Genomic DNA, 72,089 nt, shown 5'->3' with positions numbered 1-72,089 from the left:
AGATGACTAGATTACCAACAGTTTTTTCATTCATCAGGTCCATAGAAAAATTCTTAAAGCGCCTATAATCACACATATATTTTTATAATAATGGTTGTGTTTTTTGTCTTAAATATATGTTTTCCATGTACTTAGCTAAACTACATGTCTTACTTAATAGTAGCTTCAAGTTTCTTTCAAGCATTTTTTATAAGAGGTTATATTTTAATTAGTATGAAGGATATATTATGACTATATAAACTATTTCACTTTCCAAAGAGCATGTTGAAAGTCTTCAATAAATTTAGTGAGAAAACTCGAGATTAAAAACAACATACTATATGTAGCCTTAAAACAACAATTTCTTTTTCAATCATCACCTGTAGCAGATGGTAATAAAGCTGTTGGTTAGCTGTGCTTATAAAAAATGACTGCTGTTGTGTATTCGTTGAAAGAAGAGGGCTCCTTTAATAGAGGAGTGAATTCATATCGTCTTGTTTATAAATGAAAAATCTCCTTTTAAAATGGCATAAGTTTTTAATGTCAAAAGTCACTTAATTGTAATGTTGTTGTATTTTTAGATGAAAGATTATTTTTTTCACTAAACATTTGTACTCTACGTTATTCAGAATTACGTCATAGTGTTTTTAGATTTTTTAATAACTTTTATTTCATTGTTTAGCAAAGTGCAACATATTCTAACCTACAGCTAATAATTGAAAAAGGATTGAATTTTTTTACGATACATATATTCTGTTTTTTTTGAACAATAATTATAAAATTAAAATATATAAATATATATATACATATCTATATTTCATTCAAACTGCGCTAGCTGAACATTAAAATCAATTTAATTTTGTAGTTTTTTTTACCGATTTTTTATGAAAAAATTATATTATATATATAAAAAATATATATATACAACAATAACACATCTATGAAATAATCTATATAAAATAATTTTTTTTTTTATTAATATAAATTCAGTAAGCTCTGTAAAGTCATATATAAAAATAAATTTTATAAAAGTGATTTTTGGTCGGGTTAACTCCCGTTTTTTTTTTTTGTTTTTTCATTTGATATAAGTTTTATTTGTTTGGTTTTGCTGTTATGGAAGCGAGCTCAATTCGTTTTCGCTTCAATGGTTTATTTATAGCAGGTGAGACCTACAATTTTTTTTAAATCAGACTGACTCCTCACTGTAATAACTTTCAGAGACAATCAGCGAGACCGGGGATTTGAACCCGTGTCCTATGGACTGCAATCCACTGCCGTGAACCACTGAACCACTCTGCCTCGCCGAGTGTGAGCACTTTTTGAGACTTATATAGCTCATACTTGTTCCAGTGGTAAAACCAAGAGAAAAAAGTGAGCTTAAAAAAAAAGAAAAAAGTGAGCTTAAACTCGACTATTTTCAAAGCTTTTACTAATTTATAACAGGGTTTCCCAAACTCATTTACTAAATCGCCCCCTTTTCAGAAATTTGAAAAATAATTACCACCCATGATTTTACAAGGTAATTTTTCACTTGAGTACAAACTTTTGAGCCAAAAAGTGTAATTTAGTCTGGTACTTCTTATGCACGCATTTTTTAGTTGTGTTCAAAGTAGTTTACACGGCTTGAGAAAATAAGTTACAGTTGTTTTCTTATAAGCCCAGAAAAGTGTATTAAAATACTTAATTATTAAAAAGCCTTGTGTAATCTGTAATCAATCCTGTTTAAATATGAATTGTTTTGAAACTAATGAAACTTTTAGGGTAGTGGTAGACAACTTTTGTAGTCAGCAATTAATATTTACTAAAACAAAATTCTAGTTTCAACTCGTTAAAAAATGTAATTGCGGGCTGCATAAGTTAAAAAAATAACATATAAAAAATTAATAAACTCGAGCAAAATTGTAATAAAATTTTTTAGTATTATTGTGATCTAGGAAATACTATTGTGAACTGAAAACCAAATTGAAAGTGTAGTTCAAAATATTAAGTATCAAAAAAATTAAATTTTGTTTGTTCTTCACAAGTAGTTTTCAAGTCACTTAGCGGATCGAAACTTTACTGGATCTTAACCGTACGTTACCCAACTGAAATCTTAACTGAAACGTAAAATTATAATAGTCTCTTATATAACGAATTTCGGTCATTTAGAAGTTAATACTAAGTAACTTATTTAAGCCTCACAAAATACCATAATTATTTTATAAATAGGCATATTCTAAAATTACTATACCAGAGATTCAAAAACTATAAAAGAATGAACAGTTTATTTTACACATAAAAAAAATTTATTAAAACATAATTTTTGATCTAGTTTGAGGAAGTTTGACCGACTGGTTGATTATCTCACATGAAAAGTGGTTTCATCAACAGCTTTAGTTAATGCAGTAAAATTATTAATTTCAATGCTAAGATATATTATAAGCAAATTAGTTGTAAAGTTTAAAATTTAATTTTAAACTTTTTAAACTATATGTTTTGTAGTAAAATACCATTAAATAGTAATTAACTTGGAATAACCTTTAGGAATTTAAACGTTAACTTAAACTTTTTTTTCTTGATATAAATTCTAAAAAAAACAAATTTTTTACAGTTAATTCTCTAAACAGAAAGGAATCAATTAAAAAATTCTTTTAATGAGGTTAAATTTTTTTTTGTAACTGTAGCAGTCTTTTTGAAGGTTTATTTAATACTCATTATTATTTTTCTCTAGTTATTAGCCTATAATAATTTAGCAGAAGAAAATATTGAAAAACTAAAAGCTAGTGTTAAAATATTAAAATAAACAACACATTCTAATTGCTAATATATTAAAAATTAAGATAAAAATAAAACAGTTTTATTAATAGTTTAAAATTCATTATTATATAGATTTGTTAACAATGATAAATTAAGTTAGAAAATAAAACTGAGTTTAAGAATTTTTTTAACGAAAAATTTAAAATCATTTCAAATAGAGACCTGAAATCTATACTATTTTAAAACCAAAAAAAAAAATTTTGAAATAAAACTTTTAATGGTTATCAACATTTTTTATTTTTACAGATAAAACAAGTAATAACAAGTATATGTCAAATAAATTTTTTTCAAACAAATACTTTAATCACTATGCTATAAGAACTTTTAGTGTAATGTAAAACGACAAATATAAACTACAAAATTAACCGGGTTAAAATAAAACTATTAACAGATTTAAAACATAAGCCATTTAAAAAATACAGTAGACTTCCGCTTGAGTCCACACTTTAAACAAAATCAAAAAGTGCAAAATCAAAAATTATTACCATTTTCTTTTTACAAAATGATTAATTTTAATATGTCATATGCAATAACGTTATGAATAAACATTAAATCAACTAAAACATAAAACAAATGTTTATTATAAAAAAGATATATATAAGCTATTAAATATTATGTATTTTTTGTTTTATTAATACTTAGTTAGTAATAGACTTTATTTAAGTTAAAGTTAAGAAAATATAAATTTGCACTATTTTTTGGGTAAAAAGAGCGAGCTCAGGAGTAATTTTACCGTAATTAATATTTATTAGTCATTATGCAAACCTGTTGTAGAATAAATAACTTAATAAGATTTTTATTATAAAAAGACTACTTAAATACAATACTAACCAGGATAAACAAGAATTATTTTAAAAGATCAAATAAAATAAAATAAACATTCATAAAATAATGTCTGCTACTGGAATCTAATATAATGTGAAGGATGAGGTTCATAACTGCTTGCAAGTTTTTCTAATCTGATTCTTAATCAGTAAAATAAGGCCTCCTTTACAAATATCTAGATTAGATCTCTTGCCCAAGATGGTGACAACTGAACTGAAAGCTTTCTCAACAACATAGCTAGAAGGAAAGACTATAAACAACAATCTAAATTTCTCTCAAATTATTGGATACTTTTACCTTAGTTTTTGTTGAGTCCAAAAGCTTTCATATCGTTCTTTGGAAAAATTTACTTTAAGTTAGAGGTCAGTTTGTATGTCTGAGAAGGTTTCCTGTAAGTCGTTTACTTCAAAAAGATCTGCCTCGAAGGGATCCATATTTTTATCTATATGATAGCTTTTTTGTGTCAAATCAAAATTTTACTATATAAAATTTTAAAATTGTTAAAAATTCCAGATTTTTTAGGTTTTTTATGCCTAAATTGTCAAATTCCAGGTTTTTCCAGGTTTCGATGTAAATTAGCAACCCTGTTTAGTTTTATTTCTTAATCTAACTTGGTGACTTTTCAAAAAACAATAGGAAATATCATGAAGTGATAGTTAATTTTAGATAACATAGATTTTTACAAACCATTTATGATCCCAAATAACATATATGTCAGGTTATAAAATGGTGATAGGGATTCCGATCGCCTATGATCTATTTAATTGTTAAATAAGAAATATATGAAAGAAAATATGTAATTTACTTGAAATAAGGAGTCATAAGTACTTGATTTTTTCTCTCAACTTTACATAAACAAAATCAACTTTTTTATTTAAGCTTTACCTCGGGGTCAAATATTTATAAGCAAGATAAAAATTAAAAGTTTTATGACAACCCAAAATTTTAAAATCGCCCCCTTTTCGCCCCCTTACTAATTATTGCCTCCCGACTTACTAAAATCGCCCCCAGGGGGCGATATCGCCCACTTTGGGAAACCCTGGTTTATAATAATAAGCCTCTTTCATTTTATCAACGTATAAAAGAACTATACCATATTTTATTTTATAGACATTATTATATATTGTTACTAATTTGTATCAAAAAAACATAGTTTTTAAAGTGAAATTAAAAATATTTTTAAAAACTAATAAGCGATTAATGATAGTTATACAAGTAAAAAAGTGATCGACTTAAAAGCTTTTATTTAAATAGATATAGCAACGCTTAGACCACTCTTAAAAGTGCAAACCTATAATGAATTTTGATTTTTTTCTTATATAAGCTTCTCTGTATTTTATACTTAAATAATTGATAATAAGTAAATTAGTTACAGTAAAACTTCGAAGTTTTAAGTGAAACTAAACTAAAAAAAAATCTAAAGGTCTAAAAAACAAAGATAAATTTTCGTCTATACCTTAAACTATGATTACAGTTTACTATTTTTAGTTTTTAAAGTGTAAACAAAACTAGTTTACTTTTTCGATGGAACTTCAGATACTTACTTTTTAACTTATAAAATAAGCGATTAAGAAAAAATTAATCGCAGTTAACACAAATAATATTATTAACTAATTTTAATTTCAAAAATAAACTTAATATATTACTGAAAATTTTATCATTTTAATGCTGTTTTATATTGTTTTTAGTTAAGTTCTGCAATACATACCTATGAAAATGAAGCTTTTAGATCATTTTAATTTTTTTTTTGTTTCAAACAAACTAATGCTGTTTTATTTTAACTTTTGTTAAGTTTTGCAACATATAAGTATATTTTTATATACATAGAACAAAAAACTTTACCTCTGAAAACGATGATTTTATATCACTTTAGATTTTTTGTTTCAAACAAGTAAATCTTTCTAAGTTTATCAACTTCAATACCTTTGTTATCTCTTATACATTTATTTAGTCTTAATGCAGTGCAAAACAGTATAGTCTGATGTTCTTTTAAAAAATTGAAAGTTTAATTATTATTTTGTTAACTTATTTTTTTTTATTTTAAAGTAAAAACATCATAATCAAAGTAAAAAATCAATTATTTTTTCAAACAAGTAATTGATTTTATCTATTAATAAAAACGTTCGTAATATCAAACTCCTAGTGTTGTAGGATTAATTATTTTAAAAGTTAAATTTCAAGCTCTAAGTATGTAAATCTCATGGTTTTAACTTAAATAAAAACTATGTAATATATCGAAACTTAACTTCAAAATTTTAGGTTTTAGTAAAATTACACAATACATGTTTTTAAACAAAAGTATAGTAAATTTGTTAAACAAAAATTGACTCTTATTTATTTAAATTAAGACTATAACAAGTCTTAACTAGAGTTTAATAAGAATTAAGAAAATCATGAGCAGTTTTAGATGTATAAATTTTAAAAGTGTTCTTATTGTTCTTTCTTAACAAATTATCTGAGTAAATGGCAAAGTAGGGTTGATTTGTTGTAATAATTATATTTCTATTAATATTTAAAGTGTTGTTAAAAAACGTTTTTGTAATTTTTATAATTTTTTTAGATTTAAAAACCGCTTGGTGTAAGTTCTTAAAATCACTGCAAACTGTTTTCAAATGTAAAATGATAAACTAACTGTTTTGTTAATACTTCAAACTCTCTCATAGCGTCTTATGTCGTAAGTAAACTGATCTTTTTTTTTTTTTTTTGCTATAGTAAAAAAATAACTCGCTTCTTTTAGCTTTACTTTTATTAGTTGCCATCAGCTAGCTATGACCATTAATCATTTAAAATACAACCTGCAAATATTATTTTTGAGCAATGTAAATTCGCACTGCGCGATTATTGAAATATTAACGCGTAAAAGGCTATCTTGCAGTAGAATGCTCAAAATTGAAGCTTGTACTGTGAGCTGTGCTCGAATATTAAACGGTAGTTAGTAAATGTTGTCTGATCGGTATTTCAGTGTTGTGAACTGTTAATTTTTTTAAGCTCTTTCTCATTAGGAACTTATGTATTTAGTTATTAAAACACTTTTTGTTATTAAGTTTATGGTGATACATTCGGGAAAATAAATAAAACGTAAAGAACCAACATACTAAATAACTATACGAAAAATCAAATTTAGTTATTATAATGAGAGTTATTAGTTAGCTAAAAAACGAAAAAATATATATTTACTAATATATTATTACTTATAAGTAAGAAAATATATAACTGTATCATTATTTTGGCTTATAAGTTAGGTATTGCATCGTCAACTGATTTTGTCAAAAAAAGTTCAGAACAACTTATATTACTACTTTTTTAAACCAACTTATATACATTTTTCTTTGTGTTAAGTGATATTTGATGATATCAACATTGGGTGGGTGTCACTTTTGCACGAGGTGACAATTTTGTACGAGGACACTTTTGCACGAGGGGACAACTTTAAACGGCTTTTTTTTCACGAGCGTCACTTTAGACGAGGAGAAACTTTTGCACTGTTTGAAAATTTCTATAACATTATATTTTTAAATAAACTAAAAACATTTGTTTAGCTATCACTATTACCCCTAACCCTTACCCTCAGTCAGTGTTTTTTTTTTTTATTTACATAATTTATCTATTTTACTTTTCCTGTGTTTTATGATCATTTTTATTTTTTAGGTAAATATATTTTTTTTCTATGACTGTTGCCCTTAACCCTGACCCTTGGTCGGTATCGTTTTTTTAATACCTTAATATTTTTTATTCTTATTTTGTCTTTTTTATGTTTTAATTTTACTATCGCTGTCATTAGTAACCCTTACCCTCGGTCGGTAACTTTTTGATTTTGTTTTACAACAATTAATCTTTTTATATTTTTACTTGTTTAATTTTTAAAATTTTCCTTTGTTTTTTAAATTCTTGCTTAGAAATTACCCTTCGTGCAAAAAGGATCCTTTGTAGAAAAGTGACGCCGTGCAAAAGTTTCCCCTGTGATAAAGTGTCGTTCGTACAAAAGTGTGCCCTTGTGCAAAAGTAACGCTCGTGCAAAAGCGTCACCGTGCAAAAGTGTCCCCTTGTGCAAAAGTAACCCTTAGTGCAAAAGTGACCCGTTCCCACTTACATTATTATCTGTTTTGTACTCGTTTGTATAATAAACAGTGGTCATCAAAATAACTAGTAATTTTGTCCCTTCGTGCAGATTTTTACGCTCGTGCAATTTAGACAGCAACCCTAAAAACAGACCATCAGTAACAAAAATAGTGAAAAAAATAAACTTCTTATTTATCTCTTTTTTTAAGTTATATGGAGCCACTATAACTGATTAAGAAAACTTTTATGACATCAGTTCATTTAGCAAAGACGAAAAATGTAAATTAAAGTATGTAAGGTTTGCACCAGTTTGAATTTTTAATTCTTAAATTTAGTTTAAATTTCTTACATAGATTATGCTTAATGCATATTGTTTGTAGCTAACAAATAATCAGTAAAACTTTTTCAATAACTTGATGTAGTGGGAAAGTAAAAGTAACTAATGTTTAAGTTAGAATTTACGAGAAACTTGAAACTTCAAAATGTTTTAGTTATATTTTGGTAAATAACACTCAAACTACGATTGTTGCATGCAAATTTTTATTTGTTTCAAAACTTTGCCTGAAAATATCAAACGTTTGTTAGTTTGTTTTAACCTAAAATGTATTATACGAGTAAATGTGTGGCGAACTGATCATTAAGGCCTAATAACTATATATGTTGTGTTAGTAAAAATTTTAGCACGACTTAGTTTATTTATTTATTCATACATATGCTACTAGCACAGTAAATCTATAAAATAAACTTTATTAAGCAATTTATATTTTACAGTAATGCTTTGCTGCTGAATGCTGTAAAGTATATCTGTAACAAAGTATAAATAGTGATTTTTGATCAGGTTTACTTCCGTTTTTTAAAATTTATTTTTTATTTTGTATATTTTTTGGTTTTGCTGTTATGTATACGGTTTTCAATTAAATTTTAATTCAATTTTTCTTAATACTTATTTGTCTTAGTATTATTTAATTAATCTTGATTCATTTCGGGTGTGCTACAATTTTATCAAATAAGACTGACTCTAGACTTGTAGAACATCAAAAGGCATTCAGTAAGACCGGGGATTTGAACCAATGACGTCTGGATTGTTATCCACTGTCGTGAACCACTAAACCAAACTAGCTCGCAGGCACATTTTAGTGTTAGAAAAAAAAATAGCTAAAATGTTATTGGCTCATTTCATCATAACATAAAACATTAACTATTGTAGTGTTATTTTGTTATTAAAAAAATACTAACTGTTTTAAAAAAAAAACTTATTATATTCTTCATGCTTTTTTCAGAAACGTAGTCCTGACTAATAACGACAAAAGAAAATATTTTTATTTAAAACAAAACAAATTTTAATACTAATAAGTGATTAATGAAAATAATTGAAGTAAACTAATTAATGAATTAAATAATATTAATAGTCCAACATTTGGTCACATAACAAAGGTATTTTTAGTAGTTTTAAAATATCTTTGAAAACTTATATAGTTTTGCAAAAAATTAAAAAACCAACCATTTTGTGGCTTGTAGATTTTAATAATATCTAAACATGTATTTTTTGTTTCAAATTTATAATATTTTTTGAAATATAGTTTTTAAAATATTTTTTTAAGAATTTGAATTGTCGGAATTTCAGTTATCCGAACTTGAATTGTCATGTAACCCAGTAGAAAAACTATTTTTCGAATCTTTAAAACTAAGAAATATACACATCTTTTATATTAGTTAATATTTAGTCAATTTGTAGTATATAAGTTTTATCTTTTGTGTGACTTGGTTATTATCTTCTCAATAGCTTTTAAAATTTTGTTGGAATTTTAACAAAATTATATAGAACGAAAACTAGTCGTTGTATTATTGAGAGTGTAAAAATAAATAAAAACAGAAAAGTAGAATGGTTTTTGTAAATCAATTTGACTTGATATAATTTGATTTAATAATAAATTAAATCTAGGTAAAATATTTAGGTATTTTAACTGCTAATGTCTGTTTTCACAAGTATTAATTTAACTACATATCAAAAAAAGAAGTGAAATTGAGTTCAATTAAATAAGTTTTTTACAATTTATTTTATATAAAATGTCAAGTTTATAAAAAGCATAAATAAATTTAAAAATATTAAGTCATTCCAGTATTAGTTATAGTATAATAATTAAACTTTAAATACGACGAAAAATAAAATTTAAAAAAGTATAGCAACAAAAATTTTTATTAAGTTTTATACTTGACTTATAATTGTAATAAAACCTTTACTTTTAAAGTATAAAAATTCACTTAATAGAAGTAATTTTATCAAAACCATAAGAACAAGATCAATAATGATTTAACACTTTAACAGAACTTCCACAAATTTATAAAAATAGATTATTATTTTTCCTTACAATAGGCACTATATAATATAACAGTAATTTCAAAGTAAGTTGTTAACCACATCTAGGTAATATTGGTTCGAATCAGTTCATATAACACCTTTGAAAACACAAATTAATGTGAAAAAAACACCAAAAAGAGTAAAATTAAAAATAAAATAGTCTTGGAAGTTTTAAAAAATATTCAGCTTTAATAATTTTGGTAGATATACAATACAAAAAATCATCTCTAAAGACTAATTATTCATAAAAAGTTAACTCTAAATTTGTATAGTGTATCTTGCTAAAAAAATTAAGATAAAATATAACTGTTTATAAAAATTATAACTAGCATGTACCAATTTTTTTTTTTTTGAATTTTTAATTCAAATAAAGTATAGCAATTAAAACCATTTTATGAACACGATCAAGTGGGTAATAAATGAGTCTTCATATGTTTTTTTAAGTGAGTAGAAAAGTAAAAATTTTTATTACAATGAACACAAGAATGTTTTGGCTCATAATGAAAACGCAAATGATTGGTCAATTGACCTTTAGTTTTAAAGTATCTGTCATCAGGGCATATCTCGCACTTGAACTTTCTTTCATCACTGTGAGTTGCCTGATGTCTTTGCAAAGCATCTTTTCGAGCAAATCTTTTATCACAAGTAGAACATACATAGGGTTTTTCTCCCGTGTGAGTTCTGATGTGATTAACAAGATCTTTTTTTAAATAAAACTTTTTTGGCAAACTTCACACTGAAGAGATGATTCGTAATGATACTTCATATGGCGGTTCAACTTACCTTTAGTTTTGAATCTCCTATCATCTTGGCATATCTTGCACTTAAATTTTCTCTCATCACTGTGAGTTGCCTGATGTCTTTGTAAAGTTTCTTTCCGAGCAAATCTTTTATCACAAGTAGAACATACATAGGGTTTTTCTCGCGTGTGAGTTCTCATATGCTTAGTAAGATTCGCAGAACTTTCAAAACACTTCAGGCAAACTTCACACTGATGTGATTTATTATGAATACTCTTGTGACCATGTAGACTGCTTTTACTAGCAAAAGTCTTGTTACAAACTGTACAGGAAAAACTTTTCTTTCTACTTTTTGTCGCAGCTTTACAATCTGAAAAATATGTACTGTTAAGTGGTGTTAACCTTATTTAATAAAAAAAAAGTGAACTAAAATTGGTAATTATTATTTATCAGTAAAGTTATCAGTAATCTTAAACCTATGATTTGTAAACATAAACTTCAAAAAGGGTGAGAGTCAGAGTTTTGGAAAAAAAAACTAGCCATTGAAAACTTGAATAATTTATTTCCCTTTAAATATTTAACTTTAAACAAACTTCCAAAAACAAAATGATATCACTTTTTTAGTCTAACATTAATGAAGTTTGTTTATAAAGAATCTTTCAATAAAAATTACTTTTTACAAACAAAATATTTTCTTTTTTTTTCTATTGAACTTAGAATTTTAAAAACAATCTAAAAAAGTTTTTAAAGTTGCTAAAATAGATAAAGATGTGGAAATTAAATATTTTATTTACTACTTTGTTTTGGTGACAAAAGATTGCAACCTTTTTAAGTATCATAAAATAGTCAAGTATAAATAAAGAGGTTTATATGTAAAAGGAATTAGAGTTTTTTAATTCGATAAAAACCTTGATAGCTCATACTTTTAGCTTTTACAAAATATTATAAAATTTTATGAGTTTTAAAGTTTCTGAAAAGTTCTTTGAGTAAAATTCCCATACATTTGCAGCGAAGAATTTTACGAAAATAAGTTTATCTCAAAAGTTAATTGGAATTTATATATTTTGCAACAACTCCTTGATTACTTATACTTTAAGTTTTTTTGTAAAATAAAATTTTTTGACCCCTATGAACTAATTCAATATACTTTTTTGGTCTAACCCTATAAAACATTCTGATCGATAATTTATAATATATCTTTAAATAACTTAAAGAACATTACTTAAAAATTATTAACAAAAACAAGTTTTTTAAAATAGTTTAGTTATTTTACCTAAATACACATATGTAACATTTGAAACTAACAAAATATAGTTTCCAACATATTTTAAGCTACGAATAAACTCATAGAGCTAAATAATAGTATCTGGTAACAGCTAAGAGGAGATTTACACAAAAGTTTAATAATAAGAAAAACCGAAAATGACTTTAAGTTACATACAGCATATATGTAGCTTTAATATGTTTTATACAAACATAGTTAGTGAGTATATTTTCACAACTATTTGTTCAAAATAAGTATTAAAACAACTCACTTTGATTTTTATTGCTAGAAAGTTATTCTGAATGAAAAGATTCTGAACTTTTATCTTCAAAATTATCATCTGAGTTTTGATCTGTGTTATTTTATGTTAATAGTGAAAAGTTAAATATAAACTATTTTAATTTTTCCAGGGGTAGAAATATAAAAAACTAATTAACATAAATATAATTTAAACTTACATTTTTAAAACTTTTTTAACTTAGTTTTGAATTAGGGCATTGGGGGGGGGGGGGTAAGTCATGTTTTTTTTTAAGTTAATCTTATTTTATAGAGTATTTTCTAAGCTTTTAGATGCTTTTTATTGTTTTAAAAAATACAGATTATTTTTTGAGATATGACTAGTCAAAGTCAGCCGCATAATAGGTTCCCTATGGAAAGGGATAAATAAAACAGCAAAAAAAGACTATTTTATTTAAAATCTATCTCCTCCTACATTTTTCAAGCAATCTTTTTTAAACTTTCACAGTCTAATCTTTATACAATAATAACAAAAAAACGTTACTTTGGAATAAAAAATGAAATTTGTAAAAATACTTTTTTCATAAAAAATAAACACTTTTAATTTTTGAAATAAAATTTATATTTTTAAACATTATCAAAATTCTAAAGTTATATTTTTTGCTTTTAATATAAGGAACATTTCCTAAAAATTTGAAGAAGATTGCTTGAAAAATGAAGGAGGAGATAGATTTTTAGTAAATATTTTAATTTCCAAGAAAATAGACCCCCAAAAATTTGTGGTCCATATGTTTGTATCGTAAACTTTTGACAAAAAATAAAATATCTCAATAGTTAAATGATATTTTTGAATTCTATGAAAACAGGCTTGTAGTTTGTATTTAAAGCTTTCATATAAAAGTCATAGTTAATTTTTGTAAATAAAATGTCGGACCCCCCTATGGCCTTAACTACATTAAACTTTTTAATATATAAAAGAACAAAGACTTTAATAAAAAAACTATAATTAAAAGATTAATAAACAAAAAGATCTAAATTTAATAAATGATACATATTAAATTTAAAAAATGCATAGAAAAGTAAGTGTTAATCCAAGAACTGTAATTTTTTTATATTTAAAAATTTGAATTTTTTTAAGTTTTTATTTTAATTTGTTACTATTTGTTTGTATTTGAATATTTTTATTATCTGGATTATCGATTAATTGTTTTAACAAATTACTTTTGCTCGTATCTATGAAAACACTTGAAGCTAAATCAGTAATCTTAAGTTTTTTTTAAATACAAAAGCTAAAAAAAAATTGTAGTAAATTGATTACTAATCAGTATGAATTGAAAAAATAGAGTTATTTTAATATCTTTAGTTACTTATTAATTACATAGATAAGATGATTATTCAACACAATACTAATCACAAATTTTAAAAATCTCATCCAGATATTCCCAATTTTGTCAATTTTAGTAAATGAATAAAAACTAAAAAAAAAAAAATAAAATTTAATACTTTCTGATAATATAAGGTATAATAATTTTGATGGTAATATGATTAATAAGTAGTATAATAAATAGCTCTAATACAACACAAAAAAAAAACAGATTAACTACACAAAATTGAACTATTTACTTGTTGAATTAGGTTTTCTTTTTACTTAAATCTAGTCAAACTATAATTAGATTAAACTATTAAAAAAAACTCGAAGTTTTTCAAGGATAAAATATAATTACTCAAGAAAAAAATATTTAGTTAGAGAAATTTGCTCAATAAATTATCCATTATAATTATTGTTAGTAATTTTTTTTAAATTCACTATAAAATAATAGGTTGGATGTTCATTAAACACATATACATAATTTTTGTACAAGTTGATATTTAGCCAATCTGTAAAATGTAAGTTTTAATCTTTAAGTATCTTTGTTTGATCTTCTAAATAATTTTTTAAATTAAAATTTAAATCAAAGATTAATAATAAATTGTCACTGATTTTTTAAGAATGACAGGTTGCAAAATACTTTTAGCAAATTTTCTTCAGATAATCAATATTACAAGTCTAAGGGTCTATTTTTGTTTAAAATTAAGTTTAAGGTAAAAAACTGTGTTAAATAGTATAATGACATTGAAAAGATATCCTAAAGTTTATTTAAATGTGATTTACAAAAATAAAAAACATTGATTACAAAAAAACCATCTGAGCGATATAATTTTTGTGTCATATTCAAATTTTATTACTTATCTGTTGTTTAAAATTCCAGGTTTTTAGTGTTTTTTGCTGAACATTCCAGACTTTTAAGAAAATTCCTTTAGTTCTAGGTTTTTCAAGGATTCCAGTTTTTTTTACAACCTTGAATTAAATTTGTTAATCAGTTTGTTTTACAATAACTTGTTTCTCAAAATCAACAAAAAAAAAGTTGCAACTTAAAACATTTAAAACATATTAGCATAACACAGTAGATTTAAGTTATATACTATATAATAATCTTAATTAACTATATGGTTTAGTTTAATAATTATTAACCTATTTTAAGTAAGTATGATGGGTATTTTGAGAATTTTTATTCTATTGTTTGAAAACTAAACAAAGCTTACTTTTATTCGTAAGATTGTTATTTCCAAGCTGGTCCATTTTTAAAAATAGATATAGTATATTTTTAAAACTTTCTGTTAAAAAGAGTAATTATGAATGTTGTTTATAAAACTAGCACTAAATGACTCCATTAAAATAGAAAACCATTTATTTGATAAATTAAAAAAAAAAACCGTATATAAAAGTGATATTTTTCAACATTAAAGAACTATAAAACTAGTTTTAAATCTTCTTCAAAAATTAAAAGTAAATTGGTACAGATATTCAATCTCAGTTTATAATGAATTTTTTAAAACTTTGTTGTCAAAACAATTGTATGTGCACATTAAATTGGAAACTCTTATAAGTGAAACTAATAATGTGTTGAACAAAAAAACACACTATAAATTCTTAAATTTTATTGAATTGTTTTTAAACAACAATTATAACTAATTTCGATTTTATTACATAGCTTGATAAATTAATCTTCTGTAGGTTTAAATAATAGCTATAAATAATTCTTATGAATAAAATTTTTACTTCACTAAGGATAAAATTAAAAAGAAAAAAACTAATTTACAGAACTCATGCAAGTTATTGTATTAAAATTTTGTTTTGTTAAACTTGCATCAAAAATATTAAGAATATAAGATTGTTTTTTATAAACAGGGAAAGATAGTAACTTTAATATTAGAGGAATTACTTTTGAAATTACTATTTACAGTTGTTAATAGCACGAGATTATATGAATTTGTATATTTAGATTTGTCAGTTTTTAAATTAAATTTTTTGAAGTATGTACTTTAAATTTTCTAAATATCCTTAATAATTTACACTTATCAAGTACATATTTTAATGTTCTTTTTTTGTAAAAAATAACCTTTATATTAAAAATTATTTTACCCACAGACCTATGAAGTTTTATTACTACGAGCCATGTCACTAGTGTGAAGTTTGTCAGAAGTGTTTCACTTTAAGAAAGATGTTGTTAGACACATGAGAACGCACACGGGAAAAAAGCCCCACGTGTGTTCTACTTGTGATATAAGATTTGCTACAAAAGATTTCTTTACTAAGCCATCAAACAACTCACAGTGATGAGAGAAAATTTAAGTGCGAGATATGTCCAGATGATAGAAGGTTTAAAACTGAAGTTGCTTTGAACATTCATATGATGTTTCATTACGAACCAAAACATTCTTGTGTTTATTGTAACAAGAAGTTTTGTACTTCATCGAGTTTGAACGCACATATGAAACATCATTTCGAATCTGCGTGAAATGTAGTAAGAAGTTTTATACATTGAATATGAATTGAACAGTTCATAAAAGCCGGGCTGAATATTCTACACATGTGTCGCTGATTGGCTGATCTATTTTTATAGAGATAAAACTATCCAACCGTAAATTTTAATGCTATTCATCATATTTTGGAGCCACAAGTTGTAACAAGTTAGCAAAAGACTCAGTTTGAAAATCAAAAGTCTGTTCTCAAATATTAAACCTTACTAGTTTCAGAAATTTGTATACAATTTAACTGTAATACATCTGTAGGATGAGAAAAAATTATTAAATAATAATTTAACTTAGGATTATTTATTTTTACTGCTAATATAAGGTTATGAGTGGTGGGGTTCATTATTTTGGTTTTTAAATTCACAGTTAATACCTAGTATGAAGTTGCACCAATGTCAAGCTGAAATTATATTGAATTTAATGTCTTTCTAACCATTATTTTAGGCTAAAAATTAATGTTTTATGCAAACTATGTTTAGCCTGAAATATACTTTGTATTAAACAAGATTTAAATACATAGTGAGAATAAAATTTATTTTTGACAAACTAAAGTATTCGATTGATTATGTTTTAAAATTTCATAATTATTATAAAAAATTTAAAAGAATTAAGTTCTTTATATTGTTTAAAAAAAGCAATTATATATTTAAGTTTTATTAATTTACTATATATAACTCAATTTATGTACTTATAAATATAGATTTTTAGCCAAAAATTATAGTTAAGAATGCATGAAATACAATATAATATCAGTTAGATATTGGTGCAACATCATACTAGATAATTATCAAATTCACATTGGCTCTTATTTAATAAAATATATATAGGATTGCCACACACTAATGAGCTCAGAGAAATTTCAAATAATAGAAAATCTCAGGGAAACTCACGAAATTTTTAATTTTTTTAAACTCTGGGAAACTCAAAGCAGTTTTAGGATTTTTAAGAAAACCTCAGGAAAATTTTTTAAATAGTTTATTAAAAATATTTAAGGATTTGAAAAGGTTTACTCTAAGAATATTTTATGATTCAAAGAGTGGCAAACAAGTATAAATTAGGATTTAAGTTATATTATTTCTTGAAGTATTAGCATATAATATTTACAGTTATAGTTAATTTTAATTAAGTTCAGGTTTAACGTATAAAATAAAGTTCACTGGGTAATTTAGGCCTCTGATTGTTTTTATAACTTTGTTTTGGATCTAAAACATTGTTTGAACAACAGATATCTAATTTGCCACAAGAACTTTTTTTAAGGGTATTGGGGGTTAAAGCCAATCACTTCCATGTTTTTGTTTATTTATATAACTATGATTCTTCCATTAAATAAGCATAAGGTAATTACAGTTTAGGCCAGGGGGTTACATCCATGTAAGATACTCATAAAGTTTTTAAAACATATATGTTTTATGTTTGAAGGGTATCTTTAAGAAGTACGCATCCGTGTAAGGTAGGCACAAATTTTTAAAATACCTATTTGTTAAATTCAAAGAGTATCTTTAAGAAGTATGCATCCGTGTAAGGTAAGAATAAACTTAGGGGCGTAGGGGGGTTAAGACACTTTTTTTAGAAATAAAAATATTAGTTAAAATTTAGTTAAATGTCAGTTATTCATTAAGAAAAAGTGTAACCCCCCTGTAAAATTAAATTTAAGGGCATAGGGGTATTAAAACTCTCTTTTTTCGTAATGTAATATTGTTTTGTATAGTTTTTAATAAGCTACAAATTGCTTTTTACAGACTTTAAAAATTCAAAATAATTTTTGAGATATAGCCGGTCAAAGACGGAGGCAACAATAGGTTCTATATGGGAGGCACAACTAAAACAGCAAATAACTAGAATTCACTAAAGATATATCTCCTAGCAATTTTGAAATTACTATCACAAATTTTTTGGAAATGTTCCTTGCAATATTTTAAAGAAATTATTAAGATTATTAAAAAAATATTAATAAAAAATGTAACAATTTTTTTTTGTTTTTTTGTTATAAAATTTTGATTTTTTTTTTGCAAAAGACTTTTCTAAACATTGCAAGGAACATTTTCTAAAAATTTGAGGTAGTTATCTCACAAAAAACCTAGGAGAAGATATATTCTTAGTGAATTCTAGTTATTTGCTGTTTTAGTTGTGCCTCCCATAAAGAACCTATTGTTGCTTCCGACTTTGACCGGCTATTTCTCAAAGGTTGTTTTGAATTTTTTAAATCTGTAAGTAGCATCTTGTAGCTCAGTAAAAACTATATAAAATAAGATCACATTATAAAAAAGTGTTTTAACCCCACTATGCCCTTAAACTTATCCTTATCTTACACGGATGCGTACTTCTTAAAGATACTCTTTGAATGTAATAGATAAATAATAATTGGCTTTTTATTTATTCTTTATAATTCTATGTGGTTACTTACATAATTATATAAATAAATAAAAATATGGAAGTGTTGAGCTTTGAACCTTAACACAGGTGTTTCTGAGCAAAAATACACTGCCATAACCACTCGTCCATGTTGCCTGTGGTGTATCAGCACATTTTGTGTTTATTTATTTAAAAATTTTAACAATTTTTCAAAAGCATTGAAATTTATTTATAAATACTAATTCAATAAAATATGATAACATAATTAATTATGTACCTATTTTGTTAACATAACAAAACAACTAAATTAATATTTAAATTAATTTCATCATTATATTTAATCAAGTATAATACTTGCGATTAAAAAAATACAAAACAACAAAACAAAAATTATACGTAATACACACAACAAGTTAATACATAAAACAAACAAGATAATTGACTTACTTAAACTAAATAAAAGTAATAGTTACTTTAATTTAAACTGTTATGCCTAAGTATAAGCTTAATATTTATACCTACAATTAATAAACTTTTTTGAATCCTACGCCTACCCCTTACACTCATTTTATTTCTAAACTATATGGATCTTTTAAAATTTACTCCTTTATTAAACTAACTCTTAATTATTTTTAGAGTTTTGTTTATCAATAGTTTTAAAACTTTTTAAACTATACTTTTATGTTTATTTTCGCCAAAAAAAACTATTTTAAGTTTATATTAAAAACTTGCTAAAATATTTTTTTACTATATTTTGTTTATATGTGATAAAAATCTCGAATCAAGATGTTTTGTAAGCGTTTTGTGTTATTTTTTATTTAAAATTTTGTTTTCTCTGAGTGTTTTCAATGAAAACAGCTTAAATACAAATGAAAAATATTGTTTTAAAGAACAAAGAATTAATAAAATTCATCACTAAACGGTTATCAACCAATGAGAACTTAAAAAAAGTTTTTGATTGTACGAACCTTGATTTAATTCCTTTGGTAAACCTGTTTTGACCATATATTTAATATTCTATCATTTATGTATTGAAGGGTTATAAGTAGAATTCAAAATGTTTTTAAAGTGTATTCTTGTCTCTTAAAACGTCTAATTTTATTTATACTTAATTTTTCTATAAATTTCTCAAGAAACCATCTTTTAATAATATTTTGATATTTACATACAAAAAATTGATCTATATATGAAGTTTAAACGACGTTTTATTGTTTATTTTATATAGAAAATGTACTAAATACCATTGTTTTTATTGAAACTGATTAAGTTAAAACGTTTTTAGGTTTTTTTATTTTTTCTGAGTTTTAACATAAAAATTTAATCACTATTAATTATTTTATATTTTTTTACCCCAAAGTACGTTTTTTTAATTGTTTATTTTAAAATTTACGTAAACTTAGTTTTTTATAGGTAATTGTTAAAAAAATTATTAATACTTAGTGGTTTATAAAAACACTAATTAGATTATTAAAAACTAACTGTTTTATGTTATATTACTTAAATTAGTTGTTTTTCAAGTTAACTTGATACATCTAAGTTTAAAACATTATAGTTGTTTTAGATTTTTTATTAACTCAATATGTTTGCGTTTTTAAAGATATCGCATCATTTTGTCCCTGGTTTCGTAATAATTATAAAATTTAAAACTTTTTTATGCTCTTTAGCGCTACAAATTTCAAACAAATCAGCGACGCATTGGTGGAATATTCACCAGAAAAAAGCCTGAAGAAAAATGTACATTATAGTTTTACTGTGCTTTTTTTTTTTGCTTAATCAGAATATCTTAAGTAAAACACATAAACTCTTTTTCATATTACGAATTATTTATTTAAATGTTTTTCTTTTGCTTTTTTATTCATATAAACTTATTTTGTTTTTCGTTAACAGTTTAACAAACTAATACTAGTTCTTTCTGGAAATGTTTAGTTTACAGACTTTTTGTTAGACGTTTACAAAACAAAAATGTTGTTTTTAAAAAATAGGACTTTGACTGACCTTTACTTAACTAGTTCTACCACCACTTTTTCAAATTTTTGACATTTAAAATTAAAATAGTTTTTGTTTAAAGTTTTGTTCTAGTTTCATGTCAAAAATAACATTCATTAAACATTTGTTGCCTTTACTTTTGTTTTTTATGATGTATACGAGTTTAAATAATATTAATAATATCTTCTCTATAGTCTAACTAGAATGACTCATCTTTTGTTGCTGTTTTCTATGTTTCATGCCCACGAATTAATTTTTATTTAATTAAAAACACTAAAAATAATTTTATCAAGATATTACTTTTTATGTCAATTTTCTTTTTGTTTTAGTTGCGTAATTTTTAAGATTTCATGCATTAATTTTATTAATTATAAAAAAAAAAGACTCATTGAGTTTTAATGTTGTTCAGATTTTTTGTGCTTGATCAGGTAAAATGAATTATCAACGTTTTCAATAAATTGAAAAGTATAGATTTTAAATACACTAAAAAAGCAAAATAAAATTTGTTGTACTTGTAATAAAAGAGCCTTAAGCTGTTTGTGTAGACAACAAAATAAAATTACTAAACTGTTGTTGTTTTTATATAGACTTTTAATTTTTACACATACTAATTTAAGTAGTAAAAAGGATTTGAAGATAATTGGTAAAACTATTTCAGTTTAATTGGTTTTGTTTGTACATAAAGATTTTACATGGAAGAATACTTAACAGCCTACATTAAATTTAATTTTAAAATATGACAAAAAAAAATTTTATAAAAAATAATTTATATTTATTTTATACTTTAAATTTATAAACTTGCAGTTTTTTTTTTCAAGGATGTTTGCTTAATAAACTTACAGTTAAGCTGTTATTTCACTAAATATTATATTGCTAGTGCTGTACTATTGCTTAAAGTATCATATGTTTGATCTAAAGTTATTTTTTTACTGATTACTGGAACTTTTGTAAAATAAATAAGGTCCTTGAGGTTTTTTTTTTCGAAACAATGTGGCCCGTGGGCAATTTCTCCATGGAAAGTTGGCCCGCGTGTTTCAAAATGCTGGGGACCCATGTTATACATCTAAATTTTGTGTTTTTAAAATTTTTAAACAGTATAAACTCCAAATTTTATTATGTAGAAAGCTATCATCTTATACTTATTTGTATGTATTTAGTTTAATTATATTTAGATTACTTAATTTAAAGCTTAATTTAAAAAGTCTCAAGTTATTTATTATGGTTTGTAGTGTAAGCTTTTTGGTATGTATTAGACATGTCAATTGTTTCAAAAGACAGTATATTACTAAAAATTTGTAGTTTTTAATTGAATTTTTTTTACACTGTTAGCTTACTAAAAACGCGTTTGACATAAAAATTGTGTTTAAAAATTTAGTGACATAAGACACTTGCTTAAATTGATAGCTTTTTTTTAAGTGAAATCATAAATAATATAAAAGTTAACGTCAAATTCTCGAATTAAGCCTCAGCTAAAAGTTTATTTTTAAGCAAGCGACTGACTTGTAGACTATTTGTTAAATTTTTATTACTTTTTAATTAAATTAAGCTAGAGTTGTGCTAGAACCAGGGATATATAACGAAACTTTTAAAACAATAAACGCATTATTAATTGTAACTTATTTTATTTTGTAGAAAACTTTGTTGAAGAGTTAACAATTCCAAAATTTTGGAATGCAAATGGTCTTTAAGAAATTAAAAACAGAATGTAATTTAGTTTAAATTGCGCCTAAAACCTACTTAACAGTTTTTGCCCACAAAAAGTTTTAGTAGTTTTAGGTACAAAATCAAGCAAACTTGCAAACTTTATGTAAATATGTTATGACATTCCTAAAGTAGTCTGTTGTTTTAAAAAATTTACTGCTTTTAAACTATTTAAGAAAACTTAAAGTGAAAATAAAAAAAAACATTAAATTGTTTATGTGACGATTTCATTTTTTTAAACTCTAGTAAAAGCTTTTTTTTTTAACCAAGTTTGATAAAAAAACAGCTTAGTTCCACTTGTGTAAGGTAAAATTTAAAAAAAATTAAAATCGTGTTATTACTTATCAAAATTAAAGTATAAAATGCATGTCTTACTTTCTAAACAGCTTTTTAAGTGAAACATTTTTGAAACCTATTTATAGTTAGATTTCTATAACAAATACGCTTTAAATTTTTCATATTCTGAAATTCAAAAAAAAAAAACATAAAAAAGCATTTGCTTCTTTATAAAAGGTAAACTGTTATCTTTTATAATTAATAAATCAACTTAAAAAAATAGTTTATTAATTTTATTTTTCACATAAAAATATTTCAGTTTATTTGTTTAAACAAAAAACTTCGTACTGAATTTAACTATTACTGCGTCAAGTTGTTCTACATTGTCAAACTTATTTAATCAGTTAATAGTAAATAACTATAAATTTCTACGAATATGTAAAAGTTGTCCCTAAAACATGTCAAGTTGTGAGTTATTTTAACTTAAAAAACGTTTTTAATTGTTTATTTAAGTGTTTTAAACAAACATTTTGTAACATAGCTTTTTAAGATAGATAAACCAAACTAAATAACAAAGTTTTGTCGGCGTTAGAAACTTAACACTTAAAGTTAAAATGCCAAAAAAGTTGAACCGTCACTGGCGCATAAAACTGGACAGGAAAGTGTTTTAAAAGAACTGCAAAGTTTTTTTAATGCTATTTAGCTGATATCGTATCTCTTAGTCAAAAGTAAACTCGGTGAGACTCTGCTGTTCGCGGAATTGTAAAAAGAAATTGAAAAGTTGAAGAGTTGAACAAAAGCAAAAAAGAAAGCAAGTGCCCGAATTCAAGGAAGTAGGATTTTTTTTTGAATTCAGGCTTCTCCAGCTGAAAGGGTAGCTTGTAGACTTTTTACAATTATGAAAATTTTGCTAGACTCTACGAAAACAACTATTAATAATCTCAAGATTCTTGTTGAATACAAATTAAGTAGTAGAGGTACTTTTGAAATGGCAGTTATTAGCATCGAAGAGTTGATTTGTTTGAAATCACATCTGCTCTAATAATTTTTAGATGGATATGATTTTATTTTTCATTGTATTGTTTTACACAATTTAAACATTTACAAAATGTTCAGCTAAAGCCAATCTTTTTTATTTTTTTTTATCTAACAGCTCTAATTCAAACATTGATACAGTTAAGAACAAATTCTAAATAGTTTTCAAACACTATTGTTTCTAAATGACTACAGATTTGTCCTATTTAAAAACTTTGCTTAAGTAAATTTCATTTACAAGAATACAAGGCACACAACTAACAAGCTTAAAGCATGTTTGTTCAATTCATCTTTGGTTAAGATATAAAAGATAAACTGTTAATCTGTAGCTGTGTTAACTTGGGTTCAAAATGTTTTGCTTTAGAGTTGTTTTGTTTTCAGAAGTTTTTTAGAACAATTAGATTTTATTTATAAAAGAATATTTTTTATCTCAGTTTTGTGTTTATTGCGTAGTTAATTTAATAAACACAAATTTACTAAAAGGTATGCTCACAAAATTTATATAAATACAATATAACTATTTATGATGTAAACCGCTTACTTCAAAGCCTTGATCAGTTCCCACCTGATCAAAATAAAAAACCTCTTTCCGACAAAGGGTTAAAGTTATCAGTTATAGTAAAAATTATTCAAAAAAACAATATTCGAAATTAAGTTAATAATGTCATTCACGACTCGAAAACTGAGAGGTTTTTTCGTACATCAGGTCCTTATACCAAACTTTTTGAGTGATTTTAAGAAAAAAAAAAAAATTCAAAGGGAAATTGATTGTGGGTGGGAATTATATGTATAAAGTTTACTATTTCCACAATAGTGCATAACTCGACGATTGAGAGAGGTCGTTAAATGTCTGGTACTTTTTTATATACTTTTGTGTGTCGTTTTTATTGTGTTTAGTAAAAAATATGTAAAGAATCAGTTTAAACACGAAAAGGAAATGCTCAATAATGTAGTTCATGTAATATAATACTAGTGTTTAAAAACTCTATCAGTCATTTAGCTATACACAAATAAGGTTATAACGTATCCATTGTATGTATAAAATTTTAGTGAGTATATAACTTTTGATTTGCATTAATAATTATATACAAATGCAAATAGTTGTTTGCACAAAAATAACTTATTTATTTTCTTTAAGAAGATTTCAATAAACTATTAAAAATATTTGGTATTTTTTACTGTTTGATTTAGTGAAAAGTAGTTAAATATTCCGGATATTTTACTTTTAACGCTTAATTAAAGCGTTTAAGCGTTTAATGTATTATAAAATTGTTGTATTTGAAGAGAGATTAAAAATTGTTTGTTTAAAAAATTCATAAAATTTATTTATAAAACAAAAAATATTAATTATATGATAAAGCTATGAATTATAGTGCTTTATTAGATGCACATTGGCAGGAATACTATGAGGTTATTGTTTCATCACATTAAAAGAATTTTTTTCTTCATATTATCAAAACATTTTAAAAAACAATGATAAAAAAATTTATAAAATAAGTGTGGCAACTATACTTTTATATTTTCTTATACATTAAATAGACATTGTAAGCTATCAACCTTAGCATACTTTAACATGTAGAAAAAGTTATAAATCTGCGTTTGTTTTTACATTTAGTTTATAATTATGTCATTTGATAAGCTATAAGTAATTTCGTATAATTATTTTGAAGTTTAGTGATAAATTTCAAAAACAATTATATAAACTATACGTTTCCAATACATCATAATAAATGAACAAATTGGCGAACTAATACTAATAGTTGTGCCAATTATGGCTATATTTAACTGTCAACTTTAAATTGTTACAGTTTATTTTAGTGAATAATTACTACTGTCAGCAAATTTTTATTAAAAACATTAATTAGTATTCCTTTTTGTAAGCTGAACATCGTTATGTTTAATAAAAATCTACTAAAGTATTTCTTATACTAGCTTGTTTTCTGAGTACAATTTATTACTTATAGTTTATTTAGCTTAATTTATTTAAACTAAAACAATAAAAACTTTTTTAAAGATTTACACTAAAATACTGTTATTTTAGCAATGTATTTAGGGTATTTCATTACTTGTAGAACTAAATTTAGTCTTCTAATATTCTATACTTTGATTATTATTACTGTTTCAGTAGAATAAATAAAAGAAAAACTAATGGTAAACAAGTTTTAAATAACTATGTTTTCATTTAACGATGCTGTTTTTTATTATATTTTTTATTTAAATCAATGTAAGCGTTGAACATGAACCAGAATTTAAACAATAAAAAAGCTATTAATTCTGACTATCTAAAAAACTATATAAAGAATAGCTAACAACATTTAAATAGTTTAATTTTAATTTTAAATTTAACTCCCAAAGAATTAAGTCTAAAGTTATCTAAGAAATAATAAAATTTTGTATTTGTTTATCAAAAAAGTGTTTTGTTATACTCAGTTTTTTAATACATGTCAAACCATTTTGTTCTTTTCAGTTTTTGAAAATAAAAGGAGATAAAGAACCATGAATCAAAATAAGAAAATTGTGTCGTTTAGTCCGGATACCATCAACGTTTCTCAGGAGAGTAAAACTTCAAGCAGGGAACCCACGCCGTACCCTAAACGTACCAGAAAAAGGCGAGTTACTACAAAAGTTCCATTCAGCCTTGACGAGAAAGACTTATCGGTAGTCGATTCAGATGAAGTTGATGAAGATGAAGTTGATGAGACATCAAACACTTCACAAACGGCTGAGCAAAAAACAGCTCCGAATGATAAGTTGGTTGACAGTATTGAGAATGGAAGTATATTACTGCAGCTTAAAACGCTTGAAAAAGTTTTACCGTCACTGGCGAAAGAGATTGGCATGAAGACTCTTACAAGAAAACTGCAAAGTATCTTGAATGTTCAGAAGTTGGCGGAGCATCGTCCTAGTCCGAAGCAAAACAAGGTTGGAGATCCTCAGCAGTTCGATGAAAGGTTGACAAAAGAGAAAAAAGAATCAAGTATCACTGAATATGATTTAGAAAACTTGAATGATGAATATAAACTCAAGACTAAAGCTAAAAAACTTGCAGAATTTTCCAATAATAAACCAGAAATATCGGCTACCAATGACGAGAATCTAGGTGTTTTAGTTGAACAGACTCCGGCTAGTAGCGAACCACTGAAATCCGCAGAATTTTCCAGCAAAGTTGCAGAATCTTACAAAAACAATACGGCTAATAAGAATTCAATGAAGCTGGATCCGGCTGAAAGTGCATTTTCCTTCAGGTTCTCTGAGCTTCGGACAATTATTTCAAGTTTGACAGAATTCTGCACAAACATCTCTGAAATTCTTAAGTTTATTTTTGCACGCCAAGCTGATACTGACGAGTTCTACAGAACTGCAGAATCAAACATCAAACAACTGATCTGCTTGCAATCACGCCTGCCGGAGAATCTTATAAAAAGATACGGTGGTGCCAAAGCCTTGCACGAGTTCAACACGGGGTTTTACGTGACATATTTCTTAAAGTTCCTGAAAACCGACGAGTCTGCTATGAAAGTTCATCTTCGCAGGAAGTGTTTGAAATATCTTCCAGAACTTTTAAGTTGGCTCGAACTGCACATTCCACTGTTGGTGAGTCTCGAAAACGAGGTTTCCTGTTTGAGTACAAGCTCATCGCGTTTCGTCTGGAAACAGTTTTCGGGCGTAGTTGAAAAGAAACAATCCGATAGGATTTTTGAATCCGGCTTGACTTATCGGCCATGTAAAAACTTCGACTTTGCCAATGAGTTGCTCATGATAGTACAATTCTTTAATTTGGATGTAGACTTGGTTTTATCGGAAATGATTGATTATCAGACCGAAAAACTAGATGCCGACAGCAAAAACTAAATGATATTTTGTTTTTCTGCATTACTTTTGTTATTAGTTGAAAAACCTTTTCAGTTTATGTACTTGCTCTCGTTTACAATGTGCCTAATTTTATTGTCGTTGAATAAATTCAGTTGTTTCTAATTGTGTTCTTGAAGTTATTTCTAAATTTCACTACTTCGAAAATAGTTATCCAAAAATTTAGAAGCAGGAACCTTTAGATTTAAACATTTCCAACTGCACAAAAATCTTCCAAGTATATTTTACTAATTTACCGTTAAGGCTAGGTACTTCTACTAAGCCGAATGATAAAAAAAGGGGATAAATCTTTTAATTTACCATCTAGATAAAGTGTAATAAAAGTAAAACATCATTATTTTTTAGTATTTTTAATTTGACAAAAAACTTAAGGTAAATGATTTATTTTAAACCCACTAATTTTGTAACAATTAGATTTGTTTCTCTTGCTTTTTTTCTTTAGTAATTGGCGTTTTTCTTTCTGACATACGCCAACTATTGCAAAAATAAGCAAAGTAACAGCTAAGTAAAACAGATTTTAAACAATACATTTATTTTTAGAAATTTGATGTTGAATGATTTTATTTAAACACTAAACAAAAAAAAATAAATATTTAAGTTTAAAAAATTGCAATATAAAATTGCCAATCTCTCTTAAATACAAGTGTATAAACATTACCTAGCCTTATTAAGAATTTCTTAAAAATGTTATTTGATATTTTTTTAACATAAATAAAATAGTAACCTTTTAATTTCTTTAAAAAAAAATTATTAAGTGAAACACAAAAGTTTATATTCAAATATACGTTAAAATTTTGTAATTGTTATTTAAAAAGATTAGTTTTATGCAAATTCGATAAAATTTGTATAAAGAGTAAAATATTTAACACTTAACTTTATTGATACTTACAATTTTGATGTCTAACTAAAGTAAGTTAAATAGCATCGTTTAATTAATTAAGTTAATAATTAGCATACTTCGTTCTAGTACTATTGAGTCACAAAACTTTTTTAATGAATTCAATCAACCTGCAATAAAAAAATCAAAACACTTAAAATTAAGTATGAATAGGACTGTTGGAGTTATAAAAGTTGGAGAATATTTTTATTAAAACTAGCAATGTATACTTTGCATTATCCTAATACAAAATATTTATATTAGTATAAACAAAGTCTTTATATTGTTTAGTTTGTTTTAACTGACTGCATCCATCACAAGCTTAGTGCTTGTCACGTTAATAAACAAATACTTATAATGACTTAAATAACTATATATGATTACTTAAAAAGTTTTGTAGAATAGAGTCTTATAAGGTGTTAATTAAACTGTTTTCATGACTCTTTAAAAGTTACAATTTTTAAAGCATATAATTATGGAAAATTATTTTTAAACAAACTATAAAAATCAGAAAGCTTAAGAATTTAAAAATAATATCTGCTTAAATTTTGTTTTAGTCCAACTAAATTTCACCTAAAAAGAATTATTCCGTGTTATAATTTGAATCGATGTTTTTCATTAACTTTACAAGATCTTTTTTTTAATATTGATTTCGATCTTAAATGTTTATGTTTTGATAATAAGTTATAGGTTTACCAGTATAATTTTAAAGGAAAACCTAACTTCGCACAATTAATATCTTAACAAGGATGTAAATAGGTCTTTATATGGTAGTAAAAAACTATTAATAGTTTCATAATTATAAAGGAATTCTATTAGCGCTATATTTAGTACACATTTCTACTTTTTATTCTGTTATAATTTGTCAAACTCAAAAGCATAGTGTACAGACTTTGTTTACAGAGTGAAGGGGTCAATCGAGCATAGTGAAGGCTCAAATGTTTCTGAAACTCCAGGTTTGCTTTTGTTGCGCGCAACCAGGGGACTTAGCGTCGAAGGGATTTTGAGGAAGGGATTTAAACCGTTTAAAAGGCGGCAGGTTCTGATAGTGTAGTTTATTATACGATAAAAAAAATGATCAAACAATTTGGTTCGTGGTGCACGAAGAACCTTTCGGTTATCAAATCGCACGCCAAAGATACCTTTTAATGCATGTCCAGGTTCGGCCCTAGCGTTTATTAAACCAACAGTTTTGATCACGCGTTTGAATATGAGTGTTTTCACGTAATCGACGACGTTTTTCCTATCAAAGTTACTTGTTTTTTAGTAAGCAAAGTCGAATAGATAGTTCGGAAGGACAAGGTAAAGACTCAAATTGTTTCTTGCGTGGTAAACAAAATCTGTAGAATTTTTCTTTAAGTTCTAAACCTTACCTTCGAAGATATACGAACGGAAAAAGAGAGCAGATAACATCAATATCCTAGTTTATGTTTTACATACATATTTTAAATTTTGAAATGCTTTAAACATAACAAAACATCTTTAATAACACGTGACTGTTTAGTAATACGTTATAAGAGTTAGTTTATAACTTTTTCGAGTTATTATCCAGTGCAGCGGTTCTTAACTTTTATTCATACTTTGACCTTTTACGGAAGTAATTACCAATTTTACCCCCCCCCCAAATTTAAAAACTTTTATTTATTTTGAAGAAAAGACTAGATTTCTTCAACTTTCAGTTTTTTGAGTAGAAAGGTTTTAACAATTGTTTAACTAAAAAAACACTAACTTAAAAATGAAAAAGACAGTTTAAAAGCATTAATTTACATATTTGAATACCCCTAAACTACCCCTAAAATAAGGTAGTTTACTCAGTGGTAAATTTTCCCAGCTTAAGAACCGCTGATCTAGTGTTTGTACTAACTATGAGTACCAATTTATCTAACATAAAAAAAATATTAATACAAAACATTAATAGGCTAAATATAATTGAAAATTAATAGCTTTATTTTTGACAGTCTCACTTTTGTATTTCATTTGTTTTAGAATCTCATTTGTATTAGAATACAGTTTAAGCTAACAACAGTACATAAAACTCGTGTAAACTTAAAAACAAGATTTGCATAATTTTTTTTTACTTATGCTCAGTTTTTATAATATCTTATAGACTGTTATTTTTTAAAATTCCTGGCTAAAATAATTAAGTCGGATGTTAATTTATGACACCTTATATTGGTATGTAGTACTTAATACGACGTATAAAGTATTCTCTTCGTTTTTTTTAATAAGATTTTTTTCACAATTACACTATGAAGTGTTTTATTTAAGCCTTAAATTGTGCTGGTTTTAATTAACTATTTCTTTGCATCAACAAAATTATTTGTTGTTGTTGAAAATAAAATTAAATATTGATGTTATAGTAGCTGTTTAAAATAGTATGAATAAAAGTCGGATATTTATTTTAATTTTATTAGTCAGTACATTTTATTGTCGTAAACAATAGTTACAACCTATTATTCTATAAAAATCTGTTTGAGTTTATTGTTTAGTTACTTTAAAAAATGCTACTTTTTTCTTAAATTAATGTTTTATAAAACGGATGATATCACTTACTTTATGATATCAGAGTTATTAGGTCTGGAGAAATAACTAGCAAAGGGGCAAAAGAAGTGAATTTAAATTCTTGTTAGTCGTAGAGTTTTACGCTAGTTAGTCGTAGTGTTTTTAAAATACCAAGCTTAAAGTTAAAATTTGAATGTAAAGTATTGATTATCAAATAAAATTATTACTTAAAGTACTGCTTAGGACTACCTTTTTTATAAGTAAATTACAAAATTTCACCAATGTCTGTTCTACTGTAACACATTTATAGATTAAAGATTTTTTTAACGAAGGACTTTAACAAGAAACATTTAAGATATGTAGAATATTTGTTTAATGTTGAAAACAATATTTTGTTATTTTATCTTTGTAGTATGGCAAACGTGAACCTACATCTGTCTAACTGATATATACAAATCACAACCAATATATTTTTAAATGCTCACCTTGAAAACGTAACAATTCTAAATTACTATTTGTGCTCGAACGATAAATAAAACTTTTAAACTTGATGTTTTTTAACTAAGCTAAAAGTAAAATTAACTTAAACACTATGCGTTGATTTGCTTTCTTAATAGATATTCTCTATCATCATGAGTTTCGTCTTTTAAACATTCATAAAGTGGTTTGCTGTTGCTTGAAACATAAAATTTTTTCTCGAGGTTGGTCATAATTACTTCGTAGCTAGTCAGAGATCCGTTCAGACCGATAAACTGAGAAAGACGCCTGCACAAGTTTGATTTGAATTTTTTACACTCACTTTTTGGTATTGTGTTTAGATTGCTTTTTTTTTGAACTGCAAGATAAATAAAATTAGAAAAAAAAAAAAATTTATATTCTTTTCAGTTAAATCAATTAACTGTAAACACCTTTTTTTACTGTTAAAATAAAGCTTTTTACAAAACTGATTTTCAATCGAAGGCATGTTCATTTTATACTTGTAATTCGTAAACACTTTCTTTGAATAGTTCGAAACCAGATAACAGGTATCAGTCAAAATCTGTTTGTTTTTAAAGGATGAAATTAAAATAAGTATATGTTTAACTTTTTGTTGAAACAGTACAAATTTGTTATGGTAAAACAAGGCGTTTTTTAAGTCAATCAATCTTTTTTTATCTTTCGATTGTACAAACTAAAAGTTATGGTTAATAACAAATATTTCAACCAATAAGTATACTCAAAAAACTTTGATTTTTCTATGAAATAGCATATATATCTAAAAGTAATAAGGTAGGATCTGTGAAGTTCATATACTACTTATTTACAAGTATAAAATATCATGTTCTAGCATTAAAAAGTTAAACAATAACAAGAGTTAATACATTACCTGTAGAAAATCTTTTTTTAACCCATGAATAATAAAAAGCTCTAGGAGTGCATGCAAAGAGTACTGACATGTTCCATTTGCCAACTTCCAAGTTTTTGTGTTTTTCACAACACGCACAAAGCTAACATAGCCTGTTGAAATTATGTACAATTTAAACTATTACTAAAGCATTTAGATCAGGGTATTCGAAACTCATCGTCATGAACACCCCCTTTGCAAAAGTTTGTAAAATAATCGCGCCCATTTGTTAAATGTAGCCCTTTATTTGTTGATTACCATTTTTTTTCATATACAAAATGTTGCTGTAAACTTGAAACAAACAAATTTATTTTGACTTTTTTATGTCACATAATATTAGTACAATAATGACCAAACCTCTTTTATAAAAACAAAATTTTTATGCTAACATTTATTTACCAATGTCTTAAATATTAACGCCCTGAAATTAAAAGTCACCCTAATTGCCTACTTTTGGGAAATCTGAATGGTTGATATTTTACTTGATAATTACTAGAACTATTAGTCATACAAACCTACCTTCTACAAATGAGTTAAATATCAAAAAATCCTTGTTTACTGGCTTTAAAACTCTATTAGAAATTTCGTCAACACCAATAATCACAAACTCTTCATTACCAGTATCTGATTTATGATTTACGTTTTTTACAAACTTATTGTACTTATTTAATGCGCTGTTTCGATGTTTAATGTTTTCAGAACTAATTTTACTTCCATTCATTTTTTCTAAACCCATGCAACTCTGTTTTAATACAAAAAATATTAAATAGTTTGTTCTAGAAGTAGTCTTTACATAGTTAAAATAAAAAGGGATTTTTTATGTTTTGTTTATTCTGCAATCATCAAATTTCTACTGATTGAGTATAGTTATAAATAATTAAAAGCAAAAATTAAATATCAAAATAAAAATTTCAAGATAAGTTTAAAACTATAGTAGTCATAAGTATAAACATTTGTTACATTAAAAAAAATTATTTTAAACATAATAACTCTAAATCTATGAAACTTCTATTATTTTAGAAGAAACAATAAATTGTATGAATGTTATTTGCAAAAAAAACAACATCAATTTAGTTAATAATAAGGTTACATATTCAGTTTCATAAAATAACAAAGCTAACAGCTTTCAGTATAATCTTAGGCTTTCTGAGTAAAACAGGAAACGATTTAGAAATTAAATAAGTGAAATTGTCAATAAAAATCGGTTCGTCTTGAGTGCAAATAATTCTGTTTTCCGATCCGTGTGAAAGAATTACGCAAATGAAACAATTTTGGTCCTTACCTGCATTTTGTACTTCTTCTGTTACTGAATTGTTTGTCACTAATAAAGTGTTGCTGTATACTTGAAAGTAGTAATTTTGTTTTTAGGTATTAAACTTAAAAAATCACATTTCAAATGCTTACCTGTGTACTTAAGTATTTGTTTGTGAAGGAGTAAATGTACTATTTTAAAGCACATATTATGTATCATTTTAAATTACAAAATTCGTTGGTTTTTTAAACAACTACTAATAGTTTGAAATTAAATATTAAGTTTTAAAAGAAATGAAATATAAGTGTTTTATGATGCTGCTTGTGAACGGGTCGAAATTGCACGAAGATAATTTTGCACCTAGGGTAAACTTTGCACAACTTACAATTTTGCACGGAATTTCATTTTTGCACGAGAGTAAAAAATAACAAAAAAAACATATATATAAATAAACAGAAAAACAAAATTAAATAAAGTTAAAAAAAAAAACAGTTACTGACCGAGGGTAAGAGTTAGTGGTAACAGCGATAAAAGAAAAACTAGTAAAAACTATTATAAAATAAAAATAAAATAAATAAAAATAAATCGATTCAGAAGAAAGAAAATCACCGACCGAGTGTAATGGTTATGGGTTACAGTGATAGTAAAAAAATTAAAAATTAATAAAATAAACTATTATAAAAATAAAAAATAAATGAAAATAAATAAATTACTGACCGAGGGTTAGGGTTAACAGTGATAGTAAAAAGAAAATCAACCCGTGCAAAATTGTCGGCTCGTGCAAAAAGTGACCTTTCGTGTAAAAGTGTCTTTGTGCAAATATATCTTCATTCAATTTTGTACGCTTATAAAAATTTAACAGCTACTTGTTGCAATTACATCAGATTAATGATAAGTCTTATTGGTACTAATAAATTTTTTGTATTTGTTTGAACTCGTCGTATTTTTTAATAGTATTTTAAAGTACTATTATTGTAAAGTATTAAAAAAAAATCTATTTTGAACTTCAATATTTTAACAAACAAACCAAACACTGAAGCCTGCTCTGTTTCAAGGTAAGTCAGACTTTCGAACAAAATAATGTCTTCGTGTTCAAATCCCATCACAACGGCAAGATCTTCCAGGTACTTCACATCTTCGTAAAAAAAAATCGTCTACTGTGTACACTTTTCGGTAGACTTTTTTTCGTCAATTTTTGTTTTCTAAAGTTTTTATTTTGGTTTAAAAAGACTACAAAGAACATTTAGTATTTGTGATAGTTTTGGGGTTAGTATAGCTACAAAACATTAGGTAAAAATATGTTTTTGTTATTAACGTTAAATAGACATAAAATAACTTTAATTTTTAAATTATATAATACACTAAACTGAAATATTGTGGTCTAAATATGGGTTATCTTCGTTCAGCATCTAAAAATGTTTATGGATTTTATAAATCAATTAATGCTACAAAATCCAATCATGATAATAAAAAATCTAATTAACTTACACTGTAACAAAATATAACAAAAGTCCCTCTTTTTTATGATTCATATTGTAACAGAGATCCGTTATCATTTTGAATAACTTATTTTTGTTTTTGATAAAACTTTGATTAGTACTTTAATCAGTATAAGTAATTACTGATCATTAAAATCTATCAAAATTAATATTCATTAAATACAATTAGTGATCTACCAAAAAATAATTAAAAACCCAATTAAGTTTCAGAAGTCGGATCCAGACATCTAAACTATTTTATGCTGTCAATGATAATTTACACTTCATACGTACAGTTGACAGCTAACTATTTTTAATAGTACTGGAAAACATATCTAATGAAGTAACCATAAAAGCCTTTTGCGGGCTGGATATCGCACAAAAAAAAGAAATAATTTTTTTTGATGCGTAATTTTTGAGAGTCATACTGTTACATTTATTTTAAAGCGTAAAACTCAAAGTTAACTTTATAAGCACTATTGTGTACGAATCTAAAATCTATAGTTTAATTTGAATTATCTGTATAATTTGTTTTCGTTTTCAATAAGTTGTTATCCAGTAAAAGCATTACTGCTTCTGCTTTCCCTGGTCCGACCTGCTAGCTGTACGTTAGATGTACCTTTTTTAGCTCTTATGTACGTAAGCTGTACCTTTCCAACTAGTAGTTAGGTTCTGCTAATAACTCAATAATACTAAAACACAGTTCCTATTGATACAATTTTTAGTTCAATAGAAATACTGTACTAATTGAATCTAGCCCGTCACTAGACTTTTAATGATAAAATTTTGTACTTAAAAATATAAAAAAAAATACTTCAACTAAACAATAAAAAAAAATTAATATATTTAAAATAAAAACTAATGTTTTAAAAAAGTAAACGAGTAAAACATTATTTTTTCATTTAGTTTAAATGCTGCCTTATAGTTTTTATGTTATTTTTTTCAGACAATTTAAATAAAACAGTCAAAGTACTATGTACAGTACATACAGTTGGAAATTAACAACTTATTTTACTAATACAAAAATTAAGTTTTCGAGATTATTAAAGTAAATAATTTTTCTTGCTTCATAATTTCGTCAATAAACGTATACTACTGTAGTAAATGTTTTCTTCAGATTTAAGTAATTTTGTAAAGTACTTCTAATATCCATTAGCAAATCATGGAGATTTTGCTTAATGAGTTTTGTTGTTTAATATACTGTGATTTGGATAAATGTTGTTTTGTGACTAAATAAGAAGAGTTTTATTTTTGTCAAACTAAACGCTAAAATATTAAATGACTTGGTAAAACACGCTAACTATAAAAACTATTATGTATTTAGTTAATTCATAGTATTAAGCGTGAAAGTATAAAATAATTTGTTTTTTATGATTGTTTTTTTAGGCTTTGTAGATGTATCTTTTAACATATAACATGATTCGAAAAAAAAAACTTATTTATTGTCTAAATTGCACGAGCTTACAAAATTGCACTAGGGGACAAAATCGCATGAGTGCACAAAATTGCACAAAGATGCTTTTGCAAAATTGCACAAAGATAAAATTTCACGAAGGGTCACGTTTGCAAGACCAGACAATTTCGCACGTAGACAATTTTGCACGGGTTGTTTTTTTTTTTTTTTTGATTTTTTTTTTTTTGTATATTACTTTATATTACTGTTACCCCTAACCCTTACCCTCGGTCGGTAAGCTATTTTATATTTCTATTAATTCTGTTTCTTTTATTATTACTTTTTTTTTTTGTATTTTTTCACTCTCGTGCAAAAATGTAATTAGTACAAAATTGACCCTTGGTGTAAAATCGTCTTCGTGCAATTTTGTTCCCTCGTGCAATTTTGTGCCCTCGTGCAATTTTGTGCCCTCGTGCAAATTTGGCTTTGTGCAATTTTGTGCTTTCATGCAATTTTGTTCTTGTTCAACTTAGTCTCCTCGTGCAATTTAGTAATCTCGTGCAACTTTATCTTTGTGCAATTTAGACCCGTTCTCATATAAACTACATATAAATTCATATTAAGTACTTTTTTGTCAAGATTCATTAAATAAAACTTCAATAGTCTTAATTTTTATTTTAATTTTACTGAAAGCATAAAACTGGTTTCTTATTTTCTTGACCTTGTAAATTAATAATACATTTCTTAAATTTTATACTTCCGTAATAGGCCAAAGAAAGAATTTTCAAAGTGTCAAATATACTCAAGACTAAGTTTTTTGCAGAAAATTTTGGCGTTGTCTTGCACAAAATAAAAGCAAAAAATAATTTGCTATCGAATCTTAGATATATCAATGATATTGAATCAAAGATATATCAATGATATTACTTTGAAAAATTCTAAAAAGTTGTATCTTTTTATAATTTGTAAGATAAAGTTTAATCGATAGACCAAAATTTTTCAATAAAAATGGTTTTTGTAAGAAAAGTAGTATAAAAGTTTGATGTTATTTTAGTAACGTCGATATTAGTCTATACTTTTTGAAATGTTACAACTTCAATAACAAATAGCTGAGTTTACTTAATATTTTAGTTTTTTTGAACAACTTTAAGTATAAGACGGGCAGTAGTGTTTGCATCATCATTTTTTCAAAAAGCAATAAAACTTATAACTTAAAACAAATACATAAGTTACAACTAAACTTATTTAGTAACCACAATAATAAATTACATAATGTACATTCCGAATTTTTTATGAGTTTTGCTCAAATATGACCACTTATATTGTAAATTGTTTTAATTTTTCAAAATTCTTTTTTTACCAGAATAAACAACAAAGTTTCACTGAAGTTTATCACGTTCAAACAACACTGTAAATTATTGTTTTGATCCGAATATATATTTTTAGGCGCCTTTATTTAATCACTTTGAGTTGCGTTTAATGCTTATATAAAGCATTTTAAATAACTAAAACTACAGTATTTAAGCTTAAATAAGACCAAAAAAAAATCTAAACTGCACAAGAAAAAATTATGCGTTATAACAAAATAAAAGTTATATAGTACACCAAACTAGTTTTTTAGATATCATCGACTAATCCTACTAACTGTACACACCACATGGTCATACATATTTCATAATTATTTGTTTCTACACACTTTTTTGCTGTTTTAGATATGACTAAATTGTTTATCTTGTTAAAGCGAATACTGACAAAACTTAAACATTGTACGTTTATTAGTAAATTATATTTATTTTGAAACTGTCAAGCTCTAAAAAATAACAAAAAAAATCAATTTAATAAAATTCAAGTACGAAAAATAAAATTTTGCTAGTAAACTCATTTTTGTAAATGCAACTTATGATAGGTAATAACATTCTTTAAACAGTTATAAATAGCATAGGAGCCTATTAAAATTCAAAACCGATAAAACTACAAACAAATAGCATAAAATAAATTGAACAAAAAAATATTGAATAAACAAAACATTATTTAAAAATTTTTAGTTTTTAATAGATTTTTTTTTATTATTTTAACGTTTTTTTCTAATAGAATATATGATCATCGGGCGGCGTATCACATGCATTTAGCAATTGAACAATACTCGGATTGCTTTCTATGACGTCACAGACTTTCTTAGACGTATGTTTTTCACAACAACTCGCCTTTGTGCAGTTTAACGGCTCTTCGTAAATCCCGTCGCTTGATAACGTTTCAAACTTCTAATCGAACTATGGGTTTCGAATTTTTGAATTTTTTTTCAGTTGATGAAGCTTTATCGCACTTGTGATACTAAGACGGAACTTAAAATTTTTTTTCGAAATTTTTTATTTTTTTAACAGCTCCCTTCGACGTCCTCGACAAAATTATATAATGTTTTTGTATAATTAATTAAATAATTAAATAAATGTCATCTATATATACCAAGATTACAATTAAATTTTAATTAGTAAGTTTTTATGTATGTTATATTTCTTTTTCATATAGGGTGAATGCTCAATTGAACAACCTTTTCATCGATGCTTACTTATAGAGAAAAAAGATAGGAGACCTTTTCAATAAATATATATTTAATGGCATGATTGAAAAAAATAGTCAAAGCTTAGCTATTTAATCCTAGGTTTCTCTGTTATTATTATAGCTTGGATTTATACTACAAAGATCTTAAACTTTTTTGATAAAGAATCTTAACTGTTTAAGATTTATTTTGATAGCATTCGCAATATTTTAGAAAAAAAATGATCTTTGTTGCACAATTTTCTTTTTAATAAAACATAAAAAGTAGTTGTAGGCAATCGTTAATTAGTATTGTATTGTTTGAGTAAGTAAATATTAAGGGAACGATTATAGAAAGTTTAGATATTATAATATTATTATTGCACAAATAAATAAATGAGTAATTACATAAATACTACTTAATCTGGTATGGCTTTATAGACTAATAGTTAAGTGTTATAATTTCAGAAACAAATTGTATATAAAACCAGAGTCTTATATAAGTAAGTATGCTTAATAACTTGTATAAGTATTAGAAACTCTTGATAAGAGAAACTAGTTTTGACTTAAATAAAGTATTCACGTTAAAATTAAGTAAGTACGAGTAATTGACACAATAGTATTTATTACTACTTTTTAACAATACTACATAAAAATACAAAAATACGACACTATCAAGCTTTCAACAACTATTGAATATTTCGGGAAAATCCCGTAAAGTGAAACCACTCGGAAGTATATGCTGCGAGATGAATTGGGGCGAATTTCTTAAGATTTAGGACATTAACTCCTTAAGTCAGGAGTAAGGTTCATTGTCCGACTTTTAAAGCTTTCTGACTGAGCTCTTAACTTGATTGAGAATCACAAAATAGCGAACTTCAACTAATATGGCGTAACGGATGACTAAATAATGGCAAAAGTTTATAACCATAAGAAGAAAAAATCAAAAACACTGTTTTTTAATAACTTATATCTTAGAATTTCACCTTATAAAAAAGCCCGGCAAACTTTGACTCGCATAATCGAAAAGTCACACTTCATTAAGCACAACTAAGCTTATATGCAAAAATGGTTCAAGAAAACTGGCTTTTCTCTCGGCAAAAGTTTATTTTTTGCAGAAAGTTCCTATACTTAAATCAGGTACTTATGGAACACTTTCCAAGGCGGAAATGTGTCATATATTTTCAAGAGGAGACAAAAATGAAAAACCTTTGAAAGCTAAAAGTTATTTCATATTTTGAGAATAATACAAGTATGGGACATTGTCCTTAGGATTGTATAATGTAAAAAACTAATAGAAAAGCTTGAGTTAAAAAAATTCAGTTAAATTTGTGTTTGGTTTGTTTAACATTTTACTATGCAGAATTAAGTAGTAAGTCATTTCAAATGCTAAAAAACAGAACCTTTATCAACACTTGAATTTCATACAAAGTGCTTACTTCGCCTGATTTTAATTGTTTGATCAGAGCATTAAAAGAAATAAAATTTGCTGTTACATTTTAGATCAGTGTATTTTTTAATTCTGTATTAGTTGATAAATGATTAATTATAATATTACTTAAATTTATTAAAAACTAATGGTATAAAACTTTCTTCTAGTCAGATTTTTATAATTTAAGTTTAGATATATTTTTTAAAGTAAATTAGTAAAAAGTATGACAGTTTAACGTTATAAAAAATGTAAAAATAGAGAAACGACTTTTATTCAATGAAAGTGTCAACAAAATTAAAATGAAAACAAAATTTTACTATGTTTTGCATAAAATTTAACTTTAAGGTTATAATATCTGTTTTAAAACTAAGTATATTAAAAATATTACATCACTTTTGTTTTATTTGTTTATTAAAAACCACATAATTGAAATGTTAAACTATTATTTAAAAGCAAGTATAAAAAAACTTTAAAACATTTTAGTTATAAAATAAAAGAAAAGCTTTTGTTTAATTTCAGGTTTATAAGGAAATCTGTTCGTCGAAAAGTCTGTAGAAATTTTTCTTAGAATCTGTTATATAAAAATTATTTATTACAAGTTTTTGTGAGTAGAAGTTTTTAAATATTTAATGTTTTAGTAACAATGGAAAACTAAACTTAAAAAATAAATTAAAGTAAGTACCATAATTTTATGTAAAGTCTTTTGTATAATGTCTGACATCTCATCAAATATTCAAAAAGACTTTTAAAGGAAATAAACTCAGTTGGAACTAAAAAGAACACAAACAAATAAGTTTATCACTATTTTAAACTAGAAAAACTCTATTTTGTGTTATTTAAACAAAAAAGTAATTTAGTTTTTGATTATTTTCAGTACACACAGCTAATGTACTTCAAGGTAAGTCTGATTTTCATATTTGCTGAGTACTGACAAATTTTTTAAAGCTGTTAAATTTAAATTATTTATTAAAAATACAGACTTTTTGTATACCTGTTAATTTTATTTAAGCTTCTTCAGGAAAATATTCGTTATCAACATAGAGGACGAAAAAGTTCAGATACTTGTTGTACTTGGAGAAAACCTGAAAATTAAGATTAAAAGTAAGTAGCGTAGATATTAAACCATCAAATACAGGTACAGTTTGTGGTGATATGTGATGACGTCATACTGAGGAACAAGATAAACTTAAAATTACCTTAAAAAACTTAAAATTTCTATATACTGCTTTATATAGAAAAATTCTCATGAAATCTATATATCTGAGTTAATTTAAAATGATTTAAGTTTATGACGTCATAATAAAAATATCCAAACTCACCAGAGCACGGTTGCTGAACTTCTGACTGCCGAAAACTCTCTTGTCCTTCAAGATGCTGGAATTTTTTTCCAGGTAGAAGGACATTGCTCGATTCTTATTCGATCCTTGGACGTAGTCTGGCTCGTCTATCAGCAGCACAGTGTAAACTTTGAAGGTATTTTTGAATTTGCTACCGGTTACTTGGATGTTAACAAACTGAAAAACAGCAAGATTAGTGAGAATATAACTAAATAAAGTACAATGATGGATACAATATTTAAAACTTAACTACCTGAAAAATTTAAAGTGGAGTAATATAACTGTGTTAACAATTTGAATTAATATTTTTTTAATAAATGTTTTGGTTATAGTATACATTATAAACTTAGACTACTTAAATCTTTTTGTATATTAAAAAATAATTTCAAACTTTCTGTAACTTAGCTGTTCTTACGAAAATATATTCTCTCACAAGACTAAATTACATGTAGTTATTATTAAGTATACAAGTTTTTTTATATTTGTATTTACAGTTGGCAATTTTTGCTTTCTTGATTGGTAAAACTGTTTGACTTTTTCTCCTGCAGATTCCAACCTACTTGTTATCAATACTCCTTGCTGAGTCAACACTTTAATGTTCAACTTTGTTTGTATTTTCAATTCGGGCGTCTGTTAATTTTCATTAGTATTAACTCTTAAAGTTTAAAAGTTCACTAGGAAAGTAGTTTATTAAAAACACTGTAAGTTTTATATCAATTAGAAAAAAAGTAAACAGTTATTTTAATAATCTACGCCTTGAATTTTTTAGAAAACTGTTTCAAAATGCATATTTATATATTTATTACTAAAATACAAAATTAATATGATATAACAGTTTTCATTTAATTTAAAGTTTATGATTTCGAAGAAATTGATAATCATTTTACATATACTTTTGTACATTTAGTTAAATAACATTTTTTTATTAATGAAAACGAGCGTTTTAAAATATACTCATTTTTTATTAATTTACTTTTCTATCATAGAATTATAAATATTAGTTTTCTTATAACATTATATTTTTTATAAATGAAAGTAGTAAAAACTTACCAATATTGCTGATGAAACTACAAAAACTGAACAGAAAGCAATCAAAAACAACTTCATTTTTATTATACGTTATTTCTGTTAAAGTATATAAAAAAAGTCTAAGTACGGTTTCTAAATAACTTAAAAACTATAGACTTATATTGTATTTTTTACAATTTAAAGGATGTTTTTACCGAAAGCTGGTTTTAAAAAACTTTTAAGAACTTTTCAAAACAAACAAACTATTAACATTTTTATGTTGCTAAATCATAAAGTAGTTTCATATAACTAGAATTAAGTTTCTAAAACTAATAGTAAATTTAAATAATTTGAATCTATAAACCACTTTTTTAAGTTTACTAGTTAGACACGAACAGTTTACCAAAAAAATATAAACCTTATTTTTTATTTAATTTCCGAAACTTTTGTTCGTAAGACGTGTTTTTCGATTATCATTAAATAAAACAAAACTTTATAAAATTTGTTTGCTAAAGCAAAATTGCAGATAAATTGACTACAGACTATTAAAAGTGTTTTATTTGGTGAATTCAAAATTACCGTAACTCTAAATGTTAATAGTTGTATAAAGTTCTATGCTAACTTGAAAACATAACTGATAACTAAAAAACTGCACTCTTTTTATACATAAAGCTATAACTAATAAGCATAGTAACGTTTGAAGTTATCATTGTGATAGAATAATACAAACATTAGAAAATGAAACTTTAAAAAGTTTTTGTTTGACACAAAAACATTGTTTATTATATCGATGAACCTAAAACAAGTTTGCTTTGACACAAATACACAGTGTATTATTAAATACAAGTAAATCAACGTTTTTTTTTCTTTGACGCAAATATGTTTTTTATTAACTTTTTATTCTAAAGAACTTTTCATATGCATTTTAAACTGGAAAATTAATCTATATTTATCAAAAATAAAATTTGTTTAAACTACTGTTCTTAAGAATTATTTAAATCTTTTTTATACTTACAAATAATATTTTATTCATTCGTTACTTATTGTACAATTATCTGTTTTCAATAACAAAAACATATTGTTCTATAGAATTTTTATAATCTATTTTATACTATACAATAAACTCTGATTCACAATTGTATCATAAAAAATTAGGTTCTATCGAACTTAGTAATATCTGCAATATAACTCAGATATTTTCAAAATTTTTTTTATTTTTGCTAAAAAACTAAAAAATAGAGTGATTGTTAAAACAATGTAAAGAAATCAATAATAAAGATTAAATTTCTAACTTATTTTTAAACAAAAAATGTTTAATTAGACAAAAAAAAAATATTGAGTTTCACTTATTTTAAAAATTAACTAAAGTCGAATTAAAAACTTTGTTTAAATATTTAATAATATTTAATTTATTAAAATACAACTTAAATTTAAAAACACGTAGTTTTACCGATTACCGACGGTGTTTTAATCGTAAACTAATTTAAAAATTTACTATAACTTTATATTTTGTTTTGTTTATTTAGAAAATTATGCAATCTTAATACATTTTGAAATAAAATTTTGGCCTTGACACAAAGATGTAATCATATAAACTAATAATCCAAAATAATTTTACATTAAATTCAATATTTTTAAGTCAAGTTTTAGAAAATTCCTTATACAGACAAAGTAAGAAAATCAATAAGGTAATTCTTTATATCTATACAAAAGGACTTTATGTGGAATAGGTACCTTACCGTTTTTATAAAAAGTCTTACGTTTTCCGTAACCAAATTTACTTATTTATTCTAAAACTACAGTCCTTTTTTTATCATTTCATACTTACAAATTTTAATCATTTAAAAACTTTTGAAATGGTTCCACTAATCATGATAACATTTTTTTTTGTCCGTTTGCTTTACTCGTTTATAATATATCATCTAGCTTTTTTAAACATTGTTTGATATAGATATTTTTGAGGTTTAAAACGTACGTTGTCGATTTCACTATGTTTGTTAAGTAATTTTATCTGTGTAAAACGTAGTTTATGCAACAAAAACTTCTTGTTTTAGGTAATAACTACATATCTACAATACTGTTTTCAAAATAATAAAATTAAAAATAAATATAGTTTTACACAGCTTCTACGATAGTTTAAAAAGTATTACAAAAAATGCAGCAGAGTTTTATATAAAAGTCTATCATGCAGCTAACATAAATACCTAAATAACTTGATATGTCTAGTTTACTCTCAAACTGAAATATTTATTAGTATTCAGCTTATGTATATTTCATTACAATATTTTTTTTACAAAAACAATGCTGGTAGTATTTGAAAAGTTTCTGAAAAAGTACATTTAGAGTAGAAATAAATACTTAAGATAAATGCTAAAGTTGTCAAGCCATTTGACTAAAGTTGTACACATACCTAATTTTTATTAACAGAAAAGTTTTTTTTTTATTAACTAGTTTTATAAGAGTTCGCACATTCAAAGCTTCCTAACGAGGTTATATCAAAAGTTTTTTCTGTAAACAAACTAACATAGTTAAATACGAGGAAATGTAACCAGTTTTAACAACTTACCAATTTTATATGTTATACAAGCAATAATAGCTTACTACATAAGTAGCTTTTTGAAGCAAAACAACAACAAAATAGTTAAGTCAAAAAACTTTTATTTAGTTTATGACAAAGTTATTTACTTTTCTCTATTTAGACTTGGAAGTCACAATTTTTACAAAATCGTTTTTATGAAATGAAGTTTCAGTCTAATTAGTTTTTAGGTAAAAGTTGTAAAACAGAAATGCGAATTTTTAAAATCTATTGAAAGACTTTAATGAAAGTAACTAGTTTTATATATCGTACGTTTATTTTTTTGGTGTTTTAGGTGTGTATGTTGATTAATGTTGTTTTACTTTTTTTTATAAGTAAACCATTTTTTTTAATGTTGTAGTACAATAGATTTCAAGTGAGAGTTGTTTATTTGATAAAAAAATATTTTTTTAACTTATAAGCTTATAATAACTACTTAGCAAAATTTGTGCTTAAGTAAAATAATTTTAAAGCAAAAATTATAATTTTTTTTACAAAAAAAATTCTTTTATCAACTATCTAAAAAACAATGTTAGAACTACTTTATCAAAAATACGTTACAAATTTAATTTATTTTCTGTCATACTGTCTTCTAATTTAATGTTTTGTATTTAGAGATTTAATAAATAACTATTTTAAATTAAAAAATAACGAAGATTTCTAAGCGTCTAGATAGATTGTTTAGATCAAAAGAGTAAATTTTTTTTTACCTAAATTTTACCTACATTTATAGTTAGCTCATTTTTGATGTTTATACACATATACAAACAGGTTCAGTGAGTTTTTGTTTGAAATAAATAACTTTATTAAATATTAATTACAAGATATAGGAATATTTAGAAACTTACTTTTTAAAATTTAGTTCCACAGCAGTACTAATTTCTTTTAGATAAGGAAGTTGTATGCTGATACATAAATATTAAGTTTTTTGTTCGGAAAAATTTTATCGTGATGTAAAGCTTAGTTTTTTAACGTACACGTTTTTTCAGACAAACAAAAAAACTTTTTTTGCATTTTGTAAATTTGTATTTGTACTTATAATATTTAAAATTGGAAAAAATCACCGGTTTGATAAAAATATAATATGTACAGTAACAGAAAATCAGTTTTTCTAATGTTTGCAGTTTTTCTGTTACTTTCTACAGTAACTGAAGGTTTGTTTTCACTTTTATTTATTATTAAAACAAGTATCAAAGTATTAAATATACTACCATTATAAAATGTTTAGCTTTTAAAGCTTTATAGTTTTATATGTTAGTTGACTTTACGTCAAAAAATATATATGTATACATATATGTGTATATATTTAAACACACTCAGTTTTGTTTTCACATTTCACTTTACTTTTTCCAGGTTGTTCTGTTTGGTATTCGTGTACGATTCATGAGGAGGACATTATAACAAACATTTCTGAAGCTCTAAAATTTAAAATGCACGGATGAGAACTTATTATTTCGTTAACTTCAATACTAAGTAGTGTATAAATAAAAAGTAAATACATTTTAACTCTAATTCTTCTTTTATTTACTAAATATTTTAAAATTACATAATTTTACCTTAGTTTTTTTCTATAGTTGATCATAAATAGTTTCAAACTATAAAAACTGAAATAAAAACAGTTTAAGCTTTTAGTTTTCTTTCAAAAATAACTTTTAAAAATGTTTAAAACTTTATGCACGAATTACAAACAACACTAACGAACATGAATCGTTTTATTATAGGGTTTAAGAAACTCGTTACAAAACAATTTTTTTTTCTTAAATAATACATTAGTTAAAGAGAAAAAAATTTTTGTACACTTTTAAGCTTGTAACCACCGTTGATATTTTTATTATTATAGATTTTTTATTTAGAAGCTTTTTATACTAATGTTTTGTAAATGTGCGGTGTATGAGCATTAACAATTTTTATCATACAAGTAAAACTAATTTGAATATAAATGTTGGTGTATTTTATTCTTTTTGATTTTTAAATATGTTTTCAAAGGCGTGGTAGCAAATGAAAAGTTCTACTTAAATTAGTTTAAAACCTTAAAAATATATATAGTTTATTGTCAACTATGAAGTTTTAATTACATTTCTATATAATATGTCTTTAACAAAATGTTAAAAGGTACCCTTAGTGTGCGACCGAAAGGTTGTTTTGTGCACCGTGTCCTAGGACACAAAATGTTGAGCTATTTTATTTTGTCGATCAATAAGCAATAATTAATTAAAGCATTTATGTGATAAATTTAAACACAGTTGCAAAGCAATGATCAAATAAATCAAACAAAAATACCTAACTAAAAACTAAAAGTGTATCTTAAAAATAAAACGATTTTATTTTTCGTAGTGCAGCTTTTATGTTATGAAATTTTTTCTTTTTTCATAGAAATTGAAAATTAGGTACGCTCTACTGGTAAAATATAAAGTTACTGAACATAAGTATTAATAAAATCCAAAGTTATATAGTTTTGACTTTCTAAAACAAACTTTGAAATATTAACTTACAAAAAGCTTACAGAGCAAAAATATTAAAGTAATTTGTTGATTCGTCAAACTAAGACTAGCGTTTTTGTTATTTTTAGTACTTTAAACATTTATCCAATTAAACGATAAGGAATTAGGACTGTATATCTTTTATTAAAGCTTCTTAAACTCTTCTTACCCTCATTTTATGTGTATATTTTTATATGGTTCATTAAGAAAAAGTATATAACCAGTAAATAAATGGGAAAAAATAAGTTATATAAAAAAAGTATATCGTTTTAATTTTTAACCTATAAAAATATTTAAACTTTATAAACAAACTCAATCTATTTAAACGAAAAATTGTATGTTCTTTTAAAAAATATGTTTTTAAAGGAATATAAAACTTGAAAGAAATTAATACTTTAATCTTAGATACTTTATAATGTGAAATGAAAGAAAAATATTTCATTTTTTTATTAATAATTTACTTGTATTAAATGCATTTTTTTTGTAGATTTTTAACTATGCTTATGTTCTATTTAATGAAGTTATTCATAAAAACGTATCTTTAATTATAGATAGTGTTGTTTATTATTTCACCTGCATGCAGCTTAACTTCTCATGTGTAATTTAAATACGAAACAAAAGTGTATTTTTCTAATTTGTAAATTTGTAGGTGCGGAGTCAAACGTTTTAAAAAAAAATGATAAGTTTAAAGTCTAAATAGTTGAACAATTCTAATCTTTCAATAACTAGCTTATTTAAAATGGTTTAAATTTCTTACAAGTCATAAAAGTAAAACAAGTTTTATAACAATTTTAAAATACAGATACCTTTAAGATTAATATCAAGCCAAATTTGTATTTACTTAATGTTAATTGATTTTATACAGATCATTTAGTTTGATATTTTTGTTTTTAATAAAATTTCTAACTTAAAAGAAAAAAAAACACAGTTTATTTTTTATAAATATATAAGCTAAATGATAAATTCCTAATAGCTAAAATTTAAACTTAAACATTAGTTTTCAAGTGGAATACTTTAGAGCTAAAAAATTTATATTCAGGACTTACAATTTATTGTAAAATACTAACACTATAAACGTTTTATTATATAATTATAGACATCTAAAATTAAAGTATTAAATTTAGTTTAAAGTTTAAATCTTAAGATACAGTGAAAGTAGTTATATAAGTAGAACATACTAAGTTTCAATATCTTTTTTTAATTCTCTTGACATTGAAAATTTATTTATCAAAGGTGCGATAGCTGAGCTATAGTTTTAGAAAACCATAACTAACAAAAACTATAGTTAAATCATTTAAAGCTGATCAGTGAAAGTTTTCTAGAAATTAATATTTTCTAAATAAGTAAAGTAATTGAATATTTTCTGTTAAATATAAATAAACACTATAAATAACAATTAAGGGTTGAAACCAAAGTACACCATTTAAAAATCTCATTTGATTAATGTAGTTAGATCTAAGTATCGAAAAAACAAGACTAAAAGCAGTTTTAACATTTTTTAAACATATATAAAACATAAAAACAGCAAAACATAAAGAAAAATTTAGCCGTTTTTTTTTTTTTTGAAAATGTTTTAATTAAACGAAAGGATTAGTTAAACAAAAGCGTGTATTTGTTCATTTTTTCACTGACAGTATAAGTAATATTGTATTTCTAAAATAATTTTGTTTTTACAGACTATAAAGAACTGTTAGTTTTATTTTTGACTTCATTGCAAAATTATATTTAAGTTATACGATCTTGGTATATTTTTGAAAAAGTAAAGTTATTTTTGTTAATTAACTAATATATAATTTATAAATTAATATCATTTAGTAAATCAAGTCGCTTAAAAAGACTTTTACACATACCTAACTTTATTAAAAGTAAAATAATTTGTTTACATTAAATTTGCATAATAAAGTCTTGAAAGAATAAATATGTTATTTTTCTCTTGTAGTTGAGACCTCTTTGATTTTTTTTTTAAATTAAAACATATAATAATAAAATAATTTAATACGAAAAGCACACTTAATTTATAACAGCAGTTAGATAAGTTCATAGCGAAAAAAAACAACAACTTTCTTCCGTAAACAGGCTAACATATTTTTAAACGCGGAAATGTAAGCAATTATACAATCTTAAGAAAATTTTCTATGTTGTTAAATAGTTTTGTACTTACTATATAAGCAGTTGTCGAAGCATAATAAAATCAAAACAGTTTAGTCAGACGGAAGAGTATAATAAGAATATTTACTAATACTTACTGAATGAGTTTTTTATTAAAACATTTTAGCTTAGAATAATGATGATTTCAGTTTTATAAAGTTTTATTATTCAGCTTTTTGAACAAAAGTTGTACAATATTGTAGTATAATTTTATAAGTAACTAAGGGGTTTTAATTTAAATACTCTATACCTTAATATTAACTATAACTTAAAGCCATATTATACATAGAAGAAAAAGCTTTGGCTTTTTAGCTTATGTAAAACACTGAAAAAATATAAACAGTTCGTAAAAAATACAAGACTTTTTTTATAGCTTATAACTTCATACCTATTACTTTGACAAATTAATAACTATTCTAAAAAATCTAACTTGATCCACTATAATTTTGTAAATAAAATGAGTAATAAAAGTTGTAGGAAAAAAACAAACAAAAATAAACAAAAGTACTTTATCAGAACGGTTAGGAAGTTTGTTTTAAACGTTTGATGATAAAATAACAGATATATAGTTTTTACATTTTTCTTTAAATCAAACACTGGTCTTAATTTATAAAACATTGTTACTCTGAGAAAATAATTTGGTTTCTGAAAATAAATTATACACTTTGTCAAGTTTGTGTTTCGTTCCTTGATAATTAGTAGTATTAATAAAAGAACTTAAGAATTCTGAATTATTAACGTTTTTTTTTAGTTTTACATGTCTTAAATATTCGAGGATACTAAACTACTTTTTCCTACTTATGGAGCATGTTTCTTAAAAATAGTTTTTAAACTATAAAATTTGTAGTTGAGAAATTCTTTAAATACAAGACACAGTTTATTGTTTTCCTTTTTGTTAAACGTAAAAATTTAAAAAGTTTGGTAAAAACCTAACCTCGATTAAGTAATTACCTATTTTGTTTGTTTAGATAATGAAAATAATCTTATTATGGACACGTTGTTTTAAATATATAACAAATTTTTTTTTTACAATAAAATTTTAAACTTTCTGTTCGACATTTTAATATTATAAACTTTCTTAGGTTTAGTATTAATCGAGTATGTTGAGTAATTATTTATCATCTGTTCTTCTAATGTCGGCTTTTATACTGATGTTTTAAGCTTAACTGAGGGTTTGTTTTACTTGAATTTACTTTCATGTCAACAGTTTTTATCTTTATCTAAGAAAATTATTTTTAAGCTTACCACTTTTTATTACCAAAACATAATGGTATTGTCATTTGCTATTTATAGTTATTATTTTCAGTAGTCATCAACAAATTGATAAATTTTAACATTTAATTTCTTTTTTTAGGTTGCACTAACGTGGTTTTTGGGTGTCCTCTTGTCGATTACATCCCTGACGACAAGCTTCCTGAAGCTCCTGAAAAATAAAACCATTTTGTTATTTATTTAAACATTAGTTAGTCTATTAATACATAATAAATGAAGTTTAACTTCAACACTAGTTTGTATTACTTATTCGTTTGCATTAATTGAACTTGGTACACTTTTGTTAATTATTTAACTATATTTAGTTTAAAAGAGTTAAGTCCTATTGATAAATTTTAATTTTTTTATTTAGTTTTTGTTTGGAAAATCTTTTAAAGTCAATAAATACGTAAAATACATTTAACACTAACAAATTTGAACGGTGGTTTTAAGTGTTTGGAAAAAATCTTTACAGACTAGTAAATGACAAATAGTTCAAACCGAAAAATGTGTTTTATAATTAAGCCATTATTGAAGTTTTAAGTATCGTTACTATAAATACTAAATTTTATATTCTGAATAAATTTTTGAAACTTTTAAAGTTACTACACATCAGGGTTTCCCAAGTCGAGCGATTTTGACTATCGATGGCGCAAAAAATAACCAAGTAGATAAGTAGCTAGGACCAAGTTGATTAAAATAGGCGCGGGATATAATAAAGTGTGCAAATATTTATTGCCGCGGAGGCAATTGTGAAATTAAGTTTGGGATAATTTCCTGTACACTTATGAGCAATAAAAACTTCAAAATTTCTAATGTAAACCTGTTGAATGAACACTTTTTAGAGAGTATGATAGCAAATTGTTTATTCTAGTAAAACTCTTAAAAGTTAAAAAATAGATCAGTTAGTTTTCAACTGTAAAGTTTAATTTAGATTTGTATTAAATAGTTATAATGGTTTTCGTATGGTTTACTGAAACTTTTACATTAAAAATGCCAATAAATCAAAAAACTGTTTAAAGTATTGCTTTTTTTAAAAAAAAATATGAGTTTATTAGTGTTTAACTCAAGTATAGTTTAAAAAATAAGAGCATTAATTAAAGTATTTGTAATTTAAAACCTAGTTTTTAACTGGTTCTTGTTTTGAATACTAAAAAAATATATATTTGTAGAAACTAAGGAGAGATAGACACTACATAAGTTTCATAAAACAGCTTACTAATTTTTCATTTAAATTTAGTATCTATACAAAAAATTATGATGAATCAAATGATAAGAAAGTTTAAGTCAAAATCTTAAAAACAGTTTTTACTGTATTAAATATATTAAACGACATTTAAATAATAATTTTTCTATAAGAAAGTCTTTTAATAATAAACATTTTGGCAAGTAATCTTTTTTTTTCTATTTTATTTTAATCTTTAATATACATAAATAAATGCATCACTACATAGTCTAGTAAACAATAAAACTTTTTGTATAACTTTTTTTATACTTATATATTCAGCAAAATGTATTTTATGAAAAACGAATTAATATTTGGTGTTAATTTAAGTCTTTTGTTTTTTATTATAGTATTTAAACTTTTTTACTTGAATACTAAAGTATTTTACGTTTTACCTAATTTATTCTAGCATTTATAGTTAGTGAGTACAGCATAGACATTTTTTTCATAATTTAATTATTGTGAAAAAGCACAAAAGGTATATATATATTCGTATATATACTACAATTCAATTCTACTTTCAATCCAAACTTTTAAATATACTTATTTTATTTTAAGATAAATAAAAGTAGGTTTACTACTAATTAACAGTAAAACAAAATAAAAATGTTTCTAGAAATTAAAAATAAATAATATCAATTAAATTGAAAACCTTAGTGAACACACGTTTTAATGAAAACTTAATTAAGTTTAAAAAAAAAGAATAGTATTTTTAGTTAAACAACATCAAAAATAAATAATCATTTTTTTTCTTAAAATGTTAAGTTGGAGCATTATTATATTTTATTGAACGATAAAAAAGCGCTTAAAAAGTGTGGACTAAAGACCTTGTATACAAAGAAACCCTTCGGTTATCGAGTCGTACACCACATGCTTATAAAATTTCTTACGAGCTATTACAAATAGTTTAATTTTCATCTAAATATTTAAATCTTTAGTAGTAAAACATTCAATTAAACGAAATGAAAGAAGATTAAGACATATTCAGGTGCTAAGTGATAGATTAAAAATAGCAAAACAGTCTTTAAGGGTATAACCATAATAAAAAAATTCAAACTTTAAAAGTTAAAAACTGCTGTTTTTATGTTCATATGAATAAGATGACTGAATAAAAGTATTTTTCTAGATCTGAGGCAACAGAAGTTAGACAAAAAAGTGCAAAATATGTTTAGCTTTTATTTACCTACAAATAGCTACTAAATGTTTGAAAAACACCATAACATATGGTAATATAAGAAAAAGCACTTAAGTTAAAAGTTTTAAGTTCAAAGCAAGAACTAATACTTGTTATATTTAATAATATAATTTAGAGTAGATGAGCTATCTAAATAGCATTTCATAATACTAGTGAACCATTTTTTCGTACCGTTGCATTTCAGCCACGTCTTTTGATCTGTAAAGATATTTCATGTCTTAAAACTTTAACTACTAGAGTTTTTAATCTTAACGCTAAAAAGTAATTTTTGTTGTGACCTTATAACTTTAAATATCAATAAAATCTTAAGTTAAGTTTGGTGTTGTATACTTAATGTACTACAACTCATACTTAGATATTTACTCTTATAGCGAAAAGAGTAAATACTAAATTTTAATGTTTTAAGTTCTAGTGTGTTTTAAATATTATCATCAAAAACATATTTTAGTATATGCACTTTAAACTTAAGAAAACATTGATTAAATATACATAAATTATAAAGGTATAAAAGTTTATTTATATCATTTTTAGCTGTGCGGAGGTAAGCTATATATTTTAGAAGTACATTTAAACATACTAAAACTTAGACCGATTTTGACATACAATTTAGTATTTTACTTGAAATTAGCAAAAAAAAAATAGTAGTGAATTAAAACATATAAAATATATAAACTCATGTTGTAAACAATAGAAACCGTAAAGTATTTTTTCAAAAGCAAAAAGAAAACATTATGTATTGGTAAAAACTGACATCATAACTTATATTTTTTTTCCAGACTTTTGGTGTTATATATGTGTAAGTTATTGTTTCTAATTAAAAAAAATGCTTTAAACACAAACATATTGTTTGTTGACTTTGCATATTAAAATGTAAGTTCATAAACTAAAGTTTTGCAAATATTTTACCTTTAAAACTACTTTGAAAAAGTAACTACACTAGTAAAATAAAACAGCTCAAATAAAAATCAGTTTACTTATGTTGCAGTCTTCCCCCAAAGAAAACTCTCCAGAACTTGGAGTTGTTAAAATGATCCACGTAAGAAGTCTCCGCCTCACAGAAAGACATCTTCAGACTCTTGTTCAGGGTTTCTGGGAAGTTAAAGTTGATCACTGCCGCCACCAACGTTATGACTCCGAAAATTGTCTGTAAAATATTCAGTGTATAGTTTAAATGTTTTAAGTTTAGTTAAAATTGTTAAAATTAAAATAGACAAACTATTAGTTAACTGTAAACTAATAAGTTAAAGTATATTTCAAATTGACTTAGATTAAAACTCTCATTATGAATATATTATAGTAAAAATATATTTTTAAGAAGTCTTTTTACTTTTTTATTTAGAATAAAATCAGTTGTGGATAAGACGTTGAAAGGTATCCGTGATATGCAAATCGACAACTAAAAGTTTTTCGTGCACCAGGTTATACGACCAAATAGTTTGAGCGTCCCTCTTTTGTCGTTCAATAAAACCTAGTAACAACAATAAATACTCTTGAAACCGTACGTATCTTAGAGTTAGACACCTGGTACAGATTTTAGTCAGCATTTTGAAATATCAAAAGATGCTTTTTTCTCGAAAACTATGTTCAAAACATAATTTACTTATTTCAAGTGTTGTCACAGCAGCATATAACAAGTTTGACCTAATTTAATATCAATTAAGGTGCAGTGATGCCAGGTTTTTTTTAAATTTACACATGTATGTTAAAGACGTGTAGTCTTAGGTGATTAAATTCTGGCAACTTTGCTAAGGAGCAGAGTAAATGCTTATGTTTTAATGCCAAGCGTTTGTTTGTTTTTAACTTGTGTGGCTTTAAACTGACCGTAATATAAGGAGATTTTGTTAAGGAGACCTATTTTTTTAAATTTTGATTTTAACAACTAATGATTAAGACACATTTAAACATAGTTGTATCAACAACTAACAATTTTTATCAATAAAACATCAACTATGAGATGTGCAATACTTTATTACTATGATAGCAAAAATACTATTCGGTGGAACTCACTAAAAAAATTTCATAGCCAAAAGTAACAGTTGTGACCTACTTTAAAGTTTCATAATAAAAACAACAGGTGTAAACTACTTTAAGATTGTCATAACAACAACTAACAGGTGTGACCCAGGGTACGGCTTTCTGTGCTTGGACGGTCCACGGTGAAATGATGCTGCCGATTCTAGCCGCCATCGAGGCAAGTCCCAGTGCAGTGGTCCTGTTTTGAATATAAACATAAAACATTAAACATTTGTACATTATTCTTTTAGGTGCTGTTTTTATTTAAGATTTGTTATGTTGATTTATATGTAAAATTGGGATGCATTGATTGTTTGCAAATAAACCGGTTGTCCTACGCAGATTTAAATTACTCACCAAAATGTTTATTATGTAATCGGAAAAGCTGTAGCTCCCGCTTATCCTCGATTACATCAACATAGTTTTAAAATTAAAATAATTGTACAGTACTTCTAAGTTAGATTTTTTAACTACTAATCAATTAACTTATTATTAAGTCGCGGGCCGGCAATTCCTGTTCGACGAACTTTAGTTTATTGATACCGGTGCTAAATCGAACTGCCATTAAGTAATGAATTAACTTAGTCTAGGTATGTAATATATAAGTAAAACTACAATACTTGATCAGGTTACCGCTATTAGTGGAAAGCAAATAACCGGTAATAAGTTAATCGAATTAACACTTATCCACTAAAACAGTTTTGATGCCAAACATTTCAATCAATCGAATTCAATTAAGTTCGTTATAAGTGCTGGCAACTATGCAGTACAGATTTAGACTTGAAGATTACAAAGTGATATATTGGCAATGACGCTTAAGTATTTATATTTAATCGTTTAATTTAGATCATTCATTATATTCTATTTATGTTTTTTATTGGTATTTTAATGAGACTTTGCTTTAGTAATAACTTCATTTAAGACCTAAATTGAATTTCTAACAGCAGAACATTGAAACAAAGAAATTTTTAGTACAAATTTAAAGTATTAAAGAGTACTTAAGTCACCTACATTAACTAAAATAAAAATACCATTAATATTTAGCTCCAGACAACAAAAACTGTTATAATAATAAAAAAATGATATCAAAACTTATTTGACCGAAAAGTTCTAATTCTAATTAAAAGTCGACAGTTAAACGTTATTTTGAATGTCTAACGTTTTATTAGTTCTTTTACTAACTATATGTGTCATTTTTAGTGTCAACACTCGAGTACTTTTAAAAATCAACAAAACTACTACGATTTCAAAAGCATGTAAGATAGTTGCTAAGATAACTTAAACCGCTTCGATAATAATACGACACATTTAACAATAACAAAATAAATTGTATAAACAAACAAACCTCCCGCAGGTAGGAAAGAGTTCCATGGTTTGCAAGAACAATGTGTTGAATGCAGCACTCGCGCCAAATCTACCGATCATCGCTAAAACCATTGCTATTAGTTTTGATGCTGAAAATTTAAAGTATTGACTTCAGTTTCAGTTTAAATACGATTTTTTTTATAAGTGTTATAGTAACTTACTTTCATTCTCGCGAGTAGATTTCATCATGTGAAATTAAAACAAATATAAGTTGTTTCAAACTTAAATTTAAGCTTAAAGAAAATTGTTAATTTTAGCATAAAAAATGTTGTAAAACCGGAACTTGAATTATACAGATTTAATGACGCAATAATGACTTAATTTATTTAAGACTTTTGAAATTATTTAATAAAATAGGAAGTAGAATTGTACATAAAAAAACCTACTTTCAGGGTTACCACCACCGAAGCTGATAACAACAGTTGATGAAAGACAAGTGAAAGAAGATAGAAGCATGTTCACGAAAACAAACTTTCTACTACCGATTCTGTTGAGTAACATACAAAATAAATATTAGAACAAAACATGGTAATAAATACAAGCTTTCTAATGCCAACTCTGTTGAGTAGTATATAGTGTCAACTTCTATCAATAAAAACAAAAGCATGTACAATAAGCAAATTGTCTGCTAATTTATACTTTGATCAGAGTTCAATAAACACTTGTCATTTTTGAATACATATATATATATATATACCAGATAAATACAAATTTATAAAACCCATTACGAATCATACAAGACATTTAAATAAAATTAAGATTTTTTTTGCTTCACTAAATCACTTTTTGTATGTTTTATTTTTATTACGTAACTGTGCAAGGATAAACGATTATGTTTGTTAAGTTTAGTAGAAAAAAACTAAGCATTGTAGTTAAATTTTAATAAGATTACTCAACTAATTTGTTTTATAAACAAAATTGTCAGACTTTAATTGTATATATATAAACTGATAATGATGTATTAGTACTACAATGTGTTGCCTTGTGCAATTCAAAAGTAATATCAAAACAAACCTGGCACAAACGAACAGAGACAGAACGCACGACAAGAACTCCATGATGCCACCCATCAGGTTGCTCAGGTAAATGTTGATGCCGAGGTTACCACTGTTCAGTATAAGACCAAAGTACACCAAACTGTAAAATTAATGTTTTCTACTACCAAGGTTGTAAAAGCATATTTTGTAACACGCAGAGTGCTAAACATTTTTATGCAGAAAGCACACTGTGTGTGTTTTTTTACAAATGTAAAACATTGATTAATATTTCGAAGTTATCAATTATTTTTAAGCATACTTAGTATGGGAGAGTCAGAAAGTTCTTTTTGCTTAAAGCAGTTCATTTTTAAGTTATATCAACTACCCGCTTGCTGTAGCTAAAGCGTTTCCTAGTACAACTAAATATATTTTATCTAAATTTTAAACAAAATAAGAGTTTACAAAATTAAAAAAAAAATGTTATTTTCACCTAATAGACATCCAAACAGACATGTTACAAAAAAGCAGTATTCTCGAGCAGCGGTTTTTAAGAAATCCCTTCAAGATTTCAGAAGCAGAAGGCGAACTTTCCACTTCCTAGTAATAATAATTATGTTTAAAATTTTCGAGTTTCAATGACTAAATTTTATTGCTATAAATAAAGCAACATTTTACTTTGTTTAACTTTCGCTTTGTATCTAGTTCATAATAACTATACAGATAAGTATCATAGTTTAGATTAGATAAAAAACTACATTTCAAGTTGTTTTTACAGCCCAATTTTGGTAAAAGAATCAAAAAGTTTGAAAGTAAAACCCTGTTCACAAGTAATTTCCTCAGTTGAATTACAATCTACTTACTTCTTTCAAACTGTCGCTTAACACACTTTCCCACGCCACCATGTCAAATTTGGCGCCATTTTTGTGGGCCATCTTCTTCAACACTTCCTCTGATTCATCGTACAACCCTTTTGAGTAAAGCCACCTGAATATTTTATCTTACATTTTTATTGTGCAACACTTATGTTAAATAGCCAAATAAGTACTCTATTTAGCTTGTTTAATATACAATTCATTGAGTTATTATATACCATTTTTGAATATATCAAGCTAAAAATTTCTTTTGTTACTTCTAACTTGCAAATGTTACTTTGAACATTTTCAATACAAACATGTTTGCTTTATCGTTTACTTGACTTTTATAGTTAAATCATATTAGATATTTTCAATATAGTGTATATGTTAACATTAAAATATCAAAAACTCTTTGAAAAAATTATTAAACGTTTTTCTTAGATATAAAAGCTTATTACCTTGATAGTATTAAATTAATATATGTTTAAACAAAGCAACTCAAAAAAACTTATCATAACATGTTTTAATGTAGAACTAAACAGGCTTTAGTATAAGAAATTCTCTTTTTACTAAATTGATAAATTATTTATCGTTCTACTTCTCAGATACTACTTTGTTTTTCATTCTAAACAAACATGTTTTTTTTAACGAGCATAACTTAAAGAAGCAAAAAATAGTTATAGTTTTACTTATTCTTTAAGTTAATAAAATTTTACCGAAATGATAATAAGTAACTATTAGTACTTTTTTTTTTCAAACGTACACATTTACTTCAACTCAATACCTTGGAGATCTGGGAAGGAAGAAGGATATCAGTATGCTGGTTACGAACGGAAACGAGATGGCGATCTGAACTTGTCGCCACCCGTTGCAGTAGAGAGCAATCAGGGATAACACGCAGCATCCAACACCGAATATCGCGTTGCACATCAGACCGCTGGTAGGCCTCCATGATCTCCGTGATATTTCCAATCCTAAATGTACGTTTGATAGTATTATCATTTTGTAGTGTTTTTTTAATGATTTTAGACTAGTCAGAACAAGATTAACTATTTGGTATAGTTCTTATTGACCTCAATATATAAAAAAAAAATTTTAATGATAGTGTATTGAACAATTAATTGTTTCTTATGGTTTTTAGAGATTACTTTTTTTTTTTTGTACATTTAGTTTCCTATGTAAAAATTTAGTAATTTGTTTATAAAACGAATTTTCTTAAATTAATTTATAGTTTTACTTTTAATCGTTTAATTTTATATTAAGTCAGTTATTTTTTCAACTTGATACAACTAATGTTATCAGTATAACGTTCAAAAGTTTATTTTGGTTTAAGAACTTTTTACAATCGTTCATCAAAAGTTTATAAACAAAAAATGTACATTTAACTTCTAGTTAATCACTTTTTAGTTACTGAAGTAATATTAGTGTATTTACAGCAACATACAATAAAAAATTACCATTATTATTTACTTTATAATAAAATAATTGTTGTACAATAATAGCATAAACGTGCAACAACACTTTTACTTCACACACAACGTAAAAGTTTATAAATAATGGTATTCATTATAAATGTAAGTGCTAAAGACACTCATTAGTCGAAAAGACATAAAATTCAATTTCCTGTTGTTTAATTTTTATTTGAAAATCGAGTTTGTTCGCTTAAATATCACTACGAAAATAATATTCAAACTTACCATACACAATGGAAGCGAGAGTGCTCTGATAGAAGAAGACGACCTGAAGTGTTCTCAGCGCAGCGAACATGTAAATATTTGTTGAGAATGAAATGAGCACACCCAGTATCAACCCCCCTATAGCTCCTCCCCTGTATGTGAACACTCTTCCTAACCTGTGAAATAATCATTGAATGATTTATAAAGTAATACGGTTGTATTGATTGATTGATCATACGTATGTATGTTATAGATAAAAATTGTTAACAAAAAAAAATTTGCAACTTAAACAATTTAGCAACAGTATAATTAGTTTTTTATTGTACATGAACACCCTTCCTGATCTGAATAATAATCTCTAGTGTAGATTTGTACAATTTTATGGTACTTTCACTAACTTAGCAGTAAAAAATTTATAGTACTGTAGTAATTTAAGTAAAGTACTTTATTAGAACTTGATATAGACAATAGTGATCAGTTAGATTATATCTGTTAGAACTCATTCATACATGTATATAAATTTTACCATATTAGCTAAATAAACTTACATACTATATACTTTTAAATATCAAAACAATTACTTGTTAACCTGTCTGAAATAAGGCCACCAATTGCTGCTCCAAAGAAAAAGCCAAGAAAGAACAAAGAAGTGGACAAAGTTGCAAAATATTCTTTGTCACAAACTAAATCCCACTACCAAGTAGTTCAGTATATAAATGTATGAATGTTTCGTGTTTGAATAAAGCTAAAACTTGAACTTGACAGTTAACATTATAAAAAGCTATTTTCAGCGTAATTTACAAAATATTTTTTAACATAAAAATTTGTAAACAGAAAATAAAGAAAGAAAATTCACACTAAAAATTTTTTTTTATACAAAATGCTTACATTCTTTAATTCTTATGATGTTTGGTGTACTCATTTAACTAATTTAGTATTTCTCAAACAAAAAAAAAATTTAACCAACCTCCGTGACAATAGTTTCAGGGTAAAACGATCTGTCGTAAACGTAACTGTCTTGACAGTGACTTTCTTCGTAATCAGTTGTGTTTATGACGTCATATATGCAACTTTCGCGAGTCACGTTTGAATTATTGCAAGTGTCAAAGTCAAACTTTCTTAACTTGCATCTTTCTAATTTCTGTAAAAAGCCAACTTAGAAGTTAACAGCTTTATTTGGTTAAGTTGCTTAAATACTTAACAACTTTAAAAACAGACTTACTTTTTAAGTCTTTCGAAAACATTTTAAGCTTCATTTTAAAACCTTTCTAACTGAAAAACCAAGTTTTCGGCAGTATGTTAAAAATCTCAGTTTGTGTTTTAAATACTTTTTTAGCCTAGTTAATGCTCATAACAAGCTTATCTACAAACTAACACCATCAAGCGTTGGGACGAACAGCTTTAATATTTCTTCTTCTGTAAAGTTTAATTTTTGAGTTGAGTCGTCGACACCGTTGATAAAGCATCTTGAGTCGGGTACACCGGCTAAAATTAAAAGTATTATTTAAAAAAAAAAGTATAAACTTAAAAATTTTGTATTTGGCACACAAGTTTGACAAAGAAGTAAAATAAGTAGTTATTTAAAGATTGCAAACTTATTTGACCTAGAGTTTTTGTATGAACTCGGGAGTTTTAAGCATTTGTTTATTTCTTTACTGTGTTTAGGCTCAAAATGTGTTAGTTTTAACAAATAATTAATTTTTCATAATCTATCTATAAGAAAACTTTTTGATTAACAATCCAAATAAAGTTCGAACTTAACTTATTAGTCATTAATTTTAGACTTTTATGTTTAAAAATACACTAAATATTACCTTTTTTTTACGTTTTATCAAAACTTACCAGTAAAAATAGATGCAATAATGTTCATAGAACTGACGAAGTTTGCGTACAGAGTCAGACACAGCAGGAATCCCTGATACCTTCCGTTTCCTGAAACTTTCTCTATTATTTCTTCCAAGCTTTTCATTTTGTGATTTTATTATTGAAAAAACTGTATAAACGTAATAAGTTTAGTACGTTTACTTAATTAAACTTATAAAAAGTGTATACTTTGTATGAAATTCAGTCTAAGACTGGTAAACATTAATTGTTTTTGTTTTGATTCAACAATAAACATACATCTTAAGTTTTTTTTTTTAATTTTATTCGAATAAATTAAGTTTACAAGTTAAAAAGCTATTTAGAACTCTTTGATAAAATGAAGTTAAGTCAAGTAGTAACTGAAAACTTGTAAAATAAACATTTGTTTGAATTGTAACTAGCGTTTTTACTTTCAAACATAAAATATTTCGGTGCATTAACTTGAAATTACTAAAAAAACTTAACTAAATTTTTATCAACAAACTAGTATCAAACGAAATAAGAGCTTTACTTATGCAACATTATTGCCAATACACTGCGCACCAACTAACAACTTGTCTAATTAAACACAAAAGCCTCTACTACGAACCTCAGCTGTCATTAACTGAGGTATGTGGTAAGTTAGTGCTAAGCTGTGACGTAATAATGCAACTAGTTGGCAGCTAGGCGGTTTCAGTACAAGTGGTTTTAAATATTTAGTAATTTAGCATTTTGATATAAACTTGTTTCCTTTTTAATATATTCTAACAAAAAACAATGTTTAATCAAACTATTGTTTATTATCTGTTTTAAAGGTTTTTATTTAGCTTTTCACTGTTTTGTGAAAAAATGATATGTTTAGTCCAATTGTGATAAAAAATTAATGTTTTGTGTCTTTATACATCCCATTCCCATAAGTGTTAAACACTTCTTTTTAAACAAATTAATTGTCTAATTAAAAACTTTTAATTGTTTTTTTAAATTGGTTTGCAAAAACAACTAGTTTTAAAACAAGTTTCTAGTATGAGTATAGCATATCTTAACTAATAATTTTTAATACTAACTTATAAGTTTAACTATTATTTTGAAAATATAAAGCACTTTTTTCTTTTAATAAATATCTTAAAAGATAAAGTTTTAGTGCTGTAGTCCTCAATTGTTTACTACAATTTCTTTATACTTACTATAGCAAAAGCTTCGTAAAATATAACAAATAATAAAAAATTTAAACTATCACCTCTATATTTTTCTAGCTTATGCAATTTTCTAAACAACCTTAACTAAGTTTTAGTTAATCTTGAATTTTAAACTAAGTTTGCAAGTATACATTTACAATTTGTTTTATTTCCTGTTACACTTGAAAATGTGTGTGGTCAAAGTCCACACACATTTGATTTTATAGCATTATCTCTTACACAAGTTTTAACTAATTTTATCAATGTATACTTTTCATATTTAAAGAAGTATTTATTATTTTAATTTTTTTTTTCCCAGTTACTATAATGTTAAGTAAAACACTAAAATCAAATTGGTTGGGATATATAGTTTTCCATCTATCGCATATACCAACTTAGCAATTCTTTTTGTATTATATCTAGCTTAATTGACACACTTATGATTTTATTAGTCGTAAAATCCAAAATTTGCTTTAATAAATAACAAAAAATTTAAATTAATAAAATATTTTTTATTTTATTAAGTAAAATAGTCACATTGTCAGTTATGATAACTTAAATATTAAAAAAAATGTAATAATTTTCCTTTTTTATTATGTTAAATTTCAAATATCAGACTTAATTGATAGCTTCTATTCAGTTTAGCATTTGTAGTATGAATTTAAAAATAGTAAAGTAGACCTATACAGCTTAAAATACTTTAAAAAACTGAAAAGTAGAAAACGTTGTTTTTAAACTTTGAACAATATAATTTTTAATAGTAACAAAAAACATTTAAGTTTTACTTTGTACAAAATTTTAAATTTGATATACTAGGTGCTTCTCAAAGTGTACACGGAATTAAAGTTATAGTATTGTTATAAATATTAGTATAATTTCTTCACTGCAGAGTACAATGATGTCTGCACAAGATTTTAGTTTTGCGTAAAAAATAAACTAGTAGTAACTAATATATGAAGTTTTTAAGAAAAAAATATAGTTAAACTTAAACTTAAATTGTAAAATTAAAACCCAAAAATACCCTGTTTATCTTTTGTAAAACTAGTTTCTTTGTATTTTTTATAAAAGCTTCTTTTTTTTCATGTACCTTTTGAAAACTAGCTCGCATACTTTGTTAATTTTTTATTAAAATCACAATACAAAATTTGTTTTGTATTGATTTTTGTATTCAAATTCTCTCAAAAACTAACGCAGTAATACTTTCTTTTAACATTTGACCAATGCTAAAATCATTACTTTTATTTAAACAGCAAATTAAATTTAAAGCTAAATAAACATGTTTCACTAGTTTGCAGCAGTGTAATTTTTTTATAATAAAGATTTAGCACAACAAATTAAACTAATAATTGTTGAAAATACTTTTTATCAATGCTTGAATTTGTTAAGTATTTCATATAAGTTAATACTTATACGGTAAACTGGTTTTAATTTAACTAGTACACACTTATTATAGTTTATTACGTATTATATTGTTTATTGAACCAAAAAAAAAATAGCGCTCAAACATTTCGTCCAAGGACTTGGTGTAAGAAAAAAAACTTTCGGTTATCGAGTCATACACCAGGATACAGTTTAAATTCATGTCCTGGACATATATATAATCTAGCTATTGTATTTAGTATGCATAATTAGGAACCAGACTAAATAAAAATAAAATGAAATATTCCATCTTGTTCTATTTTATTTTATGTATGTTGATGCTCAAATTGTGTTGTTATTAACTAATTTATAGTTATTTTTTGCCTGAAAACGGATTTTTCCCAAAAAAAAAATATTTTTTAGTTAAACCGATTTGAGTATTTAACTATAATCTAAAGAATCTATTGGTTACTTTTAATATGTATAATAACTAATTTTCTTTTTTAATTTACTCGTGTTAAATAATTTTTTTAAAAGATTATTTACAATACGGCAAAACATTTTATAGGTTATCTAAAATTTAGTACAAAATATTAAACAGTGCAACTTACATTGATTTCCCTTATAACTAAAATATAAACAAAAAAGTGTATAAAAAACATTATATAAATCTTACTTTTGCAACAACATAGAGAAGTAAAATTTACTTTAAATCAGAAACCATAAAAAGTAAATATGCCAGTAAAGATAAGCTTGCCTACAGAATAAGAGCACTATAAGAAGTTTACCTTTTTAAAGTTAAAAAGGTTAATGCAAAAAGTTCTGCTGAGTTTGTTTTTATCAATAGATTTAATTAAAACCAACTCCATCTAAAAAGTTTTATCTTTTACAAATGCATAAAATCGACTTAAATATAACTGTTAGATTTATATTTTTACTTCATTTACTATGTTACATAGTAAAAATTTATAAGGATAACTAGAAACATAATGATTTTATATGCTATTGTTTTGTTTTTTCAATTTTTTCCTAAATTCACTTCTTAGTATTTTTTGAGGGCCTATAAAACATATCATGTTATTAAAACTATTACTATCAACTGGATTTTTTTCGTTTTCATAGCTTGTTAAATTTATATTTTAAAAAAATCTATTTATAAAAAAAATCAGTTGAACAATTATCAGTTTGAAAAAGCTATTACTAGTTAAAATAATTATCAATTGTTTTTGTCAGTGTTTCTTATATAAACTTAATACTAATAAGTATCCGACAGTATTCTTTATTTAATATAAAAATCAAACTATACATTTATAGGATTTGGCAACGTTTGAAGCTGGCGGGCAGATGTAAAATCTTATAGTCATTTTTTAAGTAGAGTATTTCAATTTCAATTATTTCTTAAAAACTAATTTATTATTAATTCATGTTGAAGGACGGTTTACTTTCCAGGGTCTTTATTTCATACATTAGAATATCGGGATATTTTTTTTTTGTCATGTCGCAGGTTGTACCTTCCATGGGCTGTGCATGTGGCCCGCTAGCGGAGACTTTCTGAGCCCTAGTCTTTCTTCCATGCACACAAAGTTTTTACCCATCTGTTTAATTTTGGCGAGCTGGATTCCAATTAAATTAAAATAACATTTATGAATCGGTCAAGTGGACCGGGTCCGACCGTACTTTACCTACTCTTAGGCTCTATGATAGTTGACTTTTAATTAAAGCGCTAAGATAGTTTTCTGAAATATCATCAATATCTAATATACAAGTAACATATCATTATTTTGATTATTTTGATTACGAAATTATTAACAGCCAAGCTTTTTATGTAGCATATAATATTTTATTCTGTCCAGGATATTGTCAGTGATTTTCAGTGATTTTTTTCACCAGCATCATAAACATAAATAATCGAATGATGTAAATTAAATAAAAAATTACATACTTTTTTCCACATTAAAAGTTTAAAATATTTTCAGAAGTTTTACTCCTATTGTCAATAAACTCAGTAGAAAAAACTTAAAAACTAAAACATACATTAGAAAGTAAACTAAAAAATACTGTATTACGTAACAATTCAAAATGTGTATAAACAGTTATTTGTAAACAAATAAATAAAAAATAGTTAAAGGTAATAGTTTCTTTGTTTTTTAAGTATCAATGCACTAAGTAAGTGATACTTAAAAATTAACACATGATAAGTTGCAAAATAATTTTTTGATTAAGTTAATTTTTAAAAATCTTTTTATTAGTTGTGGTCCTAGGACATTTTTATAAGCTAATTTTTTTACAGTTTTTAAATATTTTGTTTGCTTGAATTAGTTTTAATACAAATTCGTTATTAACATCTAACTGAAACTAAATAATGGTTTTCGGACATTTTTTTTGTTCATGTTTCAGTCAAAAAAACAAATCTGTAAAATGAACTATTCATTATCTTCTCAAATGTCTAAAATTTACAAAAATCTTTTTTATCTTATTATTAATCAAGAGCTTATAAAGGTAAATTACGCTACTCTATATTTCGATATTGGCCAAGTTTTAATTTACTGCTTGTTTTGTTTCATATTTCTGCGTTATAATTTTTCTTTAATTTCTTTAAATACGGATATGATGAAAGATGATTTTTTTAGGTTTTTTCAAAGTTGTTATTATAGAGTTTTTAACTAAAATTAAAACAGTATTTAATTGTATTTTTAACACAAAGTTTTTTCAAGAAATAGTATGTACCCAGCATGGTAAAAAAGCATCGCTTTGTTTACTCGAGCATGAAATTAATAACTTAAAACAAACCAAAGTTTCTACGCTTCAGTGCTGAATTAACATAGTAACTATCAGCATTTTACCAACTTTAGTAAGTACTCAAAGGAGTGTGCGTATCAAAAAATACTCAAGAAGCCAAAACCTGCTGTTCTTGACAATATAGTAAAAAAGTTGTAAATTTAATAAAATTAAATTAATTTTATTATATTAAGCTTACACATAAAAATCAAATAAATGTTTTTAAATTATGCAAGACTTTATGTTGACTGAAGCTAAACTTTTACAGTAAGTCAGACTTGTAGAATCACTCCGATATTAAAGTTTAAATAAATTAACACAAACCTTACATTAACTTTTAGTTTCACTTTTATAATAACTTAATTTATAGATTATGCGATGTTCTGTTTTCAAGATTTTTTTTGTCGATCTTAAGGTAAATTAAATTATATCAATTAAAAAAACGAGCTTTAAAATTTGTTATTTTTTTCAAGTTCAAAGTTTCTACATTTATCATGGTTTACATAGCAAGAATCAAATTTCTAGCTTGAAAACTTTGATTTAAAAAGAAATATTAGTAAACAAGCTTTCGCATGCTTCAAATAACTGGCTTTCATAAAGCGTACTTTGGAAACTACGTACATTTCAAAAGCTTTATTTCTTTACATAATTTAAGTCGAAACTATCATTTGCGGGAAACTATGTCACGTCAGATGATATTTAAAGCGTAATTTCAATTAAATCGCGATTTTAATTATATCTACATAGCTTTAGCTGCATGCAAGTAGCTATAGTTATAAGCGAGCAGTTTTAGTTGGATGTTAAAAGTACATTACAACTCTATATATATATTCTCGACTGATTACCATTTTTTTAATCATCTTTAATAACTAGTACCTACTAACTGCACAATTATTTTGAGTAATATACAAAATATTTGTAGGAACCGATTTTCAATAAATAGGAAAAGTTTTTTTACTAATTTCTTAATAAAATCAAGTTATTTAAAAGTGTAAATGCAAAAATTAAGTATAGTTTTGTACAAAAAGATGACAACTTACTACACAATAAAAGTTTTTTTTTTTTTATGGGAAAAAAACATCAGTCTCAAACTCCACCCCTTGCAACGATAAACGTTTTCTGGGTAAAAGTGAGTGTGTTACATAATATGTAATTTTATCTGCCCCATTAATATTTAACTTTAACTATCCAAGATTATGTAAATTAATATTTAAAATAATTAGTTAGTATGTAATAAAAAACGTTTTGTTTTAGAATTTTTATGTAGATCCTAGGAAAAATGAAATTTTATTTATTTAACAAACAATAAACTATTTTATTCATTATCAAGGTTTTTTTAATTTATCAACTTTTACATAGCATGAGTCGTGTTTAGCGTAAAAACTTTAACTATAAAATCTTTCAATCAGTATACAAGCTTTCGCTTGCTCCAAATATTCCACCCTTTAAAGGCGTATCTCAGTAACTAAGTACATGAGAACAATTCTATTTGCTTATATGGTTAAGATTAAAAATACCGTTTGCGTGCAAACACGTGACGTCAGTAAAGATTTTAAGCGCAATTTTATTCGAAATGCGTAGAAAAAATTGGCCGCATTTAAACAGTTTTAGTTGCAAGCTAGCAGTTTCTGTTGAATATAAAAATATATAACAACTTCAACAAAATTTATTTATTTTCTAGGATTATCAAATTTTTAAAACGTGTGTATATGGTCCAGGACAAAAATTGAAAGGTATCCGTGGTGGACGACTCAAATACCAAAAGGTTATTCATACACCAGGTCCTTAAACTAAACGTTTGAGCGCATTTCTATCTTTTAATAAACTACATATTCACTAGCAAATAAATTAAAGTTAAGTTAAATAATGTAATGAAAAGTTTCTGGACCATTATTTTAGAAACAATCAAAATTAAGATTAATACTTAAATTTTGATATATAATAAAAATTATAGCTTTTATCTAAATTTAGTTACTGTAGTAGCTCTTTATATAAAATTTTATTAAATTAATAAAAACATTGTGTTTTTGTGCTTACTTGTTTTAATTATTTTGAGTCATCAAAATTAAAGCTTTCAATTTGTCCAGGACATTGTCTACGATGTTCAGTGAATTTTTCACAAACATCATAAACATATATAATCGAATGATCAAAATTTGCTAACAACCTATAAGCTTTATAGCACACTAAAAGTTTAAAACATTCTCAAGAGCTATACTGCTATTGTCAATAAATTTCATACTGTTTGTTAGATTTGTTAATTCAAAACATTCTTTACATTCAAAACATTTTTAGCAACTAAATTTTAAAAAAAAATTGTTACGTATTAATTCAAGGTGTGTACAAATAGCATTTACTCCTAATGTTAATAAATTTAATTGAAAAAAAAAATAAACTAAAATATACTTAGGTAAATATTAAAAAAATAAAATAATTACGTATCAATTTAAAGTGTGTGTAAACAGTAATTTATATACAAAAAAATAATTTTAGTAAATGCTAATCGTTTCTTTGTGTTAAAAGTTTCAATGTTTTAAATAATTGGTACTTAAAAACTAACACAAGATAAGTTGCAAAATAACTTATGATTTAGTTTATTTTTAAAACTAATCTTATAATAAATGGTCATAGGACAACTTTTAAAAGCTATTTTTTTATAATTTTTAAACCTTTTGTTTGTTTAGTTTTATATTTATACAATTTATTTATTAACGTCTAACTGAAACTAAATTATGCTGTTTCAACATTTTTTATGTTCATGTTTTAGACATAGCTTTATGTAGAATGCACTATTCATTATGTTCTGAAATGTTTAAATTTTAATTGCTATTTTCTTTTTTTATTATGTTAATCAAGATTTTTAAATATAAGCTAAACTATTCTATATTTCCAACTTAGCGAATTTTTAATTTACTGCTGGTGGTGTAATATTTCTGCGTTATTATTTTCATCTAGTTACTTTAAATACAGGTATAATAAAAGATTATTTTCTTATTTTTTTAAAATATTTATTATTCATAGACTTGAATAAAAATAAAAACAGTATAAAATTGTATTTTTAACACAAAGTTCTTTCGATATATAGTAGGTACTCAAATGTATATGCGTAGCTAAAAAAAGCGTTAGAAAGACAAATTAACTGTTCGTGATAATAGAGTAAAATAAATTGTAAACTGACTAAAATATAAATTAACTCTATTATATTTAACTCACGCATAAATATTTAATTAATTTTTTTACATTATGCAAAACACTATGTCAACTAAAGCTAAACTTATACAGTGAAGCGGAACTGTAAAACATTTCGCATGGTAAAATTTTTAGAAATTAACATAAACCTTATATATACTCTAAACTACATTTACATATTACCTTAATAAAGCGATGTTTTGTTTCCAAAATTTTTTGTCGATTTTAAGATAAGTGAAATACTATCGATTTAATAAAAACGAACTTTTAAATTCAAGTTCGAGGTTTTTAAATATATAAAGGTTCACATAGCATAAATCAATTTCTAACATAACAACTTTGATTATAAAATATTAGTAAACAAGCTCTCGCTTGCTCCAAATAACCGTCTTCCATGATAAGTGTACCTTGGTAACTACGTACATAACTATTTTTTTTTTATTTTTATGATTAAAATCAAAACTATTGTTTGCAGGCAAATATGTTAAGTTAGATGATAAATGAAGCTTATTTTTAATTGAACTACGATTTTTGTTGCATTATAACAGCTTTTGTTTCATACAAAAAGTTTTAATTGTAATTAATCGGTTCTAGTTGAATGTTAATACTAAACTCTATTAAACTTTATATATGTTCTCGGCTGATTAACATTTTTTGACCATATTAAATATCTAGTACCTTTAAACTGCATATTTATTTTGATTATTATACTTAACATTTGTAGAAACTGACCTTTAAGAAATAGGCAAAGTTATGTTTGTTACCAATTTCCTAAAAAACTCAAATTAGTAAAAAAATTAAATGCTAAAGCTAAAAGTATAGTTTTGTACGAAAATATGACAACTTTAACACAAAAAAAAACTTTGGATTATTTTTGTTTTATTACTTTAAAAAATAACTAAATAGTTTGTAATAAAAAAAGAAATACTGAATCAATTTTGCGACATTTTGTATTAAAGAATTTTATGTAGATCTCAAGATGAGTTAAATTTTATCTCTTAAAAAAATAATTAAAAGTCACAATTTTATTCAAGATCGCGGTTTTTAAATTTATCAAGTTTTACACAGCATGAGTCATGTTTTGCATAAAATTTTTGGTTTTGAAAATATTTCAACTAGTATACAAGCTTTCGCTTGTTCCAAATAATCCACTTTTATAAAAGCGTACCTTGACAGCTACGTACATGACAAAAACTTTATTTGTTTATATGGTTAAGATTAAAACTACCATTTGCGTGAAAATATGTTACGTCAGTAGAGTATTTACGCGAAATTTTATTTGTATTGCGTTAAAAAAAAATTGGCCGCATTTAAACAGTTTTAGTTGCAAGCTAGCAGTTTCAGTTAATATGAAAAACATATAATAACTTAAACAAAATTTATTTGTTTTTTTGGATTACCAAACTTTAAAAACGTGTGTATATGGTCAGGGACAAAATTTTGAAAGGTATCTGT

General features: G+C 25.0%; 1 protein-coding gene across 1 annotated transcript; it reads right to left on the bottom strand.

The window, feature by feature from the left end:
- Positions 1–41,191: 41,191 nt before the first annotated feature.
- On the bottom strand, positions 41,192–62,280 carry LOC145843217 (solute carrier family 22 member 15-like). The gene is made up of 17 exons (XM_082950677.1): positions 62,134–62,280; positions 61,667–61,776; positions 61,259–61,432; positions 60,881–60,984; positions 60,313–60,467; positions 59,400–59,589; positions 58,622–58,745; positions 58,252–58,358; positions 57,799–57,921; positions 57,171–57,271; positions 56,765–56,873; positions 55,519–55,618; positions 54,381–54,550; positions 51,101–51,158; positions 42,017–42,154; positions 41,507–41,701; positions 41,192–41,269 (listed from the first exon to the last, which is right to left on the bottom strand). The coding sequence occupies exons 1-17, from the start codon at positions 62,258–62,260 to the stop codon at positions 41,192–41,194; spliced, it is 2,163 nt and encodes a 720-aa protein (XP_082806803.1). The 5' UTR covers positions 62,261–62,280.
- Positions 62,281–72,089: the final 9,809 nt, after the last annotated feature.

Source organism: Thalia democratica, chromosome 8 (genome assembly GCF_965202585.1).
Source record: "Thalia democratica chromosome 8, ktThaDemo2.hap1.1, whole genome shotgun sequence".
Taxonomy (NCBI): domain Eukaryota; kingdom Metazoa; phylum Chordata; class Thaliacea; order Salpida; family Salpidae; genus Thalia; species Thalia democratica.
The sequence above is the reverse complement of the archived record's forward strand: the minus strand, read 5'-3'. Positions and strand labels throughout refer to the sequence as shown.

What these genes read in the sequence shown, in the direction of transcription:
- LOC145843217 (XM_082950677.1), bottom strand. Translation starts at nt 62,260, where the DNA reads ATGAAAAGCTTGGAAGAAATAATAGAGAAAGTTTCAGGAAACGGAAGG. An exon ending in GAAAGCAAAAATTGCCAACT is followed by an intron (nt 41,702 to 42,016) that starts GTAAATACAAAT and finishes GCTGTTTTTCAG; the next exon opens with TTTGTTAACATCCAAGTAAC. An exon ending in AGTTCAGCAACCGTGCTCTG is followed by an intron (nt 41,270 to 41,506) that starts GTGAGTTTGGAT and finishes CTTAATTTTCAG; the next exon opens with GTTTTCTCCAAGTACAACAA.